At 52.9% G+C, this 56,021-nt stretch overlaps 1 protein-coding gene across 1 annotated transcript; it reads left to right on the top strand.

The window, feature by feature from the left end:
- Positions 1-13,994: 13,994 nt before the first annotated feature.
- Positions 13,995-34,314, top strand: LOC119112485 (phosphatidylserine decarboxylase proenzyme, mitochondrial). Its single transcript, XM_037236682.1, has 8 exons — positions 13,995-14,074; positions 28,792-28,919; positions 29,182-29,384; positions 29,821-29,924; positions 30,755-30,887; positions 31,333-31,461; positions 32,726-33,049; positions 34,056-34,314. The coding sequence occupies exons 1-8, from the start codon at positions 13,995-13,997 to the stop codon at positions 34,284-34,286; spliced, it is 1,332 nt and encodes a 443-aa protein (XP_037092577.1). The 3' UTR covers positions 34,287-34,314.
- Positions 34,315-56,021: the final 21,707 nt, after the last annotated feature.

Raw genomic sequence — 56,021 nt, 5'->3', positions numbered from 1 at the left:
TCATAGCTATAATTTCTGACATTCTTTGCGCACGATGTAATTGTACATCATTTTGTTCCACGCTATGCCTCTGAAATGTCCGCTGGAATAGCCAACTCCACCAGAAACTGGCACACGACACTGTACATCTGTTACGTCCTCCGCGGCGGCAGCTGGCGCGTACGTGCCGGCGGCAGGGGCCTCACCGTGCAGCCTGCCGTGCTTGACCTGAGCGGCCGCGTAGTGCAGCTGCACCCCGGGCAGCACGTACACGTCCGGCGGCAGCAGCAGCAGATTCGCCACGGACGAGAGTCGCACACCCGGCGTCGACAGCTCCTGCGGCAGCCGGTCACGGTCACGGTCACGGTCACACGGTCACACGGTCACGGTCACGGTCAAGGTCACAGTCACGGTCGGGTTTACGGTCGCGGCCACGGCCACAGTCGCGGCCACGGTCACAGTCAGCCGGCTTGGGGAGACACCACTCACTGACCGTTAAACAAAACGGTGATACAACTGCACCGCACGGCACGGTCCTGCTGTTTCCGGGCCATGCCCACACAGCCCCCGCTGCTCGTCGGCTGGCGGACCGTGCTCAGTCAGGCACACTCCCGGCGCGTCCTCACCACGGAGTGGGTCTGAAGGCGTGCCGTCACCACCGCCACGCCGGTGGCTGTGCCCACGAGGAGGACCTTGTCGCCGCGCAGACCGCGCGCCTCCAGGGCCTCGATCGCCTGCCGACGCAGCCGCCGGAGCGTGTGAGCGCGCCGGCCGAGCAACGGAGCCGGCAGATGTGCTGGGTCACGCTGGACATGTCATGGCCGGCTCAGGCCGCACGGTGTCGGTCCCGTCCGTACTCTACGAGCCCAGCGTTAGGAACGCGGCCAGCTCGTAGCGGCGACATGCGCTCAGCCTGCTGCGACGCAACGCGGGTCGAAACACGTCAAGCACTAATGGCGCTCTGGGCGGAAGACGATATATGACATTTTAAGTGCTGAACTTTTTTGCTGAACTTTTGCTGAAGTTTTTGTGCCCCTGTCACTCATGAGGATGAGCACAGCGCCAAATATTGTGTACCGTCAATATCATCGAAATTTAGCATTCAGCATCGTTTAACTGGCACATCTTGGCATATTGAAAGTCGTTAACCCAACATACGAGCTTTCAACTCAAAATGTTGCATGAATTGCTTAAGTCCCGGTGAGGAGGATTCGGTGGCTGAGCTCGGTTGACGCAACGCTGACGTGTTGTACCTGGACGCGGATGAGTCCCTGGTGCCGTATTACATTTGAACACGGTGAACTAGCGGGAGCCATCGTAGCGGGGCACGGTGGTCTCACTGCCGCTGTGTCGTATCTGGACTCGACGGACTCACCGGTCGTAGCTGGACTCGGCAGAATCACCGACGGCGTGTCCCATCCGTACTCTGTAGACTCATCGCTGTTGTGTCGAAGGTCCACTCTGCGTACTCACCGTCGCCGTGTCGTACCTGGGCTCGGCGGCACCAGCGTTGTCGTGCCGTAGCTGGACTCAACCCACCGGTGTTGTATGGTAGCTGGACTCAGCGTTTTGACCAGTGTCGTGTCGTGGCTGGACTCGGCGGATTCACCGGTGTCGTCTCGTAGCTGGACTCCGCGAACTCACCGGTGTCGCGTCGTAGCTGGACTCGGCGGACTCACCGGTGTCGTGTTATAGCTGGACTTGGCGGATTCACCGGTGTCGTGTCGTAGCTGGACTCGGCAGATTCACCGGTGTCGTGTCGTAGCCGGACTCGGCGGACTTACCGGTGTCGTGTCGTAGCTGGACTCGGCGGACTCACCGGTGTCGTGTCGTAGATGGACTCGGCGGACTCACCGGTGTCGTGTCGTAGCTGGACTCGGCGGACTCACCGGTGTCGTGTCGTAGCTGGACTCGGCGGACTCACCGGTGTCGTGTCGTAGCTGGACTCGGCGAACGGCTGGATGCGGATGACAGGCTGGCCGCCAGTGCCCTTGACCGTCCACTGGAAGGCCACGCCGTCCAGCGTGGTGAACTGATTGCCCTGAGCGTCGTAGGCGGTCAGTTCGAACTCCTCGGCCGCCTCTTCCACGTAGATCTCGCGCGTGGTGGTGGCGATCAGCAGCGTGGTGGGCGTGTCCACGATGACGTCACAGCGCAGCAGGACGCCGTTCTCTGCCGGGCAGGGACGGACAGTCGTGCGGGAGATGGGAGGTTGGCAGCTTTGGGACGGCGCGGCGAAGCGCAGTTCTGTCTGGTGGTCACTGCTAGTCATGTGGGTGGTGGATGTCAGCAGCCTTCGTCTGCGAAGCTCAACGTCATTCTCTGTCAGGCAGCGACAAATACACGTGGGTCATTAGGGGGTAGGGGAGGCATGATCTAGAAATAACCCGCAGGATGCTCACGGCTAGCAACCTATTACACTCCATGTGTACCATCAATATAGTCAACAAATCTACATTTAAAGATTAATCTTATATCTAAATTAAACGTAAGTTAACATAATTTAAACATTAATGTCTGTACACATGCAACAAAGAAACACTTGTTGCCTCTCTCATGTGTACACAAATATGCATTTAAACCTGTCCATTTTAAGAATGGTATTCATCCATGTAAAATAAAACTGTTATGAAGCTCTCGTAAAACGTAGCTCGATATCTCAACTGATGAAAACAGAGATTGTGCTGGTAAGTCCCAGGTGTCTCGTTACCGGAGCTCTAACAAGCGTCCTCGCCAGTCGGTAATCCCTGCAGTGCCCTCCGCCGTCAGCTGACAGACCTAGACTGACCTACTGATCCACTTCTCTCTGTATACCTCTTGTACTCATGACACTAGCTCGTCCATGGGAAAAAGTTAGGGACATTGGGTTTTTTAAGTCATTTCTTGACATACCATTTCCAGGTGTTATGTTAAATCAACGAAAAATCGGGGGGAACGTTTGCTTGTCATACCCTGGACCAATCTACAGCTACAAGGCCTTGATAGCACACAACGGAACTTAGTTCATTCTTCTGTTATGCATAAACAAACGACCGACAGCCTTTCAACGGGGATATCTGCCACACACCCCAGCCCGGTCTGATGTGCCTGACTGCTGAATATTCCGCCAAAAAATTGTCCAACTGAGGGGTCATCGGCTCAGGTATTGCTCTCCCTCCGGCTTCTGCCCGCACGTGTACGCTGACACGGGCCACGTTCCCGGCGAACACGAGCAGGTGACTGACCCAGCTGCGGCCTAGGTCACCGCCAGGCACTGTTCGTGCCAGGCACTGTTCGTGGCGCCGTGCCGTCACCAGATCACCGCCGTCGGTGCCCGGCAGCCGCCCGTACCCGAACAAGCACACATCAATGGCCTCTCTCAAGATGCAGATCTTCACGGACACGCGACTCCGTCGCAAGGTCGGCGTATTAGCACGGCAAGGCTGGGCGTCAGTTGCTGGCAGACGGGGACAACCGTGCAGGGGATGGGAGGCCAGTCTCCCTTTGGTGAAGGAGAGCACCTTTCTATGTCGCCATGGGCCAGCATGGTGCTCTCCTTTGGTGACGGAGAGCACTTTCCCATGCTGGCCCGTGGCAGTATGGAAAGGCGCCCTCCTTTGCCATGACCACGTGATATATCCATATGACCACTCATCAGTGACATTGTCAGACCGCGCGCCGAAACCACTCTTATCAGACTCATCCTTGAGCACCAATAGGCAACTGGCCGAAATCACCGCCGAAATGCGGCACTGCGTTCCACGTCAGTGTGTCCTTCCAATAAATATGTGTGATGATCTTAAGTAACCATGTTCTTTCGACAAATCTGTGTGATGACCTCACCATTCTGTAGGAATGGTGAGGTATGCATCTTTACAGTAAGGTATGCTAAGCTAGGACTCAGCCCAAAGCCTTCCATGCCAAAACATCATTTCAGGTAAAAAACCCAAATTATTGAAAAGCCTGATGCCTGATTCAGTAAAACAGATGGGTCAAAAATAAAAATAAGACAGGAACACATACCAACATCTTCAGCCAGTACAATGACCTTCTGGGTGCTCGGGAGACGTGAGATGGCAGTTACTGTTGCCTTGTTTGAACAGCCTCCCTCATCAAGGGGCTCAACAAGCACAACATCTTCTTGGTGTGAAGACCTGAAAGTTAAATCATGTTGAACAAATAACAGTTGTTTACAGTAACTAAACAATCAAATGTGATGTCATACATCATTCATGAAGCAGGCCTAGGATGCTTCAATCAGATTTCTCAACAGCATTTTACACTTCATGTGTATCACCAATATCAGGTCAATGATCTACATTCAAGTGCAATTTAAGCATTAAGGTATGTACACATGTAAGAAGAAAACACTTGCTGCTTCTCCAATGCATAAAAAAAATTATTTAAAGCTGCATGATTTATGAATGGTGCTCATCCACTTAAAACAAAACTGTTATGAAACTGAAGTGACTTCACACTCCAACAACTGCATCACATATCATCTGCATGCTGCTCCTGATATTCAAAAAATCTGCTGTGGAAGCAACAATGGGACTTACCAAACAAAGCAATCTGAGGTAGTGTCTGTCACTTCCAATGTGTATACCACAGGATTGTTCTGGAAGTTGTATGGCAGCAACACTCTTGGGGTGTTCAATTTAGCACTGTGGCAGCCAGCCACAATGAACAACAGTACAAACAGTGTTGAGCAGAGCATGTTCACCCAGTCAGAATTCAATCCTTAAATATGTCACACTCAGTCCAATGTCTTGAAAGTTGATGTTGTAGCCAGCACCCAACACTTCATCTAGCATCACTGGGGAGGAACTGCTTCAGAGATGCACACAGTCTTGATCACTCCTGCAAAATTCAAGAGATCTCAGCTGCTTATAGATTAATGGCACAAACACCCATCTACAGCACAGCTGGCATCAAACCATCAAACAACATCCAAACCACATGACCCAAAACAATGCTGAGCAGTAGTTGATAAAAATGGTGTGAAGCCACGTCTTAAAGGTGAACTTATATCAAGGCAGTGTGGTGAAAGAATGGGTGCTATGATAATTGGAACACAACTATATGAATGGCAATATGCTGGGAGCATTTTGGTTCCAGGTGATGAGTGGATTGAGTGTCATACAGGCATCTAGCAAGCGGCAATCACCACATCACAGCTAAAATTCCCATCAAAGGTTAATGCAAAGTCACAGATGCAAATAATATCCATCACCAAAAATTAGGTTATGTAATTGGTAAGCCTCTTTCTCATTCATTTTTTATAACTGAGTTTAAGGGTGCATCAACTGCCTTGATTATTTGCTCCAGCCCTCCTTCTCAATTGCATTGAGAAGGAGGGCTGGACTTTCCTTTTTTTGTGAGGACTTTCCTTCACAAAAAATACACTTACTTTCTAGGATGAGCCCAAAATCATTATCCTCAAATTCCCAAATATCCCAAATATGACCACTAATAAGCTTGTCCATGACCACACAGCCCTAAGGCAAGGACCAAGGCAGTTATGGATGCCAAACCAGGTGGGACCACCTTCCCATTATGCTCACATTAAGACAAAAGCCTAACAAAATTGTTACATTACAGAATGCATTGCAATCATTGAGCCAGGATAGTGTCCCAGAAATTTTTCTGCATTTTACTCTGTGCAGTTTTGGTCAAAATTTCAAAGCAGTTAGGGCAAGTCCCAGTGAGATAGCCCAACCGCAGAAGGTAGGATTCCTTATTTGTTGAAAATATATAAGATATCTTCAACTTTTATCATGACTGCCTAATTTTACACTTTGACAATGACTTTTTGCAATTACATATATTTCCACTTTGTATTTCTTGAGCACTGGTTATAACACCAGTGGCTGAAGTTATCTCACACCTTCTGTTGTACTGCCATATGCCTACAATAATTAGGTGTGATATTTAATTGCCATGTTCACTGATTCTCCCACAGTATGCAAAAAATATACCTTGAAAAAGCAAATGTTGGTTGATGAATCCAGATACCCTTGATGTGTCCATATGATACATTATGCCATCAGTGTGATGGATAAACATCTGCCATCATGATCACAGTTATAATGTTTTAAAGGTGAAATGATACAATTTTTCAATAATACACCTTTTTATGATTATGTATGGTATTTGATGTCTTCATAAAAAGCATCAGTTGATGAACAATTCAAATCAATTTAGGTCAAAAGAACAAATCTTGCAGTGATCAGAACCAACATGTGCAATGACCCTGAATTGGCAACAACCATCTGTTGACAACTGGTAACTGACACAAAAGACATGATCTTTTTGTGCAGTACACACTAAGCTAATTCTGCCGATGCACTAGGCCCTTATGCAATGTTGGTGCACCATGACTAGAACATGTTTGTGCTACCTGATGGCCAGGCCGAAAATGCTCAATTTTCTAAAAACTTCTGCCTGAAAAATGCTCAAAATAATTCTGCTAAAAATTACTGAAGAAACATAATTGTCTGAAACGTTAGTTCTCCATGCGCTGAAAGTACTGGCAACGGTTACTTTACTCTACATTTGCCATTCACAAACTTAACTACATCCACAGCAGCAAGCCTGCAGGCCTGTCCTTAAGTATGAATCTATGCATCAGGGCTTTTTGGCAATGCTCTTAGCAGCATCTGAGCTATATCTAACATCCCTGCATTAGAGCAAGCATTAAATCTGGACATTACTGGCGGAGATGCAGCTGCCAATGGCATTTTCATATATTCTAAGTTCACAAAATGTGTTACAGTGCAAAGTGAGAACGAAACCATCATTTCTCTCCAACCATTTGTGAACATACATTCTGAGTTCAATGAATAATAGCTGCACTTATTGCACGCAGAGCAAAACAGTTTAAGCGGAGCATCAAACCCCACTTCCCGCAGGTGTGGTTTACTACCCTACTACCTTCTCTAAGGTAATTATACATCTTAAGCGTGGAACGAGGCCTACATTCGATATCTCACCCAGTCCACCTCGCCGCGACACCGAAAGCACAGAACCCTAGCCGGTAAACTGACCATGCATAGCGCGGGAAACTGAGCACGTTGACGCCCGCTAACCTGACCATGCCCCACATGAATACGAAATGCTCCAAATATTGCGCTCTTGTTGCATAAAGTGAAAAAAATAGAGAAATTCCTGTTCTATTTAGGTGTGTGCTGCTTACGAGCCAATGACCTATAAGGTGTACAATTTGTGTATCGTAAGCTGCCGCACTGCCGAGCTTAGTGTTTGTGGTTGGTAGACCGAAAGAGAGAGTCATCGACTTTTAGAAGAATTTTCCACCCGCCAATCTACTTCAAAATTCGGTATTCTTTCATTATGCATCATGAGAGAACAGCATGGTGTCGGGTTGGATGACTGCTTCCATAGAGCGGCTGAACGGCCGAGGGATTTGTGCAATGGTGGTGGGATGTAAAGGGAAATTGATAAACACTGCTATATTTATTCCAGCTCCAGGATAATGAAACAAAAAAATGATATCGTTTGGAGTAAAAAAATGATATCCAAAAAATATTGAAACTTTTTACTTTTGATGGTGAATGATATATTTGCATTTTTGTTATGCTCGCCAAAATAATGCACTAGGAGAAATCCAAAGAGTTGGCAGCGAGTGCCTGAAAGTGGTATGGCGCGAACGATGCGATAGTGGCGTGAGACCGTTTCGGTCATTTGGGTTGTGTGTGGGTTCGGATGCACGCGGCGATGATTCGTGGGTTCTGTTTATCGCTTAGAACATTTTCATATGATCGCAATACAAATAAACTACATGTTGCCACTTGCCTCTATTTGGTTCTGAATGGCGTATAATGGTTTATCAAGGTTTTTATCTAGTTTTGCATCAGGAGTGATTTCTGTCTTGAGCGCGGTGTGGTCCTGTAAGAATGAAACCATTTATTACAGAACGTGAAAAATATGTTGATTTTACACTTTGACAGGTGGCTGTCATGTTGTTTATAGCAATGAAAACATTAGCTGGTATCGAGGAAATGCTCTGCTGGTTGGTGGGTGGATATGTAAAGTACATGACACCAGGGAAGAAGAATAAGCTGCTAAGAATTGTAATTGTCATGATAAAGACCACCTTTTTCAACAAAATTGGTGTCTCTAGGTCTAAATCAAGATAAGCACCATTTTGTGTGTGTTATTTTTGGAAATGGTGGGAGTTCCTTAATAAATTGTCTGCCAGTGATATTTTTGAACCTTTGCATCATATGCTCAATCACATGCTTAGACTGCACAGAACATTTCATGCCAAATCTGTACTTATATACACACTTACAACTTACAAGTTTCCATATGATGGCTCACTTTGCTGTGCTGGTTGCTGGCTAGTGAATGTGCCCTTCCCCATGATGCTTTTGTCTTTTTAATTTCCTGTATGCAATCTAACAGTCATTGTCTTTCTTTAGGCTTGTTTCAAGCTGTCAACTGAAGGCGAACCTTATATATTACTTAAATTTGATGCATATCACCAGCAAGCTCATAATGTACCCCAATTGGGGCTCTGAGCACCTGCACAGGTGAGTAGTGAGGTCTATATGATGGTTGTCTGAATGATCAACATCTTTCATGTTGATCACCCTTAGGCTCATTGGCATCATTGTGAGTGGCTCCATGACCTTTTTGAAAAGGCACATGTGATTACATTAGGATGAGAAGTGGTAAGCTGCTGTCATTAGCAAGTAAGCTTATTCTGGCCACTTTTATGTAAATATATCATTACAAGCATGAAAGCAAACTGTAAAAACTGGTTAGTTATACATTGTTGTCATTTATAATTTTCTTAGCTCCCACATAAAGCTCTAGGCTCAGAAGAGAAGATGTCAAGTGAAGATGCTTAGCTCCTTTAGCAATTGGCTTTTCTCCTGAGCCAACATCCCCTGCAATGACATCCATTGTCATAACTATTGGTATAAAGATGACACAATCTCTGCTCTTCATTACACTAGTGAAGTGAAGCTCTGTTGCTGTTTGGGATTTCCCACCCATTCACCACTCCCCCAGAGGCCCTGACTGGCATCTGTGATCCACAACACTCCAAGCTCATTGTCATTGTTCAGGGAGCATGGTAGCATGTAGCCCATGCTTCATGCCTCTCCATCAGAGAATTTAATCTGTCAAAAAACATTTCTGAACCCCATTTGTGGAACATTCTGAGGTACTCAGCTAAGGGAAACACATTGAACTTGTTTTATGCAGTGATGCACATATTTCCAGCTGCTAAAATATTCTTACTTTTTGTCATTGTTGACCTTATTGGCGATACCAGTGTAAGCGAAAGGGTAGTCACCACTATGCAGATCTGTAGACAAAGCTGGTATTTTTCCTAGGGGCTTGTGAGTGGCTCCATGATCCAAAGATCTACAATATTGATTAGGACCTCAAATTTGTGTTCATTATCAAGTTAATCTCACTTGTATGCAGAAGCCCCACTTTACACCAGGAGGCAGCAAGGGCCAGTGGGCTGATCCAGGACCCTAGCAGGTTCCATAAGTCTTATTAAAAGTTTGTTCATCATCATAGCATTTGTTTTTCTCAATAGACATGTCATAATGATATACATTGAGGTGCTTTTCATGGGTTCCAACTCTGCATGGGTGGAGATGCCGCCTCTCCCCTCCCCCTCCCCATCCCCATCTTGTTTTTATTATTGCCAATGTGTTATGGCCCCTGACTTTTGCTGGTAATTTGAAGTAGGGCGAAACTGCTCGACAAGTTGCCGGAATAGCTTTTGACCCATCCTGAACATCGTGATGGTTCAAAGACATTCCGCCTGACCGGGGATAGCTGGCCGCGTCGGACGGTGCCGTAGTTGCCGGAGGAAAGCTGGTGGTCTGGACGGCACCAGAAATAGTTCGGTCCAATTTGAGATAATTCAGGCCACTCTCGGCACGGGGTCGGGAAAACGAGGTCGTCGTCTTGGCAAAAATACTTTTCAACATTTCCTTTTCACGCTCACTTAAATGGGAAACAGGGCCCAGGCTCAGACCTGTATTTGATTCATGCTGCAGAATCGATCCTCCATATGGCTTGCTGAACAATTCGAACCTGATTCACATTATTTTGTGTCATTTTGTCATCAATTCTTTGTCGATTCACATCACAATTCAGTCATTCAGTTTTGATCCCGATCATCTCGGATGAGTCAATCGGATGAACAACTGATGGTGTATAATAAATAAGAATAACCCTCTGTTCATAAATGAATGATTAAGTCCAGAAAACGTCTACAATAATATGATTGAGGAGCTGATACGTTGTGCCTGGATTTATTAATTTTTATGAGCATATCGTCATTTTGATGTTCCTCTACATATGCTGTTTGTGTACTGATTTAAAGAATGACACTGGAGTGATTCATTTTGCCCCCATGTTAGCTTTTCTTCATGTTGATCAGCTCTTTTGAGCGGTGGGGTAATGATTGAGTCCCTGAGTTGGCTTTCTTTTCAATGCAAAAAATATCGTAAGTTGTTCAGTGCATTAGCGAGGAGCATTATTCACATAGATAGGACAGTAGTGTTAGCCTTATTCCTTGGTGAAAACCAGGAGAATGGATATATAGTTGGGTTGATATTTCGGCAACGTGTCTTTATCGAAGCAGTAGCAGAGGCTATTGTTTGTTTTGCTTCTGCTATTGTTCTGATAAAGGCATGTTGCCGAAATATCGAACCAGCTACATACCCCATTCTTCTCGTTTTCGCCGAGGAATAGGGCTAATACTACTGTCCGGTACACATCAACAACAAAAAACTTGCTTACAAACTGTGTACCAACAAAGTACGGGGTCCTTGTAGAATAAAAGGAGTGTTCCATATTTGTGTGGGGTTTTGAACTGAAATTAGCCATCTTGAAGATCATATGTTGAAGTTTACAGCCCTGCCCTTATTAAGACGATGGTGATTTGCGTTTTAGGGCGACCCAACTTCTGAGGTCATTTTGCGCCCATTGTCCTTCTAAAGGCCTAAACCCTGCTAGTTTCTGAGCTGCGCATCCGGGAAGATGTGTAGTCTATTTAGGGGAGGCTATTTCGAAGTCACCCATGCATTCATGGCGCCATAATGATGTCACTCATGTTCCGTAATTCCATTGTTCTAATGTTCGGTCACTTGGGTAGCGTGGGTGTCGATATTTTTGCATGCTATTACACCCCGGCTTGTGGCTCACTGCCGATCGCCCCTCCCCTTGTTCAAAACCAGCCAATCAGCATCGAACCGCACTGCTGTTAAACCAGTATCTATGCGCCTCAGGCTTGACAAATGGGCTGAGTAGGTCAGATGGCTGGGTCGGGTTCAAAGGACAACGGATTACCGCGGACGGATCGCGTGCGGTGCCGCCGCCGGAGAGTCAACATTCTGGTGGCATTAATTTTTATTTGCATCCTGCACGCCCTACTGGATGAATTTTGGAACGCTCTGTAATTCCATCAGCCATGCGATGATGAAGGCCAAGAAAAATATTATTGTTGGGTGTTCATATTTTGCATCGTGACCAATATTTCCAGATATAACGGCCCTCATTTGGCTCCCAACTAGTGTCGTACAAGATACGGTGACGTATCCGAACAATGATGTATTGAGGAGCATATTTACAAAGCAGCGAAATTGTGTTGTCTAGAGCATTTTTCCATTCAAAAGTATACCTATGGCTAAAAGTAAATTTATTTCATCATACCTGATGGTAATACCACTAATATTCTCAAACATGGAGCATCCCATTTAAGCGATTCATCTTCAAAAGAACACGGATCTGAATCGAGGCACATGTCAGAGCGGCATACTCACCTTTTGACGCTCCTCGCATGAATGAGAGAGACACACGAGGCACTGACTTGCCACACGCTCCGATTGAGGTCCAATAGAGCTTCTTCATGAGAGGTCACTGCACCACTCGCACATCGCCCCCACTTTACGGTTGCGGCATGGCACCAAACGCGTTCCAGTTTGCTATTTAGGGTTATTTCAGAATTTCCCGTTGCCTTAGCGTGACGCGGTCGTGAAATGCTGTAGGGTGCGACGTCGGAATAGTGTTAATGTTCGCTCTAGTTAACGACGCGTGCAACTGCTGTGACCACCGGCAACGCAGTCTCGCAGTCACCCAGATCCTAGCGGGAGGAGCCACAACCCATAGCAACTCTGGGGCCCGCCCCATGTGGCCACGAGTGTAGCGTGCCACCGCCCAGCGCGCTGGCGTCTGCAGCGTCGGAACACTGTCGTCCTGAGACGCTGCCGGAATGCTGTATTCAGAGCACGGCCCTCTGCTGAGTCGCACACGATGTGGACGATCCGGTGGAATGGCTTGCTGCGGTGGCCCTTGGAATATCGTGCGAGGCTTTCGCCCGGATGAGGCGTGGAATGGTCCGCTCAGGTCACCTGAGGACCACCTTGGAATGTTGCCGCCGTCATTCTTGACCCGGGGCAGCATTCGCTCGTCCTGTGAAACACGGTCTATCCGTGTCCTCGGCTTTGATTTTTCCTTGCGCGGCTCGACGATGCGCCGTGCGTCGTAACAGACGGCGTCCCGGCGGAATGTGCCGGAACACGGGAGGAGAGTGCCGTGTGGCTGGCGCGGCGGGCGCCATGGCATCGTGTACTGGAAACAGCAAAATTTTGAAATTTAGCCACCGATGGGTGGTTGATCCGGCCGTTTTACCACACCGCCTGTTCCCAATAGCAAGTTGACTTGTTTACGTGTGCGGCCGAGGGTAGTTCAAATTTAGACCGGAAGGGGTAACGGACTTTGAACCAGGGGCGAGGGACGGGGGAGGGGAGGCTTGTTAACAGGGACGAAGGTAGAACAGACTGACTGAGGTACAGACGGGATATGGATATGGATATGGATGAGGAGCGGTAGACGCATTTCAGTGATGCGGACGCGCCGAGGTAGGGAAACAACAGAAACACGAAACCCTGGAACTGGTGACGTCACGTCTGAATCTGGACACGCCGCCGCGACTCCACTACAATTACAAATCCCTTCCTGAACTCCCTCCCGGAGCGTACGGGTCGCGCGAGGGAACATTGACGATGACCGTTTGAAAACGTCCTCTAGCGGGCAAAAGCTCCAAACGGCTTGGCGAACCAGCGCCTGGGCGGAGCACCCGCCAAGGGACGGCCAAGGGCGTGACGCTCGCCGGACCGCCGACACGGGCGGCTGTTCGGACCCCTGTCTGCCGTGTCAGCCGGCCCTTCCGTCAGATGGCGATGTGTTGATGTTTTGGCTCCTGCTGGCCTGGTCCCAGGCCCTTCAGCCTGTGGAAAGCTGTGCCGCACCAACAGCGCACAGATGTAGGCCGATTCGTGTGGCTTGCGTGATCCCTCCGTTGGTAGCATGTGCCGGCCAGAGCGCGGCTCTTTGCAGGCACGCGCCGCGGTCGGCGTTTCTGAGAGGTCCGTAGAGAGTTGTAGGGCCTCCCGGATGCCCGGCAGCTGTAGCCTCAGGCCGCGTAATGACCTTCTGAAATGGCCTTCAGGGGCCGTGTGGACACGCACCCGGTCCACCCCTGTGCACATCGACGGTGGTGAAGATAATCCACTGTGCAGTGTTCTGTTCATGTCGCCGGGTCGCCTGTCCACGCTGTGCAGTCGGGCCGCCCTCGCGCGGTCGTCAGAATCGCCCTCGTGTTTGTCGCTCAGCTGTCCGCTCTGTCCGTGCATTCTTTGCCTCGTAGTGGGTCCGTATTTTCGTGGTCTCTCGCCCGCGACCCCTCAGCGTCACCCTCTCTCCCGCCCTTCCCCTCTGTAGTTGTCCCTCCGACGGTGGGGCGCCTCCGCTGGGCACCTGCCCGGACCACGTGACCTGTTTCGGGACACCCGGAGCCGACACGGCGCCGCCCCTGCCCGCCGGCGGCGGCGGCGGCGGCGCGGCGTCGGCTGTTACCGTCCAGCGTGTGGACCCCGCCCCGCCCCCGCCGACATGCGCTGCTGTCCGCAGCGCGGCCATCGATCGCTGCCGGCGGCCGGGGGTGCGCCGGTGGCACGGCCGTGTGTCCGCGCCCGGCCGCCGCCATGGCTGGCCGCCGCCGCTGGCTGGTGGCGCTGCTCTGGCTGGCCCTGCAGTGGCGGCCCGTGCAGGAGGCCGACGCCGCGTGAGTATGCCGCCGCCGGTGGCGCCCGAGCTCAGCGTGGAGCCATGCTCCTGATGCTGACCGGCGCTGGCTGCTTGTGACTCTGAGTGGCGCTGGCTGCTCCTGACGCTGACTGGCGCTGGCTGCTCCTGACGCTGACCGGCGCTGGCTGCTCGTGACTCCGACTGGCGCTGGCTGTTCCTGACGCTGACCGGCGCTGGCTGCTCGTGACTGACCGGCGCTGGCTGCTCGTGACTCCGACTGGCGCTGGCTGTTCCTGACGCTGACCGGTGATGGCTGCTCGTGACTCCGACTGGCTACGTGGGCCACGCTCCCCGCGTCTGCCCGTCGCCCTCCGCTGAGCGGACTACCGAGTGTGGTCTGACCTTGTCTGGTACGGGATCCTGTCACGGGGCTGTAGGGAGGCAGTGGGACGTGCTGGCCATCGCGTGTGGCGCCGATCGCCGGGCGGGTGTGAACCGCGCCGTGTAGTCGCTGGCGCGTGCCGCCGGCGTCGTCGTCTCAGAGCACGGACAGCAGGTGTTTTTATCAGTCTTTCGTGCCCTCGTGCCCAATGCGTGGACTTGTCGTCGGCGAAAATGGCCAAAAGGAGCCGCCCGCCGATAATCGATGGTGTCGCACCGCTGACGAAGCGGGGATGACGCTTTGCCGTCACCGCACAGCTCCGTCAGCTGGTCGGTTCAATTCAACCCTGATGTCGTGCCTGCGAAGGGCGCGTTTGGTCCGACGTGCGCCGGCATGCACCTGTTCAGCGGCGGTCGACGGCCGCGGGTCACGAGCCCGGCGCCGGCGGCGCGGCGGTGTCTTCAGGCAGCCGGGCCCCGCGCTCCGGGCGGCCGCCGGCGCCGCGACGGGTTCCGCTCGCCGCCTCGGCGCCGGGGCGGGGCAGTGACGCACGCCCGGCCGCCTCGGCGCCGACTCACGGGCGCGGAGTCGCCGCCGGCTGCTGGAGCGCGGCGATCGGCTGGAGAGCACGTTGGGGACGTGGGGCGCGAAGGACGTGAGGGTCGGGCTATGGTCGCCGGACATGAAGAAAGCTAGAGAAACGGGATCGGCTAATGAGCACATTCTTGCTCCCTTTTTAGCTCTGCCTCTCCAGCTCTTCAGGAAAGCGATTTTACAAGCTCCCAAACCGAATATTAATAACGCAACCTCCCGATTTAGGGATGCGATTAATCTCATGGGGTTTAGATGCACAGCGCCCTGTTTTCGTTCTTTGTGATCTGAGCTGACGCACCGAACGCGGATGATGCCGATTTGTTAAGTCGCGTTTAGTTGCCAAGAAGATATGCTGAAAGACACCTTTGTTACGCTACATCCGCACCCCGCGTTGCCCCCTGCCCAGCATCTGGCTGATGCCGGTGGCAGCGATCTGGACGGCTCCGTGCGGATGACGCACCAGATACGTTTGCCGTGCTCCACGACCCGGAAGCGGCGTGGTCGGCGGCTCCGCGGTCGTGATTGATGCGTCGCGGCGCGATTCCCCACTGGTATCTGCCGCGGCTGCGGCGGCCGGCACAGGCCGCCGCCGGCGCGCGAGCAGCGTCGGCAGCCACGCAGAGTACGTCCCGGTCTCGGGCGCCCCGTGAGAGCTGCGCCACGTTTGTGCCGCCGGCCCGCCGCTCTCGGTCAGAAGCGGCGGCCGGTGCCGACGGGGTCTGACGGACACGCCTGCGGCTGGGCGGTGTGAGGTCTTGAACTTTGGGTACGGACGAGTCCTTTAACCGGTTCATGGGACCGAAAGGCGGTCGGTGAAGGTCGGACCGGATCACCTGGTCCCGGATGTAGCGCCACTAAAACCCAGCATTGTTCCCAGAATGACAGTGTCATTAGCGCTTCGGTGACACCGGCTGTCCTCCGTATCCATTGAGTTCTTCTGGGCTTGTTTCGCATTACACCGGCTCTTGGGTGCAGCTACGTAGTCGGCGCCGGATCTACACAGCACCGGCTGGTGCGGCTCATCGGGGCCGAATCTACGCAGCACTGGCTGGTGTGCCTACTTGGGGCGGGATCTACGCGGCACTGGCTGGTGTGGCTACTTGGGGCGGGATCTGCGCAGCACTGGCTGGTGTGGCTACTTGGGGCGGGATCTACACAGCACTGGCTGGTGCGGCTACTTGGGGCGGGATCTACACAGCACTGGCTTGTGCGGCTACTTGGGGCCGGATCTATGCGGCACTGGCTGGTTTGGCTACTTGGGGCGGGATCTACGCAGCACTGGCTGGTGTGGCTACTTGGGGCGGGATCTACGCAGCACTGGCTGGTGCGGCTACTTGGGGCGGGATCTACGCAGCACTATCTGGCGCGGTTCCGGGGAGCCCCATGGCAGCGGAGAGCCACGCTTTGGAATAAAACATTTGTGGCTGAACAACGTCCGCGAGCGGGGACGCACCGTCCCCGGTAGTGTTGTCCCCGGGGACACCCCGTTAGTGTCACCAAATCAGACTGGGCCCGGTGCTCGGGTAGCTGCTGAAGGCTGATGAATCACCTCGTTCATCAGCTCCTCAGTCAGCCACGACGTCAGCGGCATGTCTTGTCCCCGGCTGGTTATCGCGCCGGTGTGACCGGCTGCACATGGTTTCCGGGCCTGGTCGGGCTGAGATCAGAGCCTCAGCTGGTTACCAGGCTAGACAGGCGTTGGCTCCTCGCTGGTGATCATGTCACACTGAAGCTGCTTATCACGGGACGTGCGGGCCAGTTTCTCGGTGGCTTACGGCATTGGCCCGAAGGTTACCGCTTGAGGTTGATCTCATTTACTCGTTAGTTACCACGCAGGTTGCGATATTTCTTGATTTGGTTACCATGATATGTCGTCAGTCGGTAACCACGCCATGCTTTGCCAGTTTCTCATTTGGCTATCACGTCATACTAGTGGTAACCATATAGTTTTTAAGTTGGTTTGTTTCGTCGCCAGGCTAAGCCTCGTGCCGCAACTGATCTTCAACCCAGGGTCCAAGGGTCCCAGGGTCTCTAACCTAGCAAGTGCCACCAGGCACACTCCCTTGGTGTGCCAGGACGCCAGGCTGAGACCAGCTCCCTTTTAGTTTAGACATCAGGATGGGACCAGATCTCCACTGGTAAGACGCCAGGCTGAGATCAGCTCCCTGTTGATTTAGACGCCAGGTTGGGACCAGATCTCCACTGGTAAGACGCCAGGCTGAGACCAGCTCCCTGTTGATTTGGATGCCAGACTGGGACCAGATCTCCACTGGTAAGACGCCAGGCTGAGACCAGCTCCCTGTTGATTTGGACACCAATTTGGGACCAGATCTCCACTGGTGGAACGCCAGGTTGAGACCAGCTCCCTGTTGATTTAGACGCCAGGTTGGGACTAGATCTCTACTGGTAAGACGCCAGGCTGAGATAAGCTCCCTTTTGGTTTGGTCGTCAGGCTGAGACCAAATCTCCACTGGTAAGACGCCGGGCTGAGACCAGCCCCCTGTTGGTTTGGACGCTAGGTTGGGACCAGATCTCCACTGGTAAGACGCCGGGCTGAGACCAGCCCCCTGTTGGTTTGGACGCTAGGTTGGGACCAGATCTCCACTGGTAAGACGCCAGGCTGAGACCAGCTCCCTGTTGATTTGGACGCCAGGTTGGGACCAGATCTCCACTGGTAAGACGCCGGGCTGAGACCAGCCCCCTGTTGATTTGGACGCCAGGTTGGGACCAGATCTCCACTGGTGAGACGCCAGGCTGAGATCGGCTCCCTGTTGATTTGGACGTCAGGCTGGGACCAGATCTCCACTGGTGAGACGCCAGGCTGAGATCAGCTCCCTGTTCATTTGGACGTCAGGCTGGGACCAGATCTCCACTGGTGAGACGCCAGGCTGAGATCAGCTCCCTCTTGATTTGGACGCCAGGTTGGGACCAGATCTCCACTGGTGAGACGCCAGGCTGAGATCGGCTCCCTGTTGGTTTGGACGCCAGGTTGGGACCAGATCTCCACTGGTGAGACGCCAGGCTGAGATCGGCTCCCTGTTGATTTAGACGTCAGGCTGGGACCAGATCTCCACTGGTGAGACGCCAGGCTGAGACCAGCTCCCTTTTAGTTTGGACGTCAGGCTGAGACCAGATCTCCACTGGTGAGACGCCAGGCTGAGATCAGCTCACATTTGTTCAGGACGTCAGGCTGAGATCAGCTCACATTTGGTCAGGACATCAGGCTGCGCCAGTTCTGAGCTCAGCTGCTAGATCCCCGTTGAGCTCAAGTGCAGTGTCGGACCTGACCCGACCTTGACATGGTTTTGGCACGGGCCAGTCCTGAGACTGACCCTGCTCTGCGCCTCGCCTGATGGGATATTGCCCGAGCAGCCTGCCGTCGTTCTCGCGTGGAACGGACGCCCCATTCGGGAAGCACTGTGTGATCTTTTCGCGGTCGGCTCGCACCACTAAGTGGTCCGTGGCTGTTCTCTGGGGGCCGTCTATCCCCACAGAGGACGTCATTCGCCGTCGGCTACGCGGGCTGTTTCGCATCAGATGTCGGCGGCAGGGGGTTGACCGTCCAAGAACCTGGTCTGAAATGCATGGTGCAGCATGATGAATTACGCCTTGCCCATGCATGGCCGTGAAAGTGACGGATCATGTATTTTGATTACCAGTAGATAAGCAACGGTCGTCAGCTATTCAATCTGTCATAAAGCACACGATATCGTGTCGTCTCAGATATTTGTGAAATACAAGGGCTTCTATTTTTGGGGACCAGCAGGAAATTTTTTTTGTTGTTTGTAAAACTCAGGGTTTATGCTTGACAAAACTTGTGTGAACTGCTTCCCCACGCTCAAATGGGCGCGGCTGGGTGCCCAATGAAACACTAATAGTTTTGCTCATAGTTCGTGGAAAAGGTAGGAAAGAGAGTCACTAGTCCGTGGTTTAGCATCTTCAGACTTGTCAAGCCAACCCAATGGTGGTAGGACTGCAAGGGACAGGATATACCAATTCAGAGATGACTTTCTTCAATATAAAATGCCAGGTGTTCCAATAATTGTATCAGTCATCAAGGCCATACATGCTGCTAAAACACCAAACATGCAAGTATGACGTTTCACATAATCGACGGTTAAAGACACCATCACGCATTGTGCACAATCTGTGGCGTACCACCATGCAAAATCCGAATATATCATGCCACCACTAAACCACAAAGCCGAGAAGTCACGTGCCTTGTGTACCAAGTGGTTGTGTGTGGCTTCTTGATGAGTGTCCAAGAAGGTGTGATTTTCAGGGATGAATTTTCGGTCGGGATTTTTGTGGACTCTGTGATTTTCAGTCCTGTTCCGTCATGCCGTTTTCGTGATATGGTGATATGGGGCGTGTTTAAGTGAACAACATCGCCTGTGTGTTAGCCTGTAGAACGCACGCGGAAAGACCAAGTAAAATAGCCAGCGCGGGATATTTTCTCATGTCATTTCAGTTGTAAACTTTGTCGTGTTTTGAGATTTCTTACTTGGGTGTAAGCAAAGGCGATGTATGGTTATTTACCGCAAACCTGACTCAAAAACAGCATCCTAGCTGCAACGGCTGCATACCTGTCTGCCTCAATTGCTGATCGATAGCTTGCCCTCGTATATTTTACGCCCTGTCACCTCAGGAACGGCTCACTCCCGGGATTCCCTTTTCTTGCGCGGGTCAAATGTCAACCTGTCACCTAGCAGCGAACCTTCAGTGCCAGCCAGGCATTGGATCTATTTGAGCATACTTCAAAGAACCGAGGCAGCGGAGCGGAACGATTAAACCGGGTCGACCGAGAGGAACGGGCGTATTTATGTGACAGTTCGGGGAGTAACCGCAGGTTCAGGGTAAAACGCCGCGAACTGGGGACGCTGTCGTGTTTATGGCGGTACGTTGAGGAGACGTGAGCCAGCCTGTTACAAGGTACTGGTGATGGTTAAGTTGCCTTCGGAGGCCGGCAATCTGACGCTTACGGGTGCATCTCACCCCTTCAGAGGCCGGCAATCTGGCGCTTGCGGGTGCCTCTTGCCCCTTCAGAGGCCGGCAGTCTGACGCTGGGATTAAGTTTCGCTGGTGCAAAATGATGAGTCGTCCCACCATTGATAGGTTGGCACCTAAGCTTGGCCATTTTCAGAAGTTCTGAAGGTTTTCATTTCGTGCTTCATTAGGTTATTGTGCTGTCGTTTATCACCAATTTTTCCCGAGTGTGCACGACAAAGGAGTGGTGTAAAATTTGCCGTTTCGATACGTCTTGACTTTCTGCATCGTTATGCACGTTCTTCACTGTCTTCTGTCATTCTTATTTTTCAAGGTCCTCCATACCCCAAGAATGCTCGTCGCCAGGAACGCTTTTGACGCTCGTCCGACGCGAGTAAAAAAACCGTGTCAACAGATCATGACGCATGTAGCGCGATGTGAGTGTTACACATACGATACGTGCAGCTATACCTGCGGCAATTCCCGTACATACGCTGCCCGCTCGATCATCGCATCATCAGTGAGCCAACAGACGGCAACGGACCCTAGGCCGGCATGGCTGTGGACCTTTCTGCAGAAAGTCCCCTGGCTCTATTCCCAAACGTGGCTTACAAGCCGGCGTACGCCCGGCAATCGCCAGCTGACCGCGCGCCAGTAAAATACATACTACTGCGCGTGTTTACTGTATATTTACAGCCGTTGACGTCATGACATGTCGTGTGGTGAACTCGGGGATGTTGCTGGGCTCTAAAGGCTGGGGAGTGTGGAGTGTTGTGGTGTGGGCTGGCGGTGCTCTGCGGACGCAGCAAACTGCTGCAACAGTGCAATGTCCATTTGTGGACGACTATACGACGTGGCGTAAAATTTCTGGGGCGTCAGTGGAACAGGACAGGTAACCTGCATAACGACTTCTGTCCCTTGCATTACCGCGCTAAAAATGCAGTAATGCCAGAACTGAATCCTAAACTGTGGAAGATGAGGAACTACGAAATAGTTAACAATAAGCACCAGTTTCCACCGTACCTCTGACCCACTCTGGCCTGCAATCCCCTTCTGGCATGAGCGGGGGTGACCTCCGACTCTGGCCGGTGGAGCGGTGATGACCTCTGACCCCCGTCATTGTGGGCGGTGGTGACCTCATGTCTGCAAATGTGGGCAATGCTGAGCTCCGACCCCTGCCGTTGTGAGCGATAGTGACCCGTGCAGGTGTAAGCGGTGGTGACCTCCGACCCCCGCCGTTGTGAACGGTGGTGACCCCCGGCTCCTGCCGGTGTGAGCGGTAGTGACCTCCCACCCTGCCGATGTGAGTGGTGGTGACCTCCGGCTCCTGCCGGTGTGAACGGTGGTGACCTCCGAGCCGTGCTGGCGTGATCGTTGGTGACCTCCGACCCTGCCGGTGTGAGCGGTGGTTACCTCTGACCACCGGCGGTGTGAGGGGGCGCAGCCAGTGGCCGCGCCGCCGCTGGTCGGTACAGCCGACGCCGGCGGGTCGGCGGGCTGGCCGGCCATTGGCCAGCGGCAGGTGGCGCGACACGAGGCCGACCGATCATGAGCCGAGCTCGTGCGCGCCGGCCGTCGTCGGCGCCCCAGCGGCAACCGCTGATATTTGTGTGATAACGACGGTTCGTTGGGCGTCATGGAGACGGACGGTGATAGTTAACGCGGCGGGATTCAGTGGCCATTACGGCCACGCTGTCGTACAACGGCTGTTGCGCTCATGGCAAGAGCATGTTTGGCGGACGGGGGCCGAGCATGGCCTGGAGCTTCAGACTTGAAAAGCGAGAGAGGAGGGGTCGAGGCATGGGCGTTTCGCTCCGTCTGAAGGCCAGTGCAAAATTTGTCCTAAAGCTGGGGTTCATTAAAAGTTTTCGAATATGAAGTGGTGGTGCGGTCCCTTTTCTGAAACCCGCAACAACGTGGGTTATTTGTCGCAAGCTCACTTCTTAAACAAATGCATCATGAACGGTTGAGATGCGCGTACTCAAGCTCAGTACAAAACTCGGCTTCAGACCTCCCTTAATGACCTACAAACTTTTTGCTTCAGTGACGTCAGGACGCAGTCAAATATCAGCGCCATGATATGCAGTTGGCGTGCTCCAGGAATGTGTATCCGTGGTTCGATTGACGTAATGAGCGTGTTGCCGCGTCCAATTTCTTTCACGCCGGATTGGGCCGTGTGGCCCACCTGTGTGGGCCTTAGCGGCGCGTCGAATAGGGCGATCACTTCGTTTTCTGCCAGATTGTAGTGATGCTGCCATGTGTAGGAAGTTTAAAATGTGTTCGTACTTCGTTAGTTGAGCTGGAATGTTTGCCTGCGATGTTTGTCTTCTCGGATCAGCCGCTGGAACGCTGGATGACTGAGCACTGGGTGGCTGGCAGATATATTGCCTGGCAAAAGCAGGGGCGCAGAAACAAAGGGGACCAGGGGTATGAGCCCCATCTCCCCAGCTTTCTGCAAATTGAGAATAACTCTGTGAGCTTTGGCTGAAAATGAGTAGCAGAAGTTGTTATGGCCCTCTCCTAACGTGAGAGAGGTTTCACTGTGTCCGCCCAGAAGTAGCACTGATGTCGCTTGCCCATAATTTCATTGTCACTGTCAGTGGCCAGTGGAGAGCAGAGTCAAGCTGCCTCGAGGCGGCAGTGTCATGGCCCTAAGTCCTTTGACACTGTTTAATTAGAGCGTCTAAGCAAAATAATTTCCGCTCAGCTGACTTCGCCGGCGTCGTGGGATCAGTGACCTCACAACAAGCCGTATGTAGCAAGTAGTCTGGCCCCAAGGCCGTCCGTGCCAAGTGGTGGATCAAATACATGTTTAAATTTTTAATTCCTTGTTAAATCTAGGGTTGGACGCTCGGTTTTAATTCGACGATGCGTGCCGGGTGAGTGGTGGACATTCGCGGACGGGTTAGAATCGAGCTGAATTCTTTTGGTGATGCCTAAAGGGAAATTATGTAAGGTGAATAGCCGTATTGGGGCGGTAAAAAAAGAGATTGTTCCTTGAGGCCGAAGCTTTCTACGTTTACATAGCGCGTGAGCGACGATTCATTCACTTAGCTTTTAAGCTATGACAAAGCCTGTGAAAGCAGCTAGTGTCCAGATGTATCAAAGAAAGGCGCCTTGCCAGCCGGGTATAATCCAACTGCAAAGCTGCCTACCAGGATAGTCCTGAATCAGATGAATCGAATTCAAGCATGCTCCGTCGCGTGGGAGGGCATCTCAGCAATGCGTTTTCAATGATCCCTTTACGGAGAACGTGCTAGTCCCAGTCCGCTCCAAAGGCAGGTTTTCTAAGAACAAGACAAAGAACACAACACGTTTCCCCTGTGTGCTGACTGCAGGTGCGCACCAGATGTTTTCGACGCCCTTGGAGCGGGGATTTGATTTTCACTTTATGAATAATATATTCGTGAAGTCACCTACAGCTGGCATTAGGCCAGGCACGCAAACCTTGATGGCAGGTCACGTGACGTACCGCGGACGTCGATAAATCTTTGTAAAAGTTTGAACAGGCTGATTATGAACAGCGAAGTCAAAAAATGCAGCAGAGCGTTATTATCTCTGTCCGGTAACATGAGACCGATGCCTAGCAAGAGGTGAAGTCATGATCACATGAATTGGCGCAATTGTACATTCCGCTGTCACTTTGTTGCTATGACGACACCAAACGGATCCGTGTTCCACATGTAAACAAACCCAAACGGATCCGTGCTCCACATGTAAACAGACCCATCTGGACAGAAGACCGGCCGCGGCTGCTGCTGCTGCTGCCGCTGCGGCGAAGACCGGCCGCGGTCCGTCGTCGCGCGACTCTTCTGGCCCGGTTTCCGGCCAGTTTCGACGAAGGTCGTTCACCGCCGCCTGTGGATGGATAGCGCCGCCTGTCGACGGATATCGGCGGACCTTGACCGGGCGCCAGACCTTAACCGCGTGACCGGAGCGGCCCCGACCGTCAGGCGACGCGGCGCCGGGCCACACCGGTCGTGGCGTGACGGGCGTGTTCCGCACGCGTGCAAGGCAGCGGACCAGGCGGGGCAGGCACGGAGCGGCGGCTGCCGCAGATGACCAGGGCCGGACAGGGATGAGATAACCCGAGCATCGCGCCCTGACTCCGCACCAGCGGTCAGGAGGAGCTCTCGCGAGTTGGGGTACGGCACGGATCCGAGCGCCCGCAGCTAGCTGGCCTCAGAACCCAGCAGAGATTTTTGCGCCGCTCATCGCGAAGGGGAGGAGGGGCGTCCGTGGCGAGCCCCAGATCGCCTCCTTCTTTCCCGATCGGCTGCGAACGCGGCGCTGTCAATGGAACCTGACTGAAGCATCGTAGGGCGTCCACCTGGTGACACAGGTGCGGCCCGGTCGGTCGCCGTCGTGGCAACGGCCGCGGCGGGCAGCGGGCCGAGGCCCCGCAGCTGCCGGCGAGCAGCCGGCGACGGGGCCGGGGTCTGGCGCCGAGTCACCCGGCGGCGGAGTGTGGGTCTGATGCCAGGTCACCCGGCGGCGGGGTCTGGGTCTGATGCCAGGTCACGCGGCGGCGGGGTCTGGGTCTGATGCCAGGTCACCCGGCGGCGGGGTCTGGGTCTGGTGCCAGGTCACCCGGCGGCGCGGATGGGGTCCTACGCCAGGTCACCCGGTGGCGGGGTCGGGGTCTGGCGCGAGGTCACCCGGCGGCGCGGTTGGGGTCCGACGCCAGGTCACCCGGCGGCGGGGTCGGGGTCTGGCGCCAGGTCGCCCGGCGGCGTGGTTGGGGTCCGACGCCAGGTCACCCGGTGGCGGGGTCTGGTCACCCGACGCCAGGTCACCCGGCCCGAGCTTCTCGGACTGGCGTGAGGAGCGGAGGCGGACGACTATGGAAAAGGCAGAACGGTTTGGGGCGTTATATTTTGGTTTTGTGTGATCGGTGTGGAACTTGAAGCTTGATCCTCCCAATATTTGATGCTGAATCCGCCGTGGTGGTCGTTCAGGTCAAGTGCGGACACAGAGCGACGCAAATGATATAAGTCGGACGTATCCATGGACCCTAATGTTCGAGCGAGAGCAGCAGATGTGGCGTGTGCTAGCTTGGCGTGCAGTTTGTTTCGAATAAATCAGTTGCGTATGCGTTATCATGCGAAATAAATGGCTACAAGTCTTGGCAACTACCGGGATCCCGTATCAACCAAGACAGCTTGTCCTGTAGCGTCACTTCGATCATTGGCAAGCCTTTGATCGTTGTCAAGCATAAGTGCACGCCATGGCAGTTTCTAAGCCCGCTTTGTTCAAAATGTTGCGACGTTCTAGCCGCCAATCTATGATGGGGTCTCACGCACGCAATGCAATGATGCAACAACACTAACACGCAATGATGGGGTCAAGTTTACAGCAGCCTCCGACCTGTTTCAGGCCCGATTTGACCCTGCAGCTTGTAACGCGCAGTTTGACGGTGGCTTTGTTGGAATCATTTCTTTCTGGGCAGGGGTCAAAACGATGTTACTTACGCCATCTATTGATCGGTTTGCTCACAGCAACGTAAAACATGACGCCAGGTCATAAATCATGACACTAGATCATAAATCGTGCCGCCAGGTGTACCCACGCAGACACCTAGGCGTACCAGCTGTGGCCGTCCAGGCACTGTTAGGTGACAGCATTTCCACTCGTTCTGACCAGCCTGGTCGATCCACATGTTTGCGGACTAGAGACGTTAACTCGAGGCTTGCACTGGCGGTGCAGCGCCCGCGGCCCTCTGTGGCCCTACGGCTGGCGGCAGGCGTCCTGCGTTGTCACGTGACGCGAGCGAGCCTGCCCGAGATATCAAGCTGGACGGTGACAGGGGTCCTGCGTTATCACGTGACGCGGGCGAGCCGGCGCGGGCTATAAAGGCGACCGGCGACGCCGCGCCGGCTCCGCGCCGCGCCGCCGGTCGCCGAGTCGTGCTCCCACGCTCCGCTGGCTCTCCATCGACTTTGTTGACTCTCCATCGGTTCTGCCGACTCACCTCCGACGCTCCGCTGACTTCCATCGACTCTCTTCTGACTCGCCATCGACGCTCGGCGGACTTTCCACGGGTTCTCCGCGGTCCCACACGGACTCGACAGCGATTCCCCGTCTCCCCGTCGACCCCGCCTCCCCGTCGACCCCGTCTCCCCGTCGACCCCGTCTCCCCGTCGACCCCGGCGACGTGTTCGGCGGCCGCCATGTGTCTCGTCGCCGTCAGCGGCGACTCGTACGAGGCCGCGCTGGAGCAGCGCGCCAGCCGGCGCTGGCGGCAGAAGCTGCGCACTTCGCGCACCCGCGTGGCCGCCCGGCTGAGGGCCGTCAACCACGGCTCCCGGGCGCTCCTCGTGTGCCTGCTGGGCTTGCTTAATGTGCTGCTATCCGCGAGGTGAGGGGGGGGGGGGGGGGGCGTTGAATGCCGACGTTCATTTTTCGGCGGCCGCGCGTGGCCTCCGCGCTGACATCACTGGGGGTGACGCGCCATTGATTGAGCTTGATGGCTGGAGCTTTTAAGCGCGTCAGATGCGGAGGCTATTGACGTCCGACGTGCGTTGCTGAGCGTGTTTGGAGACTTTAATAGACAAGACGTGTGGAACGGTGTGGTGGGTGTGAGCAAGATATATTGAGCAGTTCCTACCGGGATCGATTTCTGTATAATTTTTGTATTTCTGTAGATTTCTGTCAAACTCGGGCCAATGTGGAGTAAAGGCCCTCACGGGAAGGTTTCATTTATCCTACTCACCTGCTTCCCATTGGCCTGTGCCCATTACCATCTGCTATCCATTCCTGATCAGTTGTACGTACGCATCTGTTGTACACCCGCTTCCACTTCCCCTACACTTCAATTTTGAATTGTGGAAGAGTTGGAGGAAAAGTTACGCCCCAACTCACTTTTTTGCGTGGATGATCACAAAAGTGGTGTGAGTGGGGCTAATTATGACTTGAATAAGCGCGATCAGCAATATTTTGCAATGATTTCTGAATCTGCTCAACATTTCGTAAACGCCTCACCCATAATGTTTCCAAAATTGTACCCAACCCAGCCCGTTATTGATTCCTTACGGGTATCCACGGATCCACTCAACTCAGCTCGTTACTCGTGCGAATAGGTGTGCATGGGTTTACCCAACCCGTGAAATCCCGGGCGGATATCCCCGTGAAATGCCCCAGTGTGCAGGCATGCGGGAGCCGATTGTTGGACCGGCCGTGCTGGCGGTCCGCCGCGTGATCGACTGCGGCCGCTGCCGCCTCCAGCCTTACCGACGTCATGGCCTGCGGGCACCACGCGACCGCTACTAGGCGTGCAGTAACGATCCGACTGCGAGCCGTCTGTAGTAGTGAATAGCTGGCCGCTGTGGCGCGACCTAGGCAAAGGTCACCGTCGGAGCGCGCTTACAGCGCCGCTGGCCAAGCTGGGGGCGATATGTCCGCTGTCAGACATTTCCTGCTAAAAGGGTATGGTTTTAAAGGGGTGTTATGAGCTGCTTTTGGAATGGTTATTGTCCGGCTCGCTGTTAAACATTATTCTTCATGTAACTGGCGTGCACCCAAGCATGGATTACCCAAGGGTGGCTCGTAGTGTAGGTACCTACTACCCTGAGCCTTTGGACCTATTTAATCGGGTCCGCAGAGTCCGACGGAAACCAATCATATAAAAATGTACCAAATAATTATCGGAGACCAGCATGACGTGAATACACATTGGGCTGTTCTGATGATGGTGAAACCCACCGCTATCAATAGTTGACCATTCTGTCCTTGATAGACATTATACCCCTTACGGTTTGGAAAAGCGTGGTCTCGGATTAGCTCGAGGTGCGCGACAACCCAAGTAAAGGTTGTCGGGCGGGTAACACCGTGCCTTGAACCCGTGCCACAGGTCACCACGAAATGTACTACACTGCTAACGTCGTAGTAGACAATCCCATAAAGTTGCTTGTTGCTTATTTTGCATTTTACTACGTATTGTTATAAATTTGCGCATTGGTTTTGCGTTAGAATAGGAATTACCGAAGCGAGTTGACAACAAGCCTGTGGTTCTGCAAACCACCGCATGCTGTAATCGTGAGCGGTGTCTGATGGCCACGAAGGCTTCGCCGTTTGAGTCACCAAGTCGCCATGGCTGGGAAGGGACCGGGGGCGTATTTCGAATGAAAGAAAATCGTTGAGAATTCGAAAAAGTTCTGAAATCGTAAAAATATCGTACTTGGCGCGGCTGTTCTTCCAGGTATTTCCATTTTTCATGTTGGGGTTGTTTTGACGCATGAAAAGCGTTTTTGTCGCCAGTTTAAACATCTGAATGAATTCTTGTCACATTCCCCTTCCCCATGGGTACAAAAAGTGTCATTCAGCACACCACTGTTTTCAACTCTGATAATCGCTGCGAGACCAGTTCTCAATTTTCTGTGCTGTTTTTTTTCTCAAAACTTGTGTCCTTGCTCGTCATAGCACGACACGCTAGAGGGGAAAGTGAAACAAATGCCGAACGCGCGTTCCTGCTTGCAGTGCCATGATTACGTGCTGGCGCTGCTCTGATCCAGAAAACAAGGATACCGGGGGCGATTCGCAGTCTGAAATTGTGTCGCAGCCTAGAAAAGGCTGCGGGCCGTTGTTGTATGGTAAACTGGGGGGCTGTTCTGGATGACTCAGTCACTTTACGTAGGCTTTGGCGCTGCCGATCCCCAATCCCAACCAGCAGTGGAGACCAATGGAAATGCCGGCCCGCTAGCTTCATGTGTTGCATGTGCTTTGTGTTTCTCGTGTGGGCCGCCCGTCGGGCCGCCCGGACCCGTCCGTCCGACATCGCCGCCTCGGCCCGGCAGGATGGCGTTCCGGGACGGCAGTCTGGTGCTGCGCTGGTCCCACGGCGGACCGGGCCGCGTCCTGCTCGACACCAGGTCACTGTGGCCCGCCCGACCGGGACACGCCTGCCGACACGTCTCTACGTCTGGTGAGAGTGCGCGCCGCTCCCGACTCCCGGCCGTGTCAGCGCCGCCCGGACTGGGGTCGAGCGTAGGCGCGCACATCTGCAGTCGACTCAGATCGATGCTTAGTTTAAACTTAAGCAGCGTTGAGAAACGACGGAAATTGACGTTCTTCATGCAATGTTCTTCGCGCTTAATTCACGATGTTCCTCTTTCCTCACATGCTCTTCGCTGTGAACTTCGACGCAGTTGTGATCAGACGCATTTCATCGCGCACTCTGTCGGCAGGTCCGCGAACGTCCAGTGAGGGCGGGTCCCGCTGGGCGTCGCGGCTCGGCACGTACCTGCGCTCGCTGCGCTGGACGCCGATCCCACTGGGCGTGGGGTTCGCGCTGATCGCGTACCAGCAGTACCGGCACGTGCTGGTGCGCGAGCGCAAGCGCACCGCCGAGGGGGGCGTGCACGGGCCCGTGATCGCTCGGCCTTGGGAGGTGAGGGGGAGGGGGGCGTGGGCGTGCTCGCGCCGTCCGGGATGACACGTTCCGACTGGTGCGGTGTCCATGGTGGCGGTCAGACCGCAACGGGGCCGGCGGAGTGCATGGTTGACTGTTCATCGGAGGGGGACTGGTGTTAATCCTAATCAGGTCGCCTAGCTCTGCAGGCTTTTCGCGGGATTCTGCAGTGTAACGCAACGCAGATGTGACAGGTGTTTATGAACTGCGAAGACGGACGGCCGCATGCTGGAAGGGAAGACCTGTGACACAGCCGTTTGAGATGTACTCGCCCTAGTCCGTACAGCCACGTCTGTGTTATTTCCACCCTGCGCGAGTGTCGGCCCTGCCGCTCGCTGCCCGGGTACGCCGGCGTGAGTCACGGCCCCGGCTCACGAGCCGGGCCTGACGGCTGTGTCGTGTCGCTGCCGGCCAGGTGAGCGCCTACCGACTGCTGCCGCTGCGGAGCCTTAGCCGCGCCTGGGGCTGGATCAACAGCTGCTACCTGCCCGTCTGGGCAAGGAGGCCCGTGCTCGGCTGGTCAGTCGTTTGCGCTCGGCCACTGGCGACCGCGCCCGCGTTTCTCTTCACGGTGGAATTCAGCAGCCGTGAATGTGTTATGGATTGAGTAACTGCGTAGTCCGCTGTCTTGCCATTATATTGTGCAAAGCGGTGAAAGCATATACCTAGATGTCCTCTAGTGATGCTATAGTCATAACAGCTGTAACAATATGAAGCCGGCAATCACTTTTTTGTGGAACTGACCCGAAATGGAGAAAGGAGTCCATCAGGTGTGTGGTGCTGTTATTAGCCTTCAGCAACAACCTTAGCACAGGCTGTCTGCGTGTGGCGCTTCGACCAGCGGCCGTCTGGTGCATCCCATCTCAGCCATCCCATCCCAGCCCATTTCAGCCATACCATCCCATCTCAGCCATCCCATCACATCTCAGAGTCGGTTGCTCTGCTGGCCGCCGACCACAGGATCCCCATTAGGCCCTACTTGTTTGTCACTAATGGGCCACGGTCGGTTGGATCCCCGCCCGGCTCCTACCCGCCTTCTGCTCGGACTGATAACAGTCCGTGGGATCCCCATCTCCCCTCCCCGCCTGTGGTCTGACGGGCCGCAGTCCGTGGGATCCCCATCTCCCCTCCCCGCCTGTGGTCTGATGGGCCGCAGTCCGTGGGATCCCCCATCTCTCCTCCCGCCTGTGGCCTGACCGCCGGCCGCAGTCCGTAAGACTCCTCCCCGCCTGTGGTCTGACTGGCCGCAGTCCGTGGGATCCCCACCTCTCCTCCCCGCCTGTGGTCGGACTGGCCGCAGCCCGTGGGACTCCTCCCCGCCTGTGGCCTGACCGGCGGCCGTTCGGCAGGTACGCGCGGACGTTCGGCTGCCAGCTGGAGGAAGCGGCCGAGCCGGACCTGCTGCAGTACGACAATCTGGGCGCCTTCTTCCGGCGGGCGCTGCGGCCGGACGCCCGGCCCATCGACCCGTACAGCTGCCTGGTGAGCGCCGCGCACCGCACACCGCACCCGCCGCTGGGATGGACCGCACCACCGCACCAGGCTCAGGACGGATGACTGGACGGGGACAACGCGTGGGATCCCACCTCCTCACCCCGTCAGAGCTCTGACTGACTGCTGTCCGTAGGATCCCACCTCCCCTGGTGTTCCCCCTGATGTGCCGATGCATGGCACATCGTATGGGTGTGCAGTCACGGGGCCAGACTGACTCGCCGGAATCGGCACTGTGGCAAAGGGCACCGGATTCGCACGTGACATCCGCGGCTCAGGACCGGCGCACGCGAACTGGCGGCTAAACCCTTGGGTGCGGAGCAGTGCCGTTCGTTGACGTGCGTCAGGCAGCACCAGACACCCGCCAGCACATGAGGTCTGTCTGAAGGCGTGCCCGGCGTGAGCTGAGCGTATGATGACTGTGCTGCGGTGGCAGGTCAGTCCCTGCGACGGCACGGTGCTGCACCTGGGTCCGGTGGACTCTGGCAAACTGGAGCAGGTCAAGGGCGTCACCTACACGCTCAATAAGTTCTTGGGACCGGCCGACTGGGACACGGAAGCCCAGGTATGTGCGCTGACGTTATTGTATCACACCGGCGGTCGTTGGCGTGGGTGTTGGTGTGGGTGTGGGTGTGGGTGTGGGTGTGTGGGTGGGTGTGTATGGGATTGTGTTGGTGTGTGGGTGTGGGTGTGGGTATGGGGGTGTGTGGGTGTGCGGGTGTGCGGGTGTGGGTGTGGGTATGGGGTGTGTGGGTGTGGGTATGGGGTGTGTGGGTGTGAGTGGGTGGTTGGGTGGGCGGGTGGGCACAGTATGGCTGCGCGTTCAACGCGCAGTATGGTTGCGTCGAGGTGGAGGATTTGCTGAGCTGCTGTCTGTATTTGACGATGAAATCCTGACATAGGCGATGGGTTTTCTCAGTGTTTTACATCGACCCAGACAATAAGTGTCGCCTTCTTGCAGCCATGTTATGTAAACAACAGGATTTTGATGCTGACCGTAGCTGGCCTTTAGTATACTGTAGATGCTAGTAAAGAATATAGCGGTCATTGCAGCAGAAACAAAATGTTACATATGTTCAAGATGTCGCATAACTAGTTCCTGATTCAAATATTCTCAATACATTTCAGTGATTGTGTGGCATTGTCTTCAAATGGCCGTCATTATTTCATCTCTCACTCTCATTCTCACAGTTTATCACAATGACTGTGCGTTATCTTCGTTTAACCAGCACCTCCTGGCATGTTTGTCCAAGTTCGGCTGTTTCCTTATATCTCATAGTGCTGACGAACACGAAGCCGTGAGGTCTTCCTACTTATATCAAATTATTTTCAATGACCGCTCTGTAATACTGGAGGACCAGGAGCTCCAACTCCTCTTCACGTACGCCATGTGAAATGTAAAATCGCGAATTTGGCACATTGCACGGCCGTGTGGTCAGCGCCACGTCCTCCCCTCCCACTTGCTAAGGTTATATGCTAGTTTGGAAAGTCCGCTTTTAAAGACAACAGTCCGACTTACTGAAAGGTGCTACTGAGCTGATGTCTGTGGTGGACGGTGTGTGTGCTTATTGTAGAAACAAGTTTGGAGCGTGTAAACGGACTGCGTTTGAAGATGCCAGTGTTCGATGGGGTGTCAATTCTCATCTTCCTGAAACGATTCAGCATGAATGATTGTGTTGTAGTTAATTTTTCATTCAACTAAGACATCCGCTATTTTTTACTGCGTGCACGATTGCGAACGCTCGAAACCTGCCCGTCTACGGGCAATCAGACTTGTCAGGTCGGCGGATTGTGTTGCCGCCCGCGTGACTAAGAGTGCGTGACCTCAGGCGGACGCCGAGTCGGAGGGGACGGACGCGTGCTACCACCAGCGGCTGGTGACGTCACCCGGCAACACGCTGTACCACTGCGTCATCTACCTGGCGCCGGGCGACTACCACCGGTTCCACGCGCCGGCCGACTGGACGGTGCGGCACCGACGCCACTTCCCGGGCGACCTGCTCTCGGTCAGCCCGCTGGTGGCCAACTGGATCGCCGGCGTGTTCTGCCTCAACGAGCGCGCCATCTATACGGGACGCTGGCAACAAGGCTTTTTCGCGTTCGCCGCTGTCGGCGCCACCAACGTCGGGTCGATTCGAGTGTACTGCGATGAGGTAAGGGGCAACGCGTGTGTGGGTGTGGTGGGGGAGGGGGAGGTCGTTAAAAGTTGCTGTTTTTTCTGGCTGTGCTATGAAAGTTGGCCCAATTTTGCAAGCGTAACATTCGTTTTCGGAGTGGGAATGGTCGGCCAGCATCATTCATCCGTCGAAACAGATGTTCTCGTGCCCAGGAGCATGACAATGGCTGAAGTGTTAACAATGATTAAGCGTCATAGTCTTCGGACCATGCGACACCACACGCATAAAGTTGGCTCGTCACCCGGGGCCTGTTGTGATCCGATCATCCCAAACTAAGGGCATGACCTGCGCCACCGGAGGATGAGATGCGCCGACTCCTGGCTTGATTATTGCCCTCTTAGTTGGGGGTGAGGGACGGATCTGGGCTCCCAGTGCGGAAGCAATGTGATTAATTTTATGAAACATTACTTTGACACGTACCTTAAACGTGCTGTATTGTTTGGCGTTGCAGTCAATACCTGACTTGGAATCTTATCTATCGTCATCTGCTTTGTGCAACCTGTCTTTTTCTACAACGGTGGTTTCATTCCCTAAACAAACGACTTTTACCAAATAATGAAGTTTTCGTTGAGAATAGCACCATAAAAGGTGGCTGTGTACGCTGGGATAATGGGAGCCAAGATCCTTAACCAACATCTGGCGAGGCGGTAGGACGCTGAGGCATTTATGTATCAAGTGAAAGAACAAGCCCTGAAAAACACAACAGCAAACAGCATGCCGCGGTCATTGTGATGGCCTTTGACATGGTTGTGATGGCATTCCCCGGCCTTTTACCGCTGATTTTTTTTCCAGATTCGGCGCCCCTGTGTTGGTATACTGTGACACAGCAGGGCCGGGCGGAGCGTCCACCAGACGCTCCCTCCGGCCCTGCTGTGACCTGCGCTGCCGACCTCGGCGCGTGCTGAGGCGGTGTGCCGACCGTCGTCATCCTGCCGAGCCTCGACCGGCCGTGACGTGACGTGACGTGACCCGCTGTCGCCAGGCGCTGCGCACCAACAGCGGCCGTTGGAGGCCCGGCGAGCACTTCGACTGGCGTCCGACGCCGGCCGACGCCGACCGGCCGGCCGTCTGCAGCAAGGGCCAGCCGTTCGGCGAGTTCAACCTCGGCTCCACCATCGTGCTCGTGTTCGAGGCGCCCAAGACGTTCGAGTTCTGCGTGCGGCCGGGCGAGGCGGTGCGCATGGGGCGGCCGCTCTGTGAGCGGGTCAGCTAGCCTGCCGCGCCGCCCAGTCCGCGGGGTTGCCGGCCGCTCGGCGGGCCCGCAGTCGGCCCGCGCCTGGCGCACCCGTCGGCCCCCGCCGGCTCCGCGTGGCGCCGGCGCTCATCCGTGATTGGAGGTCACAAGCGAGGCCGCGGGGCCGTCCGTGATACGGCCTGATCCAGCGTTTGGCCGCAGGTGGCGACTACGCTCCTGTCGCTCTGGGCGCGGCGTGACTGCGGGGATCGCGCTCGGGGGCGGGGTGCGGTGGCCATTTGGTCGGGGGCGGAACGACGCGGACGCCTAGTCTGGGGCACGAGAGGGAGGGCGATGCGTGAGCATCAGGTCTGAGGCTGCTATCTGGGCAGTGCGGAGTGCCATCAGGTACATGATTTCGGCAGTGGGGTCAAGTTGCCAATGCTGTTGGCTTGGGCTCTAAGCGGACGTCCGCCCCTGTATTCTGTTGTCCCAGGTCTGGTGTCCGCCGCACTGTATTCATGGCAAGAGCAGCCAGCTTTGGATATTTGGCGTGCTCTGACGACGGACGACGGACGACGGGGGACGTTTTTGGCCATTTTCAGCCGTGTGATTGTGTTTCCTTATGTTCAAGTCTGAGACGCTTCTGTTGGTGCTGCCGGACGTGGGTGTGGTACGCGCCGCAAGCTGTGGCAGCTGCCTCGTTTGTTGCGTGGCTGGGCTCCATGCCGTTTATGCAGGGTGCTGACGAGCCGCCGGCGCGCTGGACCTCACTGTGATTGCAGTCCTTGGCGACGAAAGGCTTCCAACGCTCCGTTCCCCGGCGGCCAGCTGGTCCCTTTGGGCTGCTCTGAGAGCTGGGCCCTTCTGCGACCACTGACAGGCGTCGGCCGGCCGTCCCGCTGCCAGGACGGACACCCGCTGACTCGCCTCGCGTCTCGCTGTCGCGGTAGCTCGCTGGCTCGGCGTTGGCAGCGTCAGCAGCGACTCTCTGGCTCAGCGTCGCGCTGCTGTCGCGGCGGCGCTCTAGCTGGGCGCGGTGGCGAGGGCACGCGCCTGTGATGGCCGTCGCCGAGAGCGTGCCTTTGGCCGCGGCGGTGCAGCGTGCCTGGCACATGCTCCGTCGGAGCCGGCCTGCACGGCCCCGCCCAGGGCCGGCCGAAGCCCGGCACTGGGGCGGCAGGGCGACTGAGAGCATGGTCGGGCCCACATTAGCATTCTGGGACGACCGTTTCACGGGGACTGTAGCGCGTTAGCAGTAAGCCGCCGTAATGTGTTTGCTGTTGCATCTAGAGCACGTGGCTACCCTCTCACCAGTCTCAGTGAATAGGCGAATCATTAGCACGCCGTGAGAGGGTTGAGTTGGACGAGGGCTCGGCAGGTGGGGCAGAGAGCTAAAACTGTGGTGTAAACCTTGCCGTCGCTCTGATCCTGTTGGCGCGCCCTTTGTGCAAGGCGGCAATGTTTTGGGTAAAACCGTATGGTAATTGACAGGAATGGTCGGAACGTACCGCGTTGCGCGGCCTCGCGCATCGGTCCGTGAAGGATGGCGCCCGTGATATTGGCCTTAGCTGACCCCAGACGGGGTCTGGCGGGGCGCGGCGCCGGTTGTCCGGCCGACCTTGGCGCGTCGCTGTCCCCGGTGCAGGTCGTGCCGCTGGTCGGGGTCACAGGGTCTGGCAGGAGGCTGCAGTCGGCCCCACCGACCGGTGTCATGTAACCCCCCCCCCTTCCTACGATTCCCCTACCTGCAACTGGTCAATCTGTCGTCGTAACGGCCCCGGGGCTCGTAGAAACTCAGCGTTTGCTCCCGCATCTGCCGCTTCAAGCTGTCTGCCGTGCAGTGACCGGCTTAGGATCAGCCCGTGTGCGTGTGCGACAGGTTCATGCTCATGTTACGTGTGGGCGGGGATCAGAGAGCGAGTGCTGCATTTATATCATCGAAATATATGAAACATTTCGGCTTCAGACCGGCTGTAAGCACTGGGTCGTCTTGTTTACGCGCCGTCCAGGTCGTATTGCTGCGGTAAAAGCGCACAACCCTGAATCCGATGCTCCGTTTGGTATTTATCTGATACGGTTTTTGTCACTGATCCACTGAACTTTTTTTTGCACACGCTTTTTTGTGGTTGCGCGTTCAGTGGCTATGAATTCGGATTCGAACCCGAACGGATGTATTCCGTACTCAAATGTATCAGACGGAGATAACAGCATGCCACGCGCAAGACGGATTGGTAGAGCTTTGAGGAACGAGATCTTTCTGTTTCTGCCGGAAGATGTCGGTATAAGTATGTTGGGCTGAACAGCCCCGATGCGGCAGCGAGTGATGGCATTCTGCCCTGCTGGCATTCACGTAGCTTCAATTGACTGGCGACAGCCTACAGAAGTCTTGCGAACCATACTTCCAAATGGGCACGCGGTCTCTGTCATTCAGATAAGCTCGCCTGGGATCCAAATGCTCTTCCTTCAAGGCTCACAGGGGCTTTGCATTTGAATCGCACAATTAAGGGTGCAAGCCTTTCGCCAGTGTTATTTTGCGTTCTGGCTCAGTATAACCTGCAGGAGTTGCACCATTACTACCCGTCTGCCTATGCCCGAATCCCATTGCTCCAACATGTTCCGAATGGGTTGAAGGGCATCATGTAGTCCCGAGTCACGAGGCAGACTGAGAGGACGCGCCAGCACCACTGAATGACAAACTTTTACGCATGTTTAAATGTTGATACATGACTCAGACATTGCAACATACGTGTGCACACATCTGATGTGTAGGTCGCCGATAGGGAAATGGCTAAGCTACGCATGCGAAAAACCGGAGGTGCGGGTTCGCTTCCCCGCGGTGTCCGTCCTGTTTGCCAGGGTGAGGGGCAGCCGAGAGGGCGTCATAAAACATCAACCCCACTACAGCTCTGGTGTCGGCAATGCTACTTCCACCGAAATAGAGTACTCGTATACAGTTATACGCATCATCAGGGTTAACAATACTATGGTAGGGTAATTTAGAATCATTCGACTTATCAGGTGTCGGCGCATCAGTGAGGCGCAAGATCCCAGATGCGTGCGTAAACCTCAAGTGATGCGTACTACTCTGTTCCTACCAGACAGAGCTACCTAAGAAATGCAACGTAATTTATCAACATGTTACAATGATATGTTAAAGGTTATTTCAATGTCAATCGTGAGCAAGATTTTAAACATTTTTTACCGCTTAGATAAAAGCAGGCGGCACCAGGAAATTGTTGCCCTTGGTGTTTTGTGTTCCCCGTTTGTGCTCTGTTATGAGGAGGACCTGCATTACTGCTACTTACTGCATTACTGCATTACTGCCGGTCTTGCCTTTGAGTCGTAACAAGACATTGTCATGACGTGGCATGCTAAATATTGTTCGCCGTGACGACGTCTTGTAGTGAGCGACCCAGCGGCGTAAACTTAAGAATCGCAGGTGCGTTATTCCGCACATTCAGATTCAGATTCAAGACGTGTGGGTTTTAACCCGACTTGAACGTTTCTTACACATGATCTCAAGGATGCGCCACGAAACTGCACGATGTTTTTCTAACTAGTCAAAAGGACGTCTTTAAATAACCTACGGAGGGCACCTTGAACGCATCTTGAAATGACGCCAAAAAGATGTTTTGAGATGATGCCAGCAATTCGTAAAGACCAAATGTCAAAAAACGGAGGCTCTTGGAATGTCTCACTGTGATATCTTCAAAGAAGCTAAAAATACTTCGGCCATTAAAAAAGCAGAGATATGACGTTAAAAGGCGTTGTCAAATAACGCTGTCAGGGCTGCCCGAAATGCCTTGTCAGTCCTGTGACGCTATTCTGACGTTTGGTAAACGTCTTCAAGTTCTTGGTACGGCAGTGATAACGGTGATGGTATTCTGACGATTCAAGCATTTTTGTGTACCAGGCGAGGCTAACGTCAGGGGTCAAGATTGTTTGCGTATATTTTTGTTGTGGATAGAACATTTTCTGTGAATTTTTAAGTGTCGTGGATTCTGGTTGCAAATCGTCTATTTTTGCTCTGAAATGCTGGATTATACGATTGCATGCCAAAAATGTGCGATTTGCGCTAAATATCGACGAATTTCTGTTTTGAGAAACCGGCTACAGTTTCTACAGTTAGGTTCGAATTTCTAGGGGGCAGAGCTTCCGATGATCTTCGGCGGTGTCTGACGGGAGAATCAAATGTGATGTTGCTGAAGCATTTCGATATGAGCTCGAGTGAAGCATTTCGATATTGGCCCAGCTGAAGCGTTTCCACATCGCCCCTAGTGAAGCATTTCGATATTGGCCCTGGTGAAGCATTTCCATGTCGGCCCTAGTGAAGCATTTCGATATTGACCCCGGTGAAGCATTTCCATATCGGCCCTAGTGAAGCATTTCGATATTGGCCCCGGTGAAGCATTTCAGTATTGGCCCTGTTAAAGCATTTCGGTATTGGCCCATTTTGATGCACGTTTCACGAAATGAAATGTGGAAAATGTGTATGGTGTGGATTGTGGAACAAATATGAGCCGATCTCTCGACAATTATCACACGGGGCTGCGGCTGCCCACGGACTCTGTTTGGCAAGGGCGCCGCAACCAAGGGGACGCAGTGGGCACGATCCTCTTTACTATCTACTATCCCGGTTAATGGTACCGGTTTTGTTTGAAGCAATCGACCCGATATAATGATGCAAATATGATGCCACACTCGGTGCAAGGTCGAAAAGCCCATGTGATTGCCCGCCCTTTATCGCAGTAAGTAGTACAGATCGCTTGTAAAGTTTGGCAACACCTGAAGTCTTGTGAGCGTGTGGCTGGTGACTGATGGCTATCCCAGAAAGAGAAAGCTGTGTAAGGTTTCTCGGACCAGACCCTCGCTCCATGAACCACGTCGCCGTTTGAGGAAATGGCTTTACTTGATAAGAGCAATTTGTGTCGCGCATGCGCTATGTGCTTTATTACCGAATTCAGGTGTCTATGCAGCCATACACTTTGCGTTATGAAGCGTGGAACAAGACTGGAAGGAAGCGTTTCGGACAGTGCCGGATTTGGGAAGGCTGTACTCCGCCTCCTCCATTCCCACAAGGCACAGGATTCGAGGTTCTACCCATGCTTGCACACAGGCGTATATTGGAGTTGCGTCGTGAATGTAGAGAGCTGGAAGAGGGAGAGAGGGGCATCCCTCTCACCAATAGAAGATGAGTCTCGGGTGGAAGAATATAGTCAGCCAAGTGTGTGTTTTTATTTTTTGTAATGCTGCCTTGGTAAAGCAGTTAAATAAGAAGTCCGTAGCACTGCATTTAAGAACCAACCGTCGGGCTGCTCCGTTGTTATTGGAAAAACTGCATCGCCATGTCAATGCCTGCATTATTATCAGTTTTGGTGCGAAAGAAAATGCGAGACGCAATGCTCCACCGCTCTCTGTTGTCAGCTGAAGCCTGGACTGACGCTCCACCACTCTCCGTTGTCAGTTGAAGCCTGGACTGACGCTCCACCGCTCTCTGCTGTCAGTTGAAGCCTGGACTGACGCTCCACCGTTCTCTGTTGTCAACTGAAGCCTGGACGCCTGAATGTCAACGCTGCCATACCAGATGATACGCTTCTGCGGCACGGGACAAGTCCGCACATGACTTTACGTTTTACCTAAGCGTACCTAGGAGAGCCTGCGTTAGTGACGGATGGGGGGAACGCACATGCACGGGACAAGTCCGCACATGACTTTACGCTTTACCTGAACGTACCTAGGAGAGCCTGGGTTAGTGACGGATGGGGGGAACGCACATGCACGGGACAAGTCCGCACATGAATTTACGCTTTGCCTAAACGTACCTAGGAGAACCTACGCTGGTGACGGATGGGGGGAACGCCGGACGCGAATGCATTGGGAGCAGCACGCTAGGTAATTAGTCCTCACTGTTCTCAACGCCTCCGGGCGTGATGAAGCCCATAGAACATCAACTGTCAACATCGACCTTGGTTTTGACATCTCTGTAGCTATTTTGTATGGTCATTATCATGTCTGAAGATGGCATCCAGCGGCGGAGGCACAGCAGTCCATCGGCTCGCGTGCACGTCTCTTGTCTAAGTAAGTGCTTAATGTTTGAGAGGGAGGAGGGGCAGGTTACCTCAACTTAATGATGCCCTCAAGACGATGTAATGTTGTACTTGACTGCCCACCATATTGCATGAGCTCGTATATTGTATGAGGTAATGGGCTATGACGTTATGCCCCTGGAGTCCGTTGGTACCGTTGTTCATAAATTTTTACGCTCCTGATTATTTACGGTCGACCATCTAGCGCTAATTGTTATCATCAGTGTTGCTTACCTGGACTTACCTTTACCTTTGCAAAATGAAATGAAAGCGATCGAGAGAAGGGTGGGTTGATGTACTTGGTTCAAGCATTGCGAATTATAGTTGGAATAGGAAGGTGGACAAGTACATATTACAAGCAGACACTGAGCGAAAATTTCGTCAGGGACAAATGTCAAGTTGTTTTCTGAAATCTACGAAATTTTACCAAATTCCTGCGAAAGCATCCGCGACCTAGTCAACATCTCGCCTCAGTGGAGAGGAATGGGAGTGCGAATGATCTTCTTGCCCCACCCCTTGGCTACGCCCTTGATAGTGGGGGTACGTATGTTGGCGGGAAGCAATCACTTGAATCACCTAGATCATGTCGCCATTAAGGTTCGATTTAGCATGACAGCAGGATCGTTGCGCTTGTTTTGTGTTTGAGAGTTGCGTGAGAGTGAGAGTGAGAGTGTTATCATTTTGTCACCACTGTTGATGCATGTGTCATGTCAATTCAACGTACGTCCTATTTCAACGCATGTGGGACGTCGCTGAAAGTGCAGTTTGTCGGCAGGCAAGCCTAGACGCCCGGGGCCCGTTCACCGAGTGACAAGCACGTGACAACGTTTGAATGTGCAGGTGCAGGCCAACTACTGTGCATGTTAAACCAAGTCGAATATTGGAGCTGGATTTTGTGCGACATTTGAGCATCAAAAAGCCGTTTTGTCACGCCTTTTGATGCAGGTGGTATTTTCGCCTTGTCATGTTGGCATTTATGCGGCTCGCTTACACAACGTCGTTTTGTTTAACAACGGAAAGTAACCCCAATGACCACGAGCGATAAAATAGGCTTCACACAGTGTAAGGGATTGCAATTATTGTTTTGTTTGTTATCTTATCGTTTGGTGACCAACGAAAAGCCACGAACTTTACAGCAGTGCGAACTGAACATGCGTGGAAACGGGCCTGTAGCACAAAATTTGACGGCTGAGTGGTCATTGTGCCACCGTTTTTGATGTCTGCCATAGATAAGGTTGTTTTTGTTTTACCAACATCTGTAGGCTAAGACTTCACTGGGTGACTGACGAACACCGGCACCCGTGGTCCGTCCTTGATCGACCAGGGAATGACTAGGATTCGTTGCCACCGTTCTTTTTATTGCTTTGTGTCTATGCTTACTCGACTAACGATTGAAATGTTACGTTGGGTGATACTCGATCACTGAGCGATATATCTGTTAAGTTGTCACACGGTGTTTCTATTTCGATAACACAGCAAGCTACGCAGATCAACGGGGACGAAGATTGTAATTATTCACTGGTCTTCTGACGGACGAACATTGGATGTCAGCGCCTTCCATTCAATGCCTCCATGTCCGCGCATCTGCGGGTTGGTGCCGTGGCTGACGTCACCGCCAGGTTTTGTAAATACGGCTGTTCCATTCGATGCGATTAACTCACCCGTTCTCCATGTGGCCGTCGGCCAGGAAGACACCACGCTCTGGTGCCTCCGGCATTCGCCATTTCCGCTGTCACCTCTGTTAGCCAACCTGAATCATTAACGTGCCGAGACGGCCACCGCCCTGTCCAGCTGTTTGACGTCCGCTTGCATTTCATGGGTCACATTCTGTTGCACGCGGGATAAGGTGTCAGCCATAACCATGATCATAATCGCCCATAAGATGACAGTTGGGCTCTGCACGGAGTGCGCCTGAATATAAGGAGACAAATGCAATGCACTACAGTCAACCAGATATTTTCCAGTGCACACCACGAATGAAAACTAGTCAAGGCACAACGGAACTGCCTGTGATACACGTTTCCGATGGGTATGTAATACTAGCCTGCATTGTAATGACAATAAGCTGAGCATTTAATATTCGCGCTAACTGACAGCCGCACCGGAACAGGCGAACCTCTCGGTTTAATAAATTCTCTTCTCAGGGAATGGACGAAGCCGTCGTTGAAACCCAACATGGTTCAGAGAGCCCAACAGCCACTTCATCCTCCCCTGCCCCCTGCGCTGTTGCGCCTCTCACAGGTCCCGGACGGCCACGTGGTCATTGTGTCGGTGCCGACCGAGCCGAAGCGGGGCGCGCCGGCCAACACCGAGGGCGGGCCACCTGCCGTCGACCGTTCTTACACGCCATTAACCACAGCGCAACGCCGCCCGCCACCACTTTATTGCCACTCCAATACGGATTATTGAGCTAATGTCGGGTGGCCATTTTAGCGCGCGGCCATTAGCCGGCGCGGACCGGTCCCGGCCGCCGCCGCTGTAATGCATCACAGATGAGGACGGCCCAGTGCGCCCGCCGCGCATTACACCCGTCGGTGGTCGGAGCACGGGCTGCGCGCGCGCCGCAGCCGGCCCGTGACGTAATGGATGTCGCGCGGCACCAGCCCGCCCCGCCGGCGCGATCGCCACGACACGTTTTTGCCGCCGTCGACCAGTTTTTTAGAGAGGGGACAGAGGCAGCTTCACAATTATAAGTGTCGCGCCCTCGCACTGTTAATACGCGTGGCATGCTAGCACCGGATGGTCTGCGTTCGGGGTGGGTTCGTTGGCGGAGTCGCGCAGCAGTTACGGGCGCAGCAGGTGTGAAGCGGCGCCTGACGCTGGGGTGGAGCAGAGCTCCGAGCACGAGGCCTACGACTGCCAGCTGAGGTCGAGTCGGCCTCAGCTGGAGTCACGGTAGCCTGGTATGACGAGGGTCCAGCGTCAGCGGACAGCGAAGGCTGGGAGCGGGCTTGGAGTGAGGTCCGGCTAGATCAACCGGTCTTGCCCACATGTATCAATGGCCCAGAGTACCTCAAATATTTCTGTCGCGCATGTGGGCGCAGGTAACTGGAAACAGTTTTTTTTAAAACACCAGTTCTAAGTTTAAACACCATTTTTTCTTAAACACGATTTCAATTGTAAAAATCCCCTTTTCGCTCTGCACGTTTTGTGGTCTAATGTGTTCGCATAACGTGTACTCGCACTGCACGCACAAGCAGCTGGCCGCATGCTGTTGTATTACATGCTGGACGTGCTCCGTTAGCTGCATGCTCCCATCCCTCCCGTCAGCACCGAGTCAAAGGTTCTCAGACCGTCCTCAGTCACCCGTGCCGGCGGCGGCGGCGCCGGCGCCGGCGCCGGCCAGCCGGCAGACAGGCCCCACCTTCATCGGGCCGCCGCCGGCCGTCGTCGACCGGCGCCGTCGGTCGCGACGCGCGTCGGCGCCGGCAGGTGCCCGGCGCGGCGGCGACTTCAAAGCGGCGCCGATCGTATCGGCGCAGCGGCGAGCGGCGCGCTGCCCGCAGACAACGGCACTTTGATCGGGCGCCGCCGGCTCGTAATTCGCTGCTGATAGGCGCGCTGGCGTAAACAGGCCGGCTTCTGTTGGCTGGCCGCTAACTGGCCGGCGACTGCATGCACGGTCGTGTGTTTGCACTGCAGCACGAAAACGATAAAAGCGCTCTTCTCCGTCGACAGCTTTGAACTTTGAGGCCCTGCGTTGTTGGTGGTGTTTTAGGATTCACGTCCCCGGCTCCGCCATATGTCACTTGATGAATGAAACAGGACAAAGTGGCGCGGGCACGGGGGTCCAGCCCGAGTTGATCTTGGCCGCGGTGACATTGACGTGATATCATTTTCTCGGAAGCGTGCTCAGCTCGCTCGTCGCCAGACCTTGTTCTGGCTGGGCGCGCCTAAAAGTGGACTCTGGTAATCGGACACCACAGGCGGCGGTCCAGTCACTTGCCCACAGCTAACCGCGCGCCCCCCAGCGACGTCGTCCCAAATCTGTCACTAATGAGCGTGAATTGAGCCTGTCCGAGCCCTGTCTTCCACAGCGGCGCTCGGTCGGCGCAGACAACAGACGCGCGGCGACTGCGGGCCGACCGGAAATGCGGCGGCCGGCGGGGCCAAATTAGTGGCCCGGCCCCCTCACTTCGCAGCGCGGCGGCAACGGCCACCAGGCCACGTTTTCCTGCGCCCTCCCCGTCACTTAGCAGCGGGCCGCAGTGTCACGCCAGGCCACCACTTCCTGGTCCCGTCACCTCCCCATCCCACTTAGCATCGCGGACGTCACGTGACACCAGGCGAAATCTTCCCGCGCCGTGTTTTCCCGCTGTTTTGCATTGCTGGCGGGACTGTGGAGTGGTAAGAGCTCTCTGCTGTTCTTTGACCATGTTTTAACTGGGTGATTGATAGCGTTTTCTTGTCGGCACACGTGACTGTTGGCCGTGTTCGTCCACCGTTATCCAAATGTTTCTTTTCTCTCCACGTCACTGCGAGCGATGCTTCTCGGAGACAGACCGTGTGCCACGGCAGAGCGTCTCTTCACCGGCTCGTGTACATCACCTCCTTGCATGTGCCAAGGCGTCTCTACGTCGACCGCGTCGGCCGCGATGGCTCCTTGTCCAGCAGCGTGTCGTCGAGCCCTCCCGGCGTCGGGCGTGCAGAGGCGGTGATGCCGTGTTCGCCGGTTCGTCTCATTCACCTTGTCCTCTGACTTCCGGTGATGACCGTTTTGGCGGTGCTGACACAACGGTTAGTGGTCAGTGGTCCGTGATCCGTGGTCAGTGGTCAGTCGACTGGGTCCTCCGGCGTGAAGAACAGGCGAAACCCCGAGTCCTAGTTCACCGGTCAGTTTCCGAGGCGCCGGTCCAATAAGTGGTGACGGGATAATTACAACCGCCTGGTGCCGCCAGGAGCGAGGGGACGGGGTAAAGCGCGGCCTGTGTGCCGGCCGGCCCGTCAACAGTGCCGGCCGCCGGAACCGCGGCCCCCGGGGTGCGGGGCTGCACAACAAGGACACTGTCGTATCTGGGATACCCATCCCCTCTGTGCGGCAGGGCAGCCGTCCGCCGCCGGCAGCTATCACCGTAAATTTAAACAATTTCACCATTTACAGGTAATTTGGGCCAGCTTTGCGAACTGAGGCACGATGAGGACGTTAAAACACCTGTATAATCTGGATTTATGTTACAAATACGCGAGTCGGGATTTATGGTGTGCTCGTATTGTATTTTTATGTGGCAGGTGTTGATTACTCTTAGCATTAATTGTGGCCTTCTGAACATAAAAGATGTCGACACCTAATGAACATTGAGTAAGAGCTGAATCCCTCCAAAGAGTCATGGTGTGTGTTTTCAAGGCTAAGTTGGACTGCCGGCTATGATAACCTCAAATGAGCATCCGGTACCATGACCGAACTAGCACAAAATACTGAAAATCGTCCCTAATTGCTCAGACATCGCCTATAACTCGGATAGTCTGTAAAGGTGCCCTAGAATTCCAACCGCAGCGAGTTTTCTACTCGCCCTAGCTTCCAGCATGGCGTGCCTGCTGGCTACATTGGTGACGTTTGCGGTTGGTTTGATCGAACATTGACTGCGCTGTAAGATATGCCAGTCGGACTCCGAAACCTTGGACACCCGAAAGGTTCTAGAAAATATTTGAGCATTTTGGACCCACTGTCGAAGACTTGCTGCAGCCTGACCGAAGTTGTAGCGTGGTGCGGGCACACGCATTTGTTTTTTTAAGTTTGCTGCAGCTATCAATGCTTCTTAGGGTGCGCACTGGTCGGATTGCTACAAGCAGTCAAAATCCTTTGTATATTATATATATATATATATATATATATATATGTGTGTGCTGTGTGTGTGTGTGTGTGTGTGTGTGTGGTGTGTGTGTGTGTGTGTGTGTGTGTGTGTGTGTGTGTGTGTGTGTGTGTGTGTGTGTGTGTGTGTGTGTGTGTGTGTGTGTGTGTGTGTGTGTGTGTGTGTGTGTGTGTGTGTGTGTGTGTGTGTGTGTGTGTGTGTGTGTGTGTGTGTGTGTGTGTGTGTGTGTGTGTGTGTGTGTGTGTGTGTGTGTGTGTGTGTGTGTGTGTGTGTGTGTGTGTGTGTGTGTGTGTGTGTGTGTGTGTGTGTGTGTGTGTGTGTGTGTGTGTGTGTGTGTGCTGTAACTACCGCCTTTGCGGCATGTGCAATGATTATGCACACTATAGGTAATCGGCTTTGATTTGATTTGAGAGCACATGTTCAAAACGCCAGGCTGTAGCTTTATGCTAATAACAGATTTACGTGAAATGTTCGTACCTTGTATAGTTATGTCGAACAATGTGGAGTAGGGTGCGCGTGCGGTCTTCAATCGGGATTGAAACTACAAACGCGTTCTTCTGATACGAGACTTCATTCCGTATTGCGCTAAAGCAATGTTCTGCGTCGTTCTGTAATCTTAGCTATTCCATATTTTGCTGCAATGGCCAAGGTATGCGTTATGCTTAGGAACGGAGTTCCTTGATACATTCTCCTTCTCTAAGTGTCCAGCGAGGTCCGCTGTCGGCGGGACATGTAGCGGACAGCGTTCGCTGTGATGCTGCAGACCGATGACACGCTAAAACGGCGAGGCATCTACGTGTTTACTGATGGCCTTTCAGACCAACTGGGCTGCGCGGGTGGAGCGAAGTCCGGCGATTCAATGCCTGGCTGCGGCAGACCGCTTTGGCTCTTGGTCTGCGGTCGTACGCTCCAACTGACCACCTGTTGGGGGGGGGGGGGGGTGCGGTGATCTCCCTTGTTTGTCCCTCCAGTTCATAATGGCTTTACGTGCCAGTATAGCTCGATTTATAATCCGCAAGAGTTAAGTTATGTTAAGTGGAAAAACCACGTTTCATTAGAGAAGCAGAGCTACCAACATTTGCTCAGCACATTATTTCCTAGCACCTCTCATGTGTTCACATTCAGCGTGTAATCGACGCCGAAAATGATCTCCGTTTGGCGTAGCAAAGTTGGACCACAGGCGGGCTTAAAATATGTCTGGATGTCCAAATAAGTGCACACTTTTTAGGTGGACAGCTACAATAGTTCAGTTCCGCGCCTCCCCAACGTCCGAAACACGTCGGCAAGCAGTTGTAAAAAAAAAAACGTTAGAAAATTAAACTGAAAGGGAAATGAGTGAAAATATTTAGTGTAAAAGGCAGTCCGCAGTCCGACCAGCGGTGGAGACCGACAACACGGCGCATCGAACCGTGCCCGCTCTAGAGTCGGCAATGTGCACCAATATGACGGAGCGGACGACCGAAGCCAGTCGGCCGTTCTACTCATGTCAGCGGTGCTTTATTGGCGTGCCCGAACAGTGGGCTACGCAAGGTCGCAAAGGTGAGCTGAAGCTGTTAATGTCCTGCAACTGTCATAGGATTTCAACCATAACCAGCAGCAGCTCCCCAGCAGGCATTCGTTGTTCATCCTAGCACCGTTTCGACCGATGCGACGAAACTGAGGACTGGATAACCTACCGTCGTTCTTTGGGCTGACTCTAGCCTTAAGCATCAGTTGCTTGCCGGAGTGAGCAGCGAAGGTTGCGTGTACACTGCCTCCTGTAAGTCACCACGGCTAACTTAAGGCGTGAGCATATGGGGTGTGTTTACACAACTTCCATCAGCCCTGACCATACCGAGTTCCACCACGTGATCATATATCGGAGGTACTGCAGACCATGCCACGGTGGTCCATCCGCCAGCTCAGAGGACGCCAATCTGGGGCGATGACGAATCATTGGCACGCGCCTTTAAGTGGGCCTTTTACCCTCAGCCCTCCGCGCTGCAAGGACGAGCGCTGACAGTGTGATGACAAGTGAGAAAACCTAGCATTCCCCGAGTGATGACTGAGTGCATGCCGGGCCGTGTCACCAGCTGTCCACCGCCCGGGCGTCCACTCTCTGTCGACCGCGCCGTAATGCCGCCTGTTGACGGCCTGTCGCCGTGCCGCCTGTCACGTCACGTGACCGTCCGGCGGCGGGCCGACGGCTCCAGCCGACGACGGCGTGCATTAGCGGGCCCGGCTGCCCGCCACACGCTGCGGCCTGACGAGCCAGGACAGGTCGCGCGGCCGCGGCTCGCTCCGCGGCCTTCCGGCGGGCGGCCCGGGGTCTGCACAGCACAGCAGCACGGCACAGCACACACGCGCGGCAGGCCTGCCGTCGGGGGCGACGGTCAACGTCCTCGCGCGCCGCGCTGTGTGGAGGACCCGTCCGCCCGGTGCGCCCGTCCTGTGGGGAGCCGGCCGGGCCCATTAGGGTCGCGTCGCTGCGGAGTCGTCGGGCGGCGGCGCGCCCGCCCCCATTGTCGCCCGATGTTTACCGTGGCGCGGCCTTTCCCACGCGCGGCGCGGGTCGACCGGCCGCGCCAGGCCCTGTAGTCAGTGTCATTTACCCAGCGATCGCTCCGACCGCAATACAAAACAATTACACCTCTATAGACGGCGAGGTGTATTAATTGAGTCGCCGCCGGGCGTTCGTTTAATAGATCATTCGCGGCGATGGGGCCTAATGGCTGTGAGACGTATCTGGGATTGCCTCGTCTGTCCAATTACCTCTGGGCGGTGGGCGGCTTCTCTTTCTCCGTGGCCGTCTACCTTTGTCAATCGCCGTCCCTCCTCACTAACTGTCTGACTGGTGGTCCGCACTCACGAGGTCAGCCCCGCACACATACACAGGCAGACAGGCATGCATACACACACACACACACACACACACACACAAACACACACGCACACCACACACACACACACACACACACACACACGCATATGTGCACGTATGAGCACACTGATCAAAAGTGGGACACCCAGAACACGCGCATTTGATTGACCCGGCCTACGCCAAAGACCGACCGGCGAGTACCGGAAATGATGGCCAGAAATGATCGTTGCATGCGCATGGTTGATGCACTGGCACGAAACTGGAAAAGATTGCTCCGCACTCCAGCTTAAGCGGTCGTAAGAAAAAGTATTTATTTGGATTGAGATAGCATGTTTTGCATTTCCATGGCAGGCTCACGCTTATGGTTTTGCGTTAAAAGCCTTCCAGACGTTTCACAAGTCATGGAAAAGAGATCTGTCCACAGCACGCACCCTGACACTCCATGCACATGCCAGCAATCATCCGTTCACACAGCAGACAGGTGAAAGGGAGTGTCCCACATATGTGTGGAGTTTTGAACTGAAATAACCTTTTCGAAGATAATTTGGCGCTGTTCACAGTCCTGCCCTTGAGAGGCCTAAACTCTAGTTTATGAGCCAAGCACACGCGAAGATCAGCGGTCTATTTCGCGCAGACTTTTTCAAGGCGATGCAGGCATGCTCGACGCCGTCGCAACGTTATTCAAATTCTGCTTCCCGGTTGGGCATGCGGCGTTCAAGGCCAAAATAGACGTTTCCGTCGAGCCGCTCAGATCTGACGTCTATGAATGCATTTACAAATTTAGTGGACGTCATTTGGACCCAATTAGTGTTACGCAATATGTGCAAGTTCCAATGACCAATAACAATTTGTTCTATATAATGTACAAGAAGTTGGACATGGTTGCTAGCTGTTACGGAAATATGGTTTGTTATCGAATAACTTAAGAACAGCGCAATAACCGAGCATGTGATTACAAGTGCACATCTCAAACTTAAGGATGAATGCGCAAGAATACCACGAGAAAGCGCCAAAGCACTTGCGCACAACGGTATGTTGTTAAATGAATACTTCCAGCGCTACCACTGCCATCTCTCGGTGATTCAAGTATTACAAGTGAGTGTCAGGGTGGGAATTTCGCACGGCGGGTTTGGCAGCACCTCAAAATCACCCAAACAGTCTATGACGCAATCTCACATTGGCGTATTGAGGAAAATGTTTACTGAACAGAATATTGTGTTGTCTAGAACAGTCTTCTTCACTTATGCGCATACCGATGGTCATACGCGAACTAATCTTATTGTATCTAAACCTTGCTTCAATATCTTCAGATGTCGAGCATTTCCTTCAAAGGAAATGTTCGAACTTTAATATAGCGAGATAACCATCAGATATGGTGGGGAAAACTTACTTGTAACTGTTGATGAGCTTTCAATATTTAAAAACGATCCTAAGTAGCATAATTTCAGAGTTTATAAAAATGCACTCCACTACGTCATTGTTTGTTGGCGTCGTGGAATCGTTTTGTGACGACAGCAATACCTGGCAGCATCTGGCAGCTAGACCCAAAAAATGCCTCGAAACGCACGGACGCTGACGGCAACCGGCCATTTTCTTTGCGGGCGCTGTGTTGAGTGGCGGCTTCGTGAATGGTTTGTTTGCGGATTTTGTTGTCTTGGCACTGGTCGTAAGAGAAGTTTTGGTGGGCCGTTTGACATGCGCAACGTAGCGATCACTAGCTTTTAGGGCAGATTACTAATGTCAAATCACAATATGGTGTGAAGAGTCATATAACGTCGTGAATCCCTTAACGAAACCTGCCAAGGACTGCTGAGGATGTGAATACTGCATTGTCGACTTGTCCTTGCCTGCAGTGCTGTAGTCCTGACATTGATATCTTGTGATGTGCACAGTAGGTACTTTCTCCATTAGTTGTAACTTGAAATGTAGTCACATGCAAAAATTAACAATAAATCCAACAATGCTATAATTTCATTGCCAAAGCATTGTTATTTTTTGGTAAAGATGGCAACGTGAGCTACCAAATTTTTTTTCTCCGGATTAGTTATGCAATTACTTGTAACCTCTATATAGTCGTTGTGGTGCAAGAGCATTCTCGCTGGCGAACGTCCTTTGGCGTTGGTAAATCAGTTGTTCTCAGTCATTCATAAATTGTAAGCTGTTATCTCATGGGTTTGACAGAGTAGTCAACCAATGTGGTACGTCGTGTAATGGTACGGGTCAGCGGTGTCATCGTGACACTACCTCAGTCCTGTACTGTAGGCATGGCATAACGAACAATGATACGGTTTTTGTACTGCAATCCCTGCTGCTTTCAAAATCAAGTCCATCATGAAAAGATGGGCCAAGCGTGCATTCTTGTATTAACTCCGCATGTGATATATGACTGACCAAAAAACACATGATACAATATACAAATCACTTTCAGCAAAGCACACAACCAATCAGTGACATCACTTGCTCGGCCTGTTTTGGAAATCCACAAGACATAGGTGACAAAGATGCAACACGTCTTCCGCTTCTACAGCCATGCAACATGCTGCGGTCATCAGGCTGCTTTACTCAAAAATATTGTTCACACAAGTAATGACACATGCATACCAAGAAAATATAGCCTTCAGTGAAATCATACTGCAAACCTGCTGACCTTGCACAATGCTGGACACATGACAGGTGCATGTAGTTATGGCTGGATGGGCAATATGCAAGGAAGTGATGAGGCTGCTGGTGCGCGCGAGGCTCATCATAAGAATATTGATAAGGGCTACCCAAGACACCAACAGCAATACTTCTCCTTTCTTAGCATCCAGCATCTCACGCATGTTGCAGTGACTATGACAATGATGACTCACAAGCAATGCTTGCCTAAATACAAAATTTGTTAAGACAGTAGTATACGCATCCATGATAATCCAGCACTATATTTTCAGAATTCTTAAGTGAAATACAATTTTGCAAAGCTGTACCATGCGGGCTTATACGAAGCATGTGCATTAATGAGCCGTACTAACCTGTCCCTAATGCCTAAATGAATTATTAATATAATGTCATGCAATGGAATAATTACATCCCGTACTACCTTGATAGGTTCAAAACTTTGGCCAGATAATAATGAAGTAGCCAATTGCCTTTGAATACCCCTGCAGCATGGGTGCTAGTGTAACGTTCAGTTTGCCGACATCACTGTCTTGTCATGTTCAAACGCAAACATAAAGATAGACGCAGGTGTTAATATATCACGTTTTGTTGGGGGTCATTAGATTTAAAGAATGCCAAAACAATACTCTCTCAGAAGTACAAACTTCGCACGCACACTCCCCATCGCATCAAAATCAGTGCAAGCCACTGGCACGCACCACCAGTGATCAAACCCGTTTCAAGCGCCTGATTCACACCCTAATGTCAAGTAAGTGTGATCTTGCACTCGCACAACCCGTGGGATTATCAAATTGCAGATTGTCTCGCAATTTCCGCACAGGTTTTCGGTTATAACACCGCATTTCACCGTGAGCTGCCTTCAGAACAAGGTGCGAACGGGGGTTCATGGTAGTACAACTCAGGAGATCGTACTTATCGGACACAATTTTTGTTCAAGATTTAAACTTGTCTAAATATGTGTTAAATTTTTTAGTAAAAGAGAGAGAGAGAGAGGAGAGAGAGAGAGAGAGAGAGAGAGAGAGGAGGAGAGAGAGAGAGAGAGAGAGAGAGAGGAGAGAGAGAGAGAGAGAGAGCGAGAGAGAGAGAGAGAGAGAGAGGGATATGCCGGTGTTGCTAGATATATTCCATATATAAGTACAGAGAATATATAAATATATATATTTATATATAGTATATATATATGTAATTACTGTAATATTTCCCTGGCTTTATAATACTCTCGCTAACCCATAAGCCTGGGTAAGGTTCTTTGCTCCGGTACACAAGGTGCCAACCGAGCTGTCTATAAGAAATAATCAGTAGAAGAAGAAAAAACCACCAGCAGGTGAAAAAAGGCAAAGTTCCGCAACGTTTTCCTTTTTTATAACAATCGGGAGAGAGCGTCGTTCTTTCTCGGCCCTGTGCTTCTTTGCAGACAGTGGCGTTCCCTTTTCCATTACATGACCTATGGCCTAGAAATACGGAAAAATGCCCCGTTCACGACGAGTGCGCGCTCAACTCGAAAGTTTCACGCTTACGTTCGCGACGCGTTCAGCTGCGAAATCTTGCTAACAGTCAATAGCCTTCCGCGGATTGTATCATACGTGCAGCATTATCGATTTGCGAAGGTATCAACGGTCATGCTGCGCTGACCGCGAGCAGAAATAGCCTGTAATATAATGGCAATCGTATGACGTTTTTATGACATCAGTGCCAAGGTGACTTTGAAGTAGTCTCAACATAAACCTTTCACACTTTGGCGGGCGTGTAACTCGGGAACCAGAGAGCTTTAGGTCTTTAAAAGGGCATGGCCGTGAACTGCATCAAAAGGTTCTTGAGATGGCTATTTCAGTTCAAAACCCCAAGTACAGATGGAACATTCCCTTAAAGAAAGAAAGAACCTGAACAGATCTCGTAGAGGACGAATTGGAATAGCGCTGTAGCATAAATGGCTGTAAGCCGAAGCTCTGCTATGAACAGTCTCGTTCCTCTCCTACGCAATTCGAGTTCTTGCCAATACCCTTTGGTTGTGATGTTCCCATGGCGCACTTCAGGGAATATTTGCCGCGTTCGAAGACAGCCACCATATCGCTCGGCTATCCTGCGCTCAAACCGCGCCGTTCAACGCTTATTTTGTGGCGTTGCAGCCAGGGTTGTCAGACGTAAGTACCCAGACCTCTTTGTTTGTTTTTTGTGTGTGGTAATGAAAACGTATTTTCGGTCCAATTTTAAAAGAATATCAACTCAGTCATTGCAGGTCACCTAGGCCCTTTGACATTGACCAGGTACTTGCATGTTTACATGTAGCTTGTCTATGGATGGCTTTTAGCAATATGATCACATCTTGGGTGTTTATACAGTTTTCATGGGTTTATTTTTCTTTTTAGGAAAATGAATCTTATTGCTCACCTTTTTGCTCATCACTTGGCAAGAGCTACGAAGATGAGTTCTGTAATGAAAAGATTGATTGACGGCAGCCATGAGCTAAAAACTACCGAGCAAAAGAGGACATTTTTATGACAAATCTCGGTAAATGATTGCAATGAGTGACTCAAGCAATGCAATGCGTGATTTTCTTAAAACTAGGCATTATACGCCTGGCATGAAGTTGCTAAAGGCGCTAACATGTGCGGCTCTTGGCAACGCCGCTCGACCAGGAGCAACGGGCAGTTGCCCGCCCGCTGGTCGGGGCTGCGGGCCGGTCGCACCGCTACGCTGTTAGTTATTTTAACACTTGGAAAGGCACCAATTCCATTTTATCCAATGTCAAGCAGATAGGTTTCGACGCCATTAAGCTTTTATCGTGAAATCTGAGGAACACACACACACATGGGGGTACACATTACAATAACTTGAAATCATGGCATTGGCTAAAACTGAAACCAAATAAGTGGGGCATTGGCAGTATTTTACAATGAAAGGAGGATGGACATAACCCTGTTCATTTTGTTAAAGGTGTATCCACGTATTCATTTGTGATATCGTCTGATTTACGAAAAGTGTTCATTTTGTGATAGCCAGTATGAGCTGTAAAAAAGTGCTCACTTTTTTATCTATAATGGAAGTTTGTGAACAGGTGTTCGCCTTGTATCTCCAAGGTGACCTATGATCAAGTTAATGTTGAATGTTGTGAAAATGTTTTAGGCTCGTTTGAATTTGATCAAAAGATCTCAGTTGATAATGGCATGCGTTCTTTATTCTCTGAATGGTGTTCGGTAAACCTTTGGTTGGTAATGTGGTACCAAATTTTGTGTTTTCTTATAACATGCCAAATATTGCAGCCCGAGGAACACAGCCAGAGTCCGACAAATACACACAATTTCCTTATTCCAATAGAAAGCAGAACAAAATATTAAGAAAACAGGCAATGTTCAAACCCCAGCAAAAAAATGTCAACAAAAAACCGACTTTTACAAAAATCATTTTTGGGTGACTGATCAAAAGCCCTGGGTTTTTGGCGACCCTGATCTCAGCAAAGTTCGGTGCATTCAGTCGCGTCAGATTTTTTATGCTGCCTTTGTTGCATGCACGCATGCACGCACACACGCACGCTGCCCTTTGTACAGCGACACCTGCAGTCATATATGAACAAACCTCAGCGCAGCATCGCCGGGACATTTCAGGGCAAGCAATGTCAAGATGGACGCGTCACGCCATAGCCAGCGTTTCAAAATTCCTCCAGTAGGGTGTCTAGGATATAATTATAAATTCATGCCACCAAAATCCTGACTCTCCGGCGACCTCTAACCGCGACTCGTTGGCACTTATTCGTTGCTCTTTGACCAGACAACGCAGACATCTGGCCTGCCCCGCCCATTTTTGAAGCCTGAAGCCCTTAGAGGCTGGGTTGACTGCCGCCCAGTTCGATGCTGACCGGCCGATTTTGTGCAAGGAGAGTGGCAACAGGTAGTGAGCCTCAAGCCCTGGGTGTAAAGCATGACAAGATATCGACACCCCTGCCACCCAAGTGGTCGAGTATTGAAGCAATGTGTTTTGCTGGATGCTTTGATATGTACTGAGTCCTGAAGACACGAGTACCTCAAGGGCATCATCGTGAATACCTGCGCGGCTCCGGGCACATTTATCCAATAAACATTATTGCATAACATGCTACGTCCGGTCATGCACTTCCGAGAAGAAAATCTGCATATGGAAGAAGATAATGCTAAGCTGCTAAGTCAGAAGCGTTGCTAATACAGCGCCACGTTTTGCTCGTCTCTTTCTCCGGACAGCCAATGACTGTCCGTTGACACGTCCGTTCCTTTTCGTCCCGACGAGGAATGCTGCGACTTCAGGGCATGGGACACCACTTCAGTGGTGGGATGGTGGGACAGTCATCCCGCCCTCAGTGACGGGATGGTACACATACACTAGCGGG

This window comes from Pollicipes pollicipes, unplaced genomic scaffold (assembly GCF_011947565.3).
Source record: "Pollicipes pollicipes isolate AB1234 unplaced genomic scaffold, Ppol_2.1 Scaffold_7261;HRSCAF=8764_pilon_pilon_pilon, whole genome shotgun sequence".
In the NCBI taxonomy this organism is placed as follows: Eukaryota; Metazoa; Arthropoda; class Thecostraca; order Pollicipedomorpha; family Pollicipedidae; genus Pollicipes; species Pollicipes pollicipes.
Note: the sequence above shows the minus strand (reverse complement) of the source record. Positions and strands in the feature narration are given on the sequence as shown.

Coding starts and splice junctions, on each gene's coding strand:
- LOC119112485 (XM_037236682.1), top strand. CDS start 13,995: ATGGCTGGCCGCCGCCGCTGGCTGGTGGCGCTGCTCTGGCTGGCCCTG. Junction 29,925..30,754: donor AGGAGGCCCGTGCTCGGCTG/GTCAGTCGTTTG, acceptor GCCGTTCGGCAG/GTACGCGCGGACGTTCGGCT. Junction 33,050..34,055: donor TTCGAGTGTACTGCGATGAG/GTAAGGGGCAAC, acceptor CGCTGTCGCCAG/GCGCTGCGCACCAACAGCGG.